The following is a 72,089-nucleotide window of genomic DNA, read 5'->3' as shown; positions in this document are numbered from 1 at the left end:
TGACCTTGATGATATTGGGTTCAGATTGTGGTTTCGGGAAATGGAATAGCTTTGTTATGTCATTTGGGACTTATGTGTAAAATTTGAGGTCATTCCGAGTTGATTTGATATGGTTCGACACGAGTTTTGGAAGTTGAAAGTTCAAAAGTTCATTAAGTTTAATTTGAGGTGTGATTCATGGATTTGATGTTCTTATATGTGATTTGAGGCCCCGAGTAGGTTCGTGTTGTGTTTTGGTACTTGTTGGTATATTCGGATAGGGTCCCGAGGGGCTCGGGTGAGTTTCGGACGGGTTTCGGACCACTTTGGACAATGTTTATATTGCTAGTTTTCTACTGTTACCTGTTGCTTCTGGTGTTCTTCGCGATCGCGAAGGTCGAGCTGCGAATGCGAAGTGTATTTTGGCAACTTATGGTTTGTTCATCACATACGCGACATATGGTACGTGTTCGCGGAGGTTTGGTCTGGTTATTGTTCGCATTCGTGTATGGGGTACCGTTGTCGCGTAGTGCTGAGTGGGAGATGAGAGCAAGATGATTCTTCAACGCGTTCGCATAAGCTTGGATACATTTGTGAAGGCTGGCCGCCTGTGTGCTTCGCAGTTACATTGTCAGTGTCGCGAACACATAGAGCTTTTATGTGGCAGTGGCACTTGTTCTCCGCGATCACGATAATTTTCCCGTGATCGCAATGAGTATCCTTGGGCAGTGAATATAAAGTACTCTATTTCAAAGGTTTCAGACATTTTATCATATTTTAAGTTATGGAGCTCAAATTTGGTCGATTTTCACCACATGGATTGGGGTAAGTGTTTTCTACTCGGTATTGATTTTATTCTGTGATTCCATCTTCGTTTTTGGCATTTGATTCATGATTTCAAAAGAGAAATTGGGGGGAGGTTTGTCTAAACTTTCCTAAAGTAAATTTTTCAGTTTTGAACATCGATTCGGAGTCGGATTTGAGTGAAATTAGTATGGTTGGACTCGTAATTGAATGGGTTGTCAAATTTTGTGAATTTTGTCGGGTTCCGAGGTGCGAGCCCGAGTTTGACATTTTGGTTGACTTTGAGCTTTTGATTAAAGATTCAACCTTTATTGATTGGGTTTGTTTCCTTTTGCATTATTTTATATTTTTGAGTTGCTTTTGGCTAGTTTTGAGCCGTTCAGAGGTCGATACGCACGGGATGGCATTTTTAGAGTATTGTTTGGCTTGCTGGGTATTGGATTTGGCTTAACGAGGCAAGTAACGCTTCTAAACTTGGATTTGAGGGTATTTAACCATATGGACTGCGTTATGTGAAAGATATTAGGGTGACGTATGCAGTTGGTGACGAGCGTGTGTGCGTGCACCGATTTGTTCATAGTTTGGGGAGGCCTTTAGGTTAATGCCGGGTTTGTTTTGCTATCATACCATATTACCCCGCGTCCCCTCTACTTGTTTGATTATTTAAACTGTGAATTATGTTAGACATCATGTCTAGGCTACGTGCTAACTTTTTGAGACTTGATAGGGCTATTCTTGCTGTTTCTAAGTTATATACCTTATTTGCAAAAAATTTCTCACTCATGATACTTGTCACGACCCAAAATCCAATCCGTCGTGGTGGCACCTAACCAGCCTGCTAGGTAAGCCAAATAACAATAAAACACAATATAGTGATAATGATAAGAGTCAAAAATGAAATAGCTAAATTTTTATACCACTTCCCAAGGACTGGTAGTACAAGTCATGAACCACTAAGATTTAGATTTACAAAACTGAAATGAAATAAATACAACATATGTTTGAAATGTATATGAACAAAATTCGAATCTAAAGCTACCAAGGACAAGTGATAGCCATAACTAGAATGCAGGTACATCTTCAATGCCAGCCCTCGCCATACACAGCGGCGCAAGGTGCAGAAGCGTAGTATGAGTACAACCGACCCCATGTACTCAATAATTTTCCTAACTAACCTCGGCGACGTATGAGAAACAAGAACTATAAATGATACTCACCAACGCCTGTAAAGTTTATAATTTCAACAATTATTGGAAAAGATATATGATCAATCATGAAAATCTCAGTTAGAACCACTTTGATGCTCACAATTCTTTATTCAAAATATTTTGCTCAATCAACAATCCATCATATAAGGAAGTTATGCAAGTAAATCAAGTAAAAAGTCAAGGAAATTGCAAGTAAAGATGAAATGCAATAACTAAATATTAGTCTCTTGCGGCGCGCAACCCGATCCAAATATAGTAACTAGCTCTCCCAGAGCTAACATCAACCAGAAAACCGTCGATTACTCACAATCCGCGTGTACACCATCAAGAGAGAAACATGAGAGGGTGGCCCTAGGGAGATGGATCCATATCCACACGCAAGCTCGACCAATTCAACGTGCTACCTGCTCGGCATGGTCACAAACTCAATATCAATCGCACGGACAACTCACGTACCATAATATCAGTATCTGGATCTGCACGGACAACTCACGTATTGCACGGACAACTCACGTGCCGATATTCACAACCGCCTAGCGTGATCACATGTATAACAACACAATCCGCCACGCGTGGTCACAGGCAGAACAACACAATCTGCCCGACAAGATCACATGCTTAAGAAGACAATCCGGCAGGCGTGGTCATATGCATAACAACACAATCTGCCCTGCGTGGTCACATGTATCCAGTCCAAATCATATCCCCAGAAGCAAGTGTACAAAACACATGTATATGATAAAAATTATTAGATTTCATGCTTCTAGACTGGTATAATAACATGCTAAAGTGTAGGCATGTGGACAATATGTTATCATAGCTCCAATTGGCAATTTCATCACAGAATAGCATTTATCAAGTTCATTTAGGGATTAAACCTCTATGTAGCCTCAAACATGGCTCAAATAGTTCACAACAATGTTACAAATATGCGGAACATTTTAGCTTAAAGCTTAACAGTCAATTCTAGGCTTATCATATCCTAAACATAACCCGGTGTCAGCATATGGGTTCAAACCCCATGCATGTGCGCACCCATAGCACATAGCTATCATAAATAATTCAGGCAACTAGTACCTCAACCAAGTCTAAATAAGATACTTACCTCCAATAAGCAAAAACAATACCGAGCAAGTCAAACAATACTCTAGAAATGCCATCACGCATGTACCGACATCCGAATGGCTCGAAAGTAACCAAAAGCAACTCAAGAACATCAAATAATGCCAAAGGAAACAAACCCAATCAATAAAGGTCGAATTTTTAATGAAAATCCTAAAGTCAACAAAAATTAAGGTGCGGGCCCGCCTTGGATTCTGAATCAAAGCTTACTCGAGCAAAGCCCGGACCAATACAAGCTCACACGAATAAAAACCAACTCAATCGGAGCCCGATAGCTCAACCAATTTGCCAAAATATCGCTCTTGGGTGTTCATAACCCAAGAGTCCAACCCACACTAGTAGGGTCCCATATATCCCAAAATACTCCTCCAAAACTCGCCAAATACGAGTATGTTGTACTTCTAATATAGGAGAACAAAACCCCAAAAGTAATCGAGAAATAAACGCCTCTAACTCATTTTCAATTTTTAAAATTTAGGACATAACCCTAGGTCTTGACTTAAAGAATTAAATGGGTTTTCAATTAAAATCATGGATTAAATCTTAAATCAAGATAATGAATCAAAGAGAAGTACTTAGGTTATGGTTTAGACCTTACCCCATGAAAGAAACTTGAAGAATATCCTTGAATTCTCCCAATCTCAAACTTTCAAGATGAGAAAAACTCCAACAACATTAATAGCAAAAAATGCCAAGCTATTTTGCCACGTTTCTTCTGCGAAATAATCCCGAAACTTGCTTTTTAAGCCTCCAATGTTTTCCTCGTGAAATTCCAGTCAAGTTAGGCTTTTGAATCACTCCATTTGACCTTATAATGAAGGAGATATTTTGGTTTCAATATTTGGAAATAGTGCAGATTTTTAAATACGAATTCAGTGGTAATTGTGTAATTAATCTGAAAGATCTGGCAACCCAATTCTTAGTAAAATGACCATAAATTTTTCATACGATGTCAAAACTTGATGATTTCAGTTGCTATGGTTCCAAAATTACGATACGGATATAATGGTTTAGTAGAAACATGAATCAATGGTTGTTTGCTCAATATGGTAACCTTTATGATCACATCGACGTCAAAACAGAAAACAATCACCATACAACCCAAACTTATCCAAAACTCATCGGAATTTAACCAAAGTTTGTGGACATATCCAAAATCGTCATACAAACTTATTGGAATAATTAAAACCTGATTCCAAGTTTGTTTACCCAAAAGTCAAACCTTGGTCAACTCTTCCTACTTAAACTTTCTAAAACGAGAATCATTCTTCCAAATCAATCCCGAGCCGCTCGAAAACCGAAACCAACCATACACGCAAGTCATAATACATAATATGAAGCTACTCAAAGTCTCAAACCACCGAATGGAATGCTAAATCTCAAAATGACCGGTCGGGTCGTTACATTCTCACCCACTTAAACATACGTTCGTCCTCGAACGTGCCAAGAGTTGTTCCAAAGCCATCAAATTGCCATATACCCTCACTTTACATATAACCATGGGTGATACCACGTCACCCCAATCCATATAAGCCTGACAACACCACCTAACAGAGGATCCTTACGTCAACTTAGTCCATAAACCTTAAAACACAAATCCCCAACATCCGCAATGCATTATATGACCCGATTCTTGCATCTATGCACCGTATAACACTGAACAAGATGTATCAATCTATAACCATATCTCAAGATATAATCACATGATATATCACATAACTCAAATACTCATAGCAATAACTTCCGACCGTAATAGCTGCTCGATAACCAAGCTGACACCGGTAACAAACCTCATATCAACTAAAATATTGTTCTGAACCTTCGTACACTACCAATGATGAAGAAACATATAGAAACTCATAACCACCCATCAGATTAACAAGTCATGGAGCTCTCTTGCCCGATAAGAAACATAGCCAAAATCTAAGCCGACTAGTGACACAATTCTTGCAAACATACCTTAATAAAATCTGATGGCACTCATTTCAAGCTCAATAACCTCACCTCATCCAGTACAAGCTACTAGACCGACCTGTCACACAAATCCTACTTACAGCCACATACCATGCAATTCGTGCACTAATGAACAATAACTCAAATATACCTAATGATGGAAGGAGAATGGAAATGAAGAAACCATCTCGCCAGCTCAACAGATACCACCACGAAGCGCAATGCTATTAATCCACCACACAGGGGGAAACATAACACACGAAATAAGCACAAAGGATCATATCCTAGCATAACGCCGCTGCGATGCATGACCCAATCCGAACACCGGTCCCTATGAAATACCTCAAGTCAAAATGCTCAAAATCAACAACCACACATCATTCGCCATCAACACACGAAGTGCATGACCATAACCATGGAGAAGCGAATAACACAATATACCACAGACCGAAAAGACCATAAACAACGCACAATCAACCATTCAACACCCTAATAACCATTTCACTCAAATTCTGCTACAAGGCCCAAACAGAACCGCATCGGGTGTGCATATAACAAACAAATTACAACCCCTCATAGCATAGAAGAGTAACACATAGAACATATCAGAACACGAACAAGATCAACTCTAACTGAATGACACACCTTTCAGCAATAACGGTGTTGAGTCAACAAATCCGATCCGATATAAAATACACATCCTCATTGCGCCTACCAATGGGGCCCTAAATCAACTCCGATCATCCCCAAATGGATAAATGGCCCTCCAAAAGTCCACAATGACCTAAACATTCCTAGTCTCCAAATCCATAGAACACATGAATCACCATAGTCGATCCCAACTCTACCACTCGAATGACTAACATATCTCTCATACATAATTATCCCCACGAGAAATACTTATATAATTCTTCCATGTCACATAGTAAAATCTGAACATCAGTAGTCGATCAACCAGGCGAGTACCGCAATACCAATGAAGCATTTGTAAGTCAAAACACAGTGCACCTTCTGAAATACGCACCCTTCTTAGGCAATACCAAGTAGTAATAACATTCATCTAGTCATCTGAAATCGCCCATATTGTCTAAGAATTCATGACCTTCCCTTAAAAACTGAATCGTGATCTTGCACATGCAAATCTCAATCCCACACAACACACTGCATCTATCATGCCATCATATGAAAGCATGAGAATCTCATAATCAACTTCGAGTCACCAGCAGAATACATACCCGATCAGTCAGAAACCTTGAATTTGATCCCATCCAGGAGAAAATCACAATACACAACATGCTCCTCATGCCGGTTGGAAATATCCATCTTAAACCGTGGTAGAAACCATCGAGAACTCTTTGAAACCCATTTGCACATAACCAAGCCATCAGAACTGAATCTCTCTAACTCAACCAAGCCACGCATATCGCCAAACCCAAGAGTATTGCCAAAAAATACCTGTAGAGACTCACCACATCATAAGTATCCAAAGAACCGATCATATCCATTACCGTGCTGATTCAACCTACTACCAAGTTGTCCTATTTCTCCGAGTTCGTTCCGAATTACCCTCAAGTTGACACTTCTCCTTGCCAGAACACCACGATCCTTACCCAAAGCTCACCATAAGAGATCCTAGCATAAAATCACACCGCCCTAAGGCCCATAAGCCATTGTACTCCTTCTTAAGCACCCCAAAAGTACCACCACCGCGACACCCACTCTGAAGAAACCTTTTGTGAATCTAAAGTTGTTTCCTTCACCTTCCTGATACTGAAATGTAGAATCCATAATGATATAGAAATACCGCGAGTCTCGACACCATCCAATGTAATTTTCATATTCTAACCATATACAAATCCGAAAAATTCTCAATTGCTATATATAAATCTTGACTCCATTAGAACTTTCTCGAGAGTCATCCACTCTGCTCTAATCACAATTGCACCGCCCAAACGGGCCGAACGACATGTGCCCCATTAGCACGACAACACCCAAAGAAGTAACCCTGCCTTAACGCAACCGAGCAAATTCCTACTCCATCATTACATCCTTCACGAATAACAACTGAATCATTCCATGATTCCCATATACCCATAAAGTGTACTACACCATGCATCCAGAAATTTTCTTGCTTAAGTCATCCTCAAAACCAGCCTCTACAAGTCATAACCAATCCACAAGTATGCCTCAGACCGAAACCAATACAACATGTAACCATACAATCAAATCGTCGATAGCAGACTCCCCCAAAATACTAGATAACTCACACTGACCTTACTCTATTACTGCCATAATACTGTAGTGAGATTTAACTAAATCCTTCATAAGCTTGTGTAACACAAACCATATAATACCTCAAATCATCTACTAACCTCGCATTCGTCCTCGTGATGGTCAGGTCAACTTTCTTAACCAATCCAAACTCAAATCGCAACACCTATACCTACTGGTAGAAAAGAAAGCCTTTACACAACATCATAAGGATCACACATCCGTAGATTACCCCGTAGGTGATAACCCACCTGCTTAGCCTCAAACTGACATCTCTCTATACCCTTTCAGAGACACAACTACTACGCAATCACTTAATCTTCCTGAGTCTGAACTCATCAACAAAATATGAAAATCTACTTCGTTCCACAAATTTAATAACATGAAAGAATCTCTCAAAAACTTTATAACTCAAGACTGTATGACACTTCCACAGAAATCGAGCATCAAATAGTCTTTTTCACATCTCAAGAAAACTCTTCACGTTACATTCAAACCATCTGAACACATCCCACAGTCACATCCTACTCATCAAATAGCCATCCAACCACTTACCGAGCCACCAGTCCCACTCACAGGGACACTACTAGACATAAAAGTCCAAAAGCACATGCTCACACAACTGAAACTACCGAGCCTAAGCTGCGTTCCAAACCAGGCCTCAAGTCCTCCAGACTATCCCATCACCAAAACACAGAAAATACATCTCGCACCTCATCCATAGAATCCACAAGTCGTCGATGTACAACTGATCCCGAGCACTCACATGCGCATACAAGTGAGTGGAAGGAATTCAAAGAGATACGCTTCAAGCTGAATCAATATCGCATGATAAGGAAAGAAAGATTGGAAGTTTATCCTAAATGCCATGTAGCCTCTCGAAGATAAGTATGGACGTCATGATCTGCAATACTCTACTAAAAACTTGCTCATGACTCATAGAACCTATGAACCTAGAGCTCTGATACCAACTTGTCACGACCAAAAATCCAACCCGTCGTGATGGCACCTAACCCAACCCGCTAGGTAAGCCAAACAATAATAAAACACAATATAGTGATAATGATAAGAGTCAAAAATGAAATAGCTGAATTTTTATACAACTTCCCAAGGACTAGTAGTACAAGTCATGAGCCACTTAGATTTAGATTTACAAAATTAAAATGAAATAAATACAACATATGTTTGAAATATATATGAACAGAATTCGAATATAAATCTACCAAGGACAAGTGTTAGACATAACTGGAGCGCAGGTACATCTTCAATGCCTGCCCTCGTCATACACAACAACATCAACACAAAGATCTACACACAAGGTGTAGAAGTATAGTATGAGTACAACCGACCCCATGTACTCAATAATTATCCTAACTAACCTCGGTGACGTACGGGAAGCAAGAACTATAAATGATACTCACCAACGCCTGTAAAGTTCATAATTTCAACAATTATTGGAAAAGATATATGATCAATCATGAAAATCTCAGTTAGAACCACTTTGATGCTCACAATGCTTTGTTTAAAATATTTTGCTCAGTAAACAATCCATCATATAAGGAAGTTATGTAAGTAAATCAGGTAAACAATCAAGGAAATTGCAAGTAAAGATGAAATGCAATAACTAAATATCTGTCCGTTGCGGCGCGCAACCCGATCCAAATATAGTAACCAGCTCTCCCAGAGCTCACATCAACCAGAAACCCGTCGGTTTCTCACAATTCGCATGTACACCATCAAGAGAGAAACATGAGAGGGTGACTAGGGGCTGGATCCATATCCACACGCAAGCACGACCAATTCAACGTGCTACCAGCCCGGCGTGGTCACAGGCTTAATATCAACTGCACGGACAACTCAGTTGCTACACGAAAAATACACGTACCATAATATCAGTATCTGGATCCGCACAGACAACTCACGTATTGCACAGACAACTCACGTGCTGCACGAACAACTCACGGAGTAGTCATAGGCATAACAACATAATCTTCCAAGCGTGGTCACAGGCATATCAACACAAATTATTTGGCATGATCGCATGCATAACAACACAGTCCGCCCGGCGTTGTCACATGCATAACAACACAATCCGCCCAACGTGGTCACAAGAATCCAGTCCAAATTATATCCCATAGAAGCAAGTGTACAAGAGCATGTGTATATTATTAAAATTATCAGATTTCATGCTTCTAGACTGGTATAATAATATGCTAAAGTGTAGGCATGTGCAAAGTGTGCTATCATAGATCAAATCGGTAATTTCATCACAGAATAGTATTTATCAAGTTCATTCAGGGATTAAGCCTCTATGTAGCCTCAAGCATGGCTCAAATAGTTCACAGTTCACAAAAATGTTACAAATATGTGGAACATTTTAGCTTAAAGCTTAACAGTCAATTCTAGGCTTATCATATCCTAAACACAACCCGAGCATGGATAAATACCCCCGGTGTCAACACATGGGTTCAAACCCCACGCATGCGCGCACCCATAGCGCATAGCTATCACAAATAATTCAGGCAACTAGTATCTCAACCAAGTTTAAATAATATACTTATCTCAATCAAGCCAAAACAAGCCAAAAAATACTCTAGAAATGCCCATCCCGCGCGTACCGACAACCGAACGACTCGAAACAAGCCAAAAGCAACTCAAGAACATCAAATAATGCCAAAGGAAACAAACCTAATTGATAAAGGTCGAATCTTTAATGAAAAGCCCAAAGTTAACCAAAAGGTCAACAAAAGTAAACACTGGGCTCGCCTTGGATTCCGAATCCAAGCTTACCTAAGCGAAGCCCAAACCAATACAAGCTCACAAGAACAAAAACTGACTCAATTGGAGTTCGATAGCTCAACCAATTCGCCAAAACATCACTCTTGGGTGTTCATAACCCAAGAGTCCAACCCACACTAGTTGGGTCCCATATCTCCCGAAATACTCCTCCAAAACTCGCCAAATTCGATTATGTTGTTCTCCTAATATAGTGAAACAAAACTCCAATAGGAATCGAGAAATAAATGCCTCTAACTCATTTTTAATTTTTAAAATTTAGGACATAACCCTAGGTCTTGATTTAAAGAATTAAATGGGTTTTCAATTAAAATCATGGATTAAAGCTTAAACCAAGGAAATGAATCAAAGAGAAATACTTAGGTTATGGTTTAGACCTTACCCCATGAAAAAAACTTGAAGAACATCCTTGAATTCTCCCAATCCCAAACTTTCAAGATGAGAAAAACTTCAACAACATTAATAGACAAAAATGCCCAGCTGTTTTACCTCTTTTTTTGTGCCAAATGATCCCCAAATTTGCTTTTGATGCCTCCAATAGATTTCTCTTATAATTTCAGTCAAGTTAGGCTTTTTAATCACTCAATTTGACTTTATAATGAAGGAGATATAATCATTTCAATATTTGGAAATAGTGCAGATTTTTAAATACGAATGCAGTGGCAATTTCGTAATTAATCTGAAAAATCTAGCAACCCAATTCTTAGTAAAATGACCATAAATTCCTCATACGATGCCGAAACTTGATGAATTCAGTTGCTATGATTCCAAAATTATGATACGGATATAATGGTTTAATCGAAACAAGAATAAAAGGCCATTTGCTCAATATGGTAACCTTTATACTCAAATCGACGTCGAAACCGAAAACAATCACCATACAACCCAAACTTATCCAAAACTCATCGGAATTTAACCAAACTTTCTCGACATATCCAAAATCATCATACAAACTTATTTGAATAATTAAAACCCAATTTCGAGTCCGTTTACCCAAAAGTCAAACCTTAGTTAACTCTTCCAACTTAAAGCTTCTAAAACGAGAATCATTCTTTCAAATCAATCCCAAACCGCTCGAAAATCGAAACCAATCATACATGCATGTCATAATTCATAATATGAAGCTACTTAGAGTCTCAAACCACCTAGTAGAACGTTAAAGCTCAAAAAGACCGGTTGGGTCGTTACAATACTATATCCGTGTATGATATCTCTGTCTCAGTACTTCTTATCTGGTTATCACATGTTACTGATATCACTTAAGGGTAAAACTGTTTAATTGAATATTTGAATTGTGCTCATCTGAGACTTGAACGATAAATGAGTGAGTTTGGGCCGTAGAGCTTGTTGGGTACAGACTTTGAGGTGACGCATACGCCCGGCCCATATTGGGCTGAGTGTTATTGTTTTGAGGCGACGCATGCACCAGGCCTCATCATTGAGCTATGTTATTATAATTAGTACTTGAGAAGGATCCGCCCCTCCGGAGTCTGACATGCCAATAGTGGGCGCATGCACAGCGTTTCATATACGTGCTTTGATGATGGAAAGTTCTGTCAGGTACCCGTACGGTGCTAAGTGTGATTATTTTGATGGATCCACGTTTAGGCAATATGCTTTTATGCCAGGCACCTGGAGTGCACTAGGATTGTGTGTACTTAATGAGTTCGTTGTGAAAATGAGCTTTTGACATGTTTATTTGACATATAGGCATAGAGATGTACCTTACTCATGCTAGATAGTGACACGATACTTTATTACTTGACATGTAAACCTGATATGTAGGTATAGAGATGCACTTTTCTCATGCTAGACGATAATGTGACATTTATAATTTGACATGCATATTTGACATGTAGGCATAGAGATGTATATTTCTCATGCTAGACGGTACATGATAATTGATGACTGAACTATGTATATTCACATGTAGGCATAAAGAGGTACTTTCCTCATGCTAATTAGTAGTGAAAATTCTTATCTGGTGTTGTAAATTGGGGAACACATTCTTTGATAAAACTCATGTTTAGTTGTTTCTTAGCGGTGAGATTTGGAATTGACTGTTTTACTTGACTTTCTCATAACTGTTATCATGCTCGACATATATCTTCAGAGTCATATACCTTTACTGGCTTCACTAGACTGTTATGAATTGTTAATGGCTATTGATATTGGTCACTGACCTCCTTCCGAGCTCGTCACTTCTTTTAGTTTAAGGTTAGGTTTGTTACTTGTTGAGTACACGGGGTCGGTTGTACTCATACTATACTTTTGTATCTTGCGTGCAGATCGTGGAGTTGATGCTACTGATTATGGCGGGAGCCGGCGTTGAAGACGTACCTGACTTCCGGACATAGCTACCACTTGTTCTTGGTAGTTTAGATTTGAGTTCTGTTTATTTATATTTCAAACATATGTTGTAAATATTATTTCATACCAGCTTTATAAATCTAAAGTCTTAGTGGCTCATGAATTGTACTATCAGTCCTTGGGAAGTTGTATAAAAATTAAGTTATTTCACTTTTTGTCTCTTATTATTATCATTAATTTAGTAAATTTATCCGCACTTCGCGCAGTGTGAAACATACCAAATAATTGAGAGATAGTATCTTTATAAATTTACTCGACGTAAAATTTTCAAGTAGATTGAAAAAAAAATACTAAGAAAAATTATTCAATCACCACTTACCTAAATAATACTCAAAGCAATTAGTCACGAACCCCTAAATTATTTCATGAGTTGTTGCCTTCGTCCATTGGTATCTTCCTCACTTTTGAATGGGAATTATGGGATAAATAGAAAGAATGAGATTGATCCTTATATTTCAAACCTTGAAGAGAGATCCAAAAACAAAGGAGAAAATACTGAAATAATGCACTGAACGATAACTTCAAATTATTATAATAACAAAGAAGAGGAAATAGCGCATGCTTGAATTTTTCACATAACGATAAGAAATAAGTCAAATTAAACACAAAATTATCACAAACATGAAAAAAGGGAATCGATGACAAATGCTTATAACTGTATACTCTTCAACTGGTCGGTTCTTAAAACATCATTATGAAAATTCATGATGAAATTAAACGCCATAGGCTTGTTCACAAAATTCCCAAACTCTGTATGAATGCTTTATGTATCGATTCACATACCTTTCAATATCGACTCCTTGACATAAATTTCAGCCTAAAAAATTACCATAAATGTAACAAATAATAAAGATAAATGCAGTGACCGAACCTTAGAAAAAAGGTTTCACAGAAACTTGTGTCTTTGATATAACGACAATTTGAATGAAGTTTCCTTCATATAACTCATAAAAGTAGCAAAAAGTAATGCAACAATTCTTTACCCTAGAGCGACAATAATTTTTATCGAGTCGGAAGACACAACTTTTGCTCATCAGAAGAGGAATTTAGTGCCTGCTCACGTATTAACTTGCTAAAATACTATAAAACATAAAACTTTATTAAGTATATAAAATAAGCTGATGAGGTGAGCAAGCTATAAAATGATTGCAAAATAATAGGAAGTCAAGTGGATTTCAATTGGGCACGATAACCATTTAAAAACCATTTACTTTTGAATTTATAAATTAGACAAAAGAATGAATATAAAGATAAGAGATGATATGATAGACTCCCTGTAAGTTCATTCGCATATTCCCTTTCTTTTTCATTTTTTAATAAGAAAACCTTTTAAAGATAGTTACCAAGGAAAATTCATAATTCCAAATTACTCCTTTCTTCCTCGGGTAGAAAAATTCACTCCCTTAAATGTATACATTATATGGCTCAACATCACTGTTTATCTACCTGTTTACAAACTTTAAGACCTTATTAAAAGAAAACACTGTAAGAACTACATCTTTACAGACTTACCGTGCCCTCCTAACTGGATTTATCTTTAGATGACCATCGTCATCCATTAAGAATGGGATTGAAACTATCAAACTTCTAACAAATATCGTAGCTTAATTTTATCTATCTATCTATCTATCTATCATATATATATATATATATATATATATATATATATATATATATTCCTATGTTTGTTAATATCTTATGCAGACAAAGATCCCCTTCATGTGATTTAAAGAGAACGGAAATTGATAAAACTAAAACCAGATTGTGTTTTATATACAATATCATCATGTCTTAGGCTACTGTTTGGACTTCCTCGGGGTCTGGTTTATTCACTTTAATTTTTTGGAGAGTAATATAGTAAATCCTTTTTGAAGATTGAAGAATATTATGTAGGAATCATGAAATTACAGAAACGAAGGTGTATTTAGCAGCAATTTAGTAATCTATGATTTTCACCTCTAGAAGAATAGATTACCGTTGGCCTAAACAATCCTAACTTTATAATAGAAATTTGAATAATACTAAAATTCACTGGAAATTGAATTACATTATTCTCTGAAAAATGCAGCTATCTAGTCAAGTTGCAGAAGTCCCTGAAAGCCAAGTATTGGAACTAAACAAAATAGTACTTCATTAGATTAAAACTTCCATTTCAAGGAGGAGAGTAGTTGCCGAGTTAATACCTTTAGCCTTCGCGTGGAGGAAGAAACATTCACAACCCTTGGAGACTTAGATAATTGGAAGAGTGGAATAAATGTTTCTTCATATCAGAATCAAGAGATATATTGCTGTTGATTGTGTTGCTTCATATCAGAATCAAGACAAAACATGAATTTTTACTGGTTTCTTCATTAAAGCAGAAACCTCAAGCCATTTTCATGGTTAACTATAGGTCCAATTGAAGCTGCACATATAACCAGTCCCCATTGCTTTGGATCGCTTTATTTTGTACATTTCTCTGCATCTATAATTCTCGATTATCCCTTTCTTCCTCTGGTAGAAAAGTCCACTGCCTTAAGTTTACAATACATTATATGACTCAACATCATTGTTCCTCCATATTTTTACAAATTGTAAGAACTAAATCTTCACAAACTTACATGTGCTCTTAATGGATTTATTTTTAAATGACTATTTTCATCAGAATTTTCCAAACCTTATTGTAAGACCACTTTTATTTTCCTTCACTTTCTTCATATACCGTTTATAGTTAATCCCAGTAGACTAAAAAGAGTTAATTCAAGTAAACCAACAAAAAGCACAAAACAAGGGAAAATACATTAAAGAAACGAAAGACAAAATAATCTATGTAGGTATTCAAAAGAGAAATAAAACCTAAAGGAAAGATTAAGAAAACACAAAAGAAAATTGACTAATATTAACTAAGTGGTAAGAGAGTAAAAAAAATGAGCAATTAATCTATGTTTGCTAACTAAGTGGTAAGAGAGTAAAAAAAAATGAGCAATTAATCTATGTTTGCTGCTATTGCTTTGAAAACCTGACCAAATTCTTAAGTTATGTTAGTGTTTAGTTTATGCTAGTGTCTCAATGATCAAAATTCCGATAGTAGGTACAATAACTAAATAGAAGTAGATCACTTAGAAGAAAAAGAGGAGAAGGAAGACATTACCAAATAATGATAACAATGTTTGCTTTTTTGCTCCAACTACTGGAAAAATGCTTCTCTTCTACTTTGTCATCGATTTTGCAAGAAAGTAAAGCGAAATGACAAAAATCTTGAAAATTTGGTGACGGAATATACTAAAAAGACATTCCAAAATCGTTTTTCCTATGTAAAATCCAAAGAGAGCAAAAAAGGTGAAGAATAGCAGATTTGATGCTGAAACTTTCCATCAGAATATCAGGTTAGGTATCATCACGACTAGATAGACTTTGGACCGTGACACCCTCACTCAACTTAAACCCAAAATATGAGATGCAAGTTTTTTCTTCACACATCTGGTTATGGAGCCATGGTACTAGCTCTCACTTCCCCAAATTCAAGAATTTAGTACATGCCAACCCATTTTATTACATGGGCAGGTTAGCTAGCTAGCCTTTAAGGGGCGTCAGGCTCGCACGAATCAGATAAACAAAGAAGAACAAGCAAAGGCTCGGGTCAATACAAATTGATTCCCCTCCTATAAATCTAATAATTTTTCTTTGGACGCAAGAGGGACAACATCATCTCTAGAACTGTCACAGAATGCAAGTTGCCATGCACCATCAACTACATCACTGGCTACACGGCCTAACTCTGTACCCTCTCAATTCTGTAATATTATTTCATAGGGACTCTAATATTTTCTCCTCTGAATTGGCAGATGCATCATCCTGGGACTTCACGGGAGATAGCTTCTGACCTCGGACTTATTGGAACATAAATCGAACAATTAGGGGAGTATTGGTTTTACAATAACATTTTCCAAGTCTATCATTCTTCATGAATTCAGTTCTCTCACCATATTTCTATATTTTGATAGGATAATCATCCTGGTTAACAACCGGGGACGATCACCGAATGGTTCCTGCGGACTGACGGAAGGTCGCAACAAGACATCCCCACAGTCAATGGGGAGACAACCATAACAACCATCTCGCAAACGGTAAGGAGGCATAAAAGTTATTATTCGAAAGAGCAAAAGGGGCACATCTTCTTGATGGATTTACTCTTCAACCTCAAAGATCTTTGCCAAAGGACCATTTCTAAGAAGATTAAAAAAAATCAAAAAACGTATATACATTGTCCTCTATTACTGACTTAGAAGTCTTTTCTTGAGACGTCAAATTCAAAATCCAAAAATATTTTCCTTAATAAGTCTTCCTTGAAAAAACTCAAAAATTCAAAAAATCTTCCTTTTTCTTCTTTATAAGCCTCACTTAAGGGAATTCAAAAATTCAAAAAAAAAAGAAAAGAATGAAATAAAATCTAGAAATATTTTTTTTTCTATTTCTAACCTTCCTGAACTACGGTTGACCTGATTCTCATTTCAACGTGTGATGACCCAATAGGTTATTTTGAGTACTAGCCTTTATTTCTGTGTTCTGAGACGTCAATTAACTTCATTTGATATTTTTTGATTTGCTTGCACAGTCCTTGTTATTTTAAAATTTTTTATGTAAAAATTCGAAGAAAATATCATTTTTTCCATTAAAATCAACTTGAGTTGACTACAGTTAACATTTTGGGTAAATAACCCCAGATCAGTATTTTGATAATTCTGGTAGATTCGTATTGATTTTGGACGTGGGCGTATGTCCGAAATTGAATTCGGAGGTCCCTAGGTTGATTTGACTTATTTTTTCGAAAGTTAGCAATTTGAATGTTTGAAAATTTCCCGGTAAGTTGACTTTATGGCTATCAGATTTGAATTTTGGTTTTGGGACTCAAAATAGGTCCGTTTTTCTATTTAAAACTTGTCTGAAAAATTTGGTGCAATTCGGAGTTGGGTTGATAGGATTTGGACGCTTGGTTGTGATTTTAGAGGTTTTTGAGTTTTATTTTGAATTTTATGCGTTTTGATGTCTGATTCGTGATTCTAGGTGTTATTTTGCTGTTTTGATCATACGAGCGTGTTCGTATGATTCTTTAAGTAAAATATCGTGGTTTGGGGGCTAGTTGTTCTTCGCAAATGCGAGGTTCGATCGCGAATGCGAAGCAATGGAGGGCTTACCCTTCACGAACGCGACAAGCATCTCGCGAACGCGATGCATTGGGTGATCTAGGGGGAAGAGGGACAGGGTTCGCGAACGTGAAGACAGGCTGGGAATTTAGCCTTCGCGAACGCAAAGAGGACCTCGTGATAGCGGTGACTTTTTGACCAGTGCTCTTCGTGAACATGTCAGGTGCTTCGCAAACGCGAAGAACACCTGACGCCCAGATATTTAAAGTGATGAAAGTCGGGATTTGACCAGTTTTCACCATTTTTGAAAGCTAGAGTTCGGCCTAGAGGAAATTTTGAAGAGATTTTCATCCCCATTTCATTAGTTAGTGATTTTAAACTAGTTTTGATGTATTTTCATAATTACTCATTGATTTTTAAATTTTAATCTATAAATTTTATTGTAGAAATTAGGGATTTGGGTAGAATTTAGAGATTTTGCAAAATTGAGATTTAGACCTTAAATTAAGGTCGAATTTCGAAATAAATCACATAAGCGGGCTCGGGAGTGAATAGGTAATCGGGTCGTAATGACCCGATTGGTCGTTTTGCTTTCTAGGTCCCCGTTCCCCTAATTAACACTCCTCATATGTGCCTTTACTGTTTTATGACTTGCAGGGATGGTTAGCTTAGGTTTGGAAGGGTTCAGGTTAAAATCGGAATACTTAGTTCCTTAATAGCGGCCTAGGATGGCCAAGTTTGACTTGAGTCAACATATTGAGTAAACAACCTCGGAATCGGGATTTGATGCTTCCAATAGGTTCGAATGATGATTTTGGACTTGGGCGTATGTTCGGATCGGGTTTCGGATAATCCAGGAGCGTTTCAGCGCTTGATGTTGAAAGTTGGAGCATTAAAGGTTTTCAAGTTCTTTAAATTTGGTTTGGAGTAAACTTTGGTGTTATCGAGGTCCATTTGGGATTTCGAGCCTAGGAATAATTCCGTATGATGATTTATGACTTGTAAACAAAAATTTGATGTCATTCTGAGTAGTATAAGTATAATTCAGCGCATTGGGAGCTAGTTGAGAAGTTTAAAGTTCATAAGTTGATCCAATATGATTTTGGGATGCGATTCTTAGCTTCGTTGTTGTTTTACGTGTTTCGAGAGTTCGATTAGGTCCGTATTATGTTTATGGACTTGTTGGTGCATTTGGACGGGGTTCTGGATGGCTCGGGTGAGTTTCGCACCACCCGGAGTTGACTTCAAAAATATGCTATCTGCTGTTCTGGTTTCCTTCTTAACGAACACGGAGAAGGCTTCGCGTTCGCGATGAAGGAAATTGGGCTGGGGAAATTTGTTCTTCGCATTTGCGTAAATGAGATCGCGGTCATGGTCGCGAAGCTCTGGGCCACTGTACTTCGCATTCGCGAAGGGTAAGGCGAGGTGGGGGGGGGGGGAGCACACTGTTGGTCTTCGCATTCACGAAGAAGCCCTCGCGTTCGCCTAGGGAAGGCAAGGCAAACCTTCGCGATTGCAAACGGGACTTAGGAAATTTTCTCTAATTTTCATTTCCTTGGCCGATTTTGAAGCTTCTTGGAGAGGGGTTTTCAACTAGCTATTGAAGGTAAGTAATTTCTACCAAATGTGAGTTTAATACATAGATTATGGGTAGATATTAACATGTAAAATGTGAAAATTTTAGGAGTTTGTTGAAAAACCTAGGTTTTGATAAAAATGAGATTAGGCCACGAAAAGGATTATGGAGTTTAGTAAAAATTATATATTTGAGTTCGTGAGGTTATGGGTAACATTTATATACAAAATATTTTCGGAATCCAAGCACGTGGGCCTGGTAGTGAAATTTAGGAATCTTTCAATTTGGGTTGGGTAGTTACTCTAGATAATAGTTAAATTATAATCTTTTGAGCATATATTGATTAATTTATACAATATTTGGCTAGTTTTGGATTGTGTGGCACCGATTTAAGGCTTTAGGGTGAATTGTGCACCGGGAAGAGAACTTGAAAATGAGGTAAGTCTTTTGCCTAAACTTGTAAGAGGGAATTTTTCCCGTAGGTGCTATAAATGATTGTTTGCTAATAATTATGAGTGTTACGTCCGCATGATGTGACAAGAATCCGCATATAGTTAAAAATCATGCGTATGTCCGGGCAGTTTTAGGACTCTACAATGTATTACTTGTATTATTTGTACTCAATTTGTTAGTTTAATTACTTAAATTATATTTGATATTGGATAAAGGATTTTTAAAGACTAAGCTTCATTACTTTGAGTTTTGGCGGGTTACTTGACCATTAGTGAAAATATGCCGCCTTGTGTATTATTCTTGTAGTAGCAGTTAAACAGAGTTTGTAGAGTATTCTCTCTTCCTGTGGATCGGGCCGAATGTCTCGGCAGTATAATAGATGCATCTATGGTTTGCGCCGGTCGACCCTCGACAGTGTACACACTATTCTGGATCGGGTCATACGACCTCGGCATAAATCGTGCGTGATATCGCTCGGAGTCTGATTATACTTGATATTTCTTCTATGACTTGAGAATTTATAATTACTTGATGGCTCTTATTTGTTGAAATTAGTATGTGATAGTTGGAGATTTAATTGGTATTTAGTTAAAGAGCCACTTATTTATTGTTCATTAATTCTTTATCACTGATGTATTCCATGCCTATTTATAATTTCTGTACTTTATTTTTTAACCCTTAGTAAGTGTCGATGTTGACCCCAATGAACCCATCCACATCTCAAGCAGGAGGTAGAGCACAGACCCCTACCGCTTTGGCTCCAGCGCATGTTGCCGCCGTATATCAGACCCCGGGTGCACTACTTGCGGGCGGGGCTCAGCCAGTTACATCGGCTATACCATAACCTAGACCAGCCGTGAACGGCGAGCCGTAGAAACTATTGGATAGATAGACCAGGCTACATCCCACTATCTTTGGCAGTGAGCGACATGAGGACCCCCAGACTTTATTTATCATTGCAGGGACAGACTGCACAATATGAGAGAATTGGAATCCCACGGTGTGGACTTTACCACATTCTAGCTGGAGGGCATAGCCCGTAGAAGCCGACAGCCCTATCTTCTCAGTAGACCAGCAGGTTTTCCTCCCTTGACTTAGGACTTGGTCATATGTCTATTTTTGGAGAGAGATATCCCACCCTTTCATAGAGAAGAGTTACGGGGTCAGACGAGCCACTCCAACAAGGTCAGATATTTGTGACTGATTATGAGGCAAGATTCTCTGAGTTGTATCGCCATGCACTTATGATACTCCCCACCGATGCATAGAGAGTGCAGAGTTTAGTGCGAGCTTGCACTATAGTATCTAGGTCACTATGGCCCGAGATATTGAGATGGGACTCCTTATGAGCAGGTTGTGGAGATAGCTCGGAGGATCGAGGGTATTCGTGACAGGGATTATAGCAGGCACCGAGGGATAAGAGGCCTTGATATTTTGGAGGCTTTAGTGCTACTCCGTCTAGGGGCAGAGGTCAGTTTGTGAGGGGCCAGTCTAGCAGGCCCACGTATTCAGCACCGCGACCTTCTCGGGGTGCTCCAGTGCGGACCTATTTCAGCACCATTCCAGAGAGCTCCTACCGACCACTGGCTATTCAAGGTTCTTCCATTGGGTGTTCAGGTCCCTAGGGTCAGACTCAGGGTCAGTCATCTTCTGCACTGAGAGGTTACTATGAGTGCGGGGAGCTTGGTCATGTGAGGATATTCTGCCACAGGCTTCGGGGCAAGGCTACAGTAGGGCCATCACCACACCAGCCATCCAGCCAGCCAAAGGTGGAGGGCAGGTGGGTAGGGATTGCCCTAGAGGTGGAGGCCGATGAAGTGGCGCTCCAGCTAGGTTCTATGCCTTTCCAGCCAGAATAGATACAACAGCCTCAGACGCCGTGGTCACAGGTATTATTTCTAGCTGCGGTAGGGATGCTTAGGTACTATTTGATCTAGGGTCTACGTATTCATATGTTTCATCTCTGTTTGCTCATTTTCTGGGTGTTTGTCGTGAGTCCTTGGGTGCTCATGTATATGTGTCCACACAAGTAGGCGATTCTATTGTTGTGGATTGGATTTACCGGTCCTGTATTGTGACTTTCTGTGATTATAAGACAAAGCGGATCTTCTGTTGCTCGACATGATTGATTTTGAGGTCATCCTGGGCATGGACTGGTTGTCTTCGTACCATGCCGTTCTTGATTTCCACGCCAAAACTGTTACCTTAGTGATGCCAGAGTTACCTAGACTAGAGTGGAGGGGTTCATCTATTAGTACATCCAGCCGGGTTATTTCTTTCTTAAAGGCTCGATATATGGTCGAAAAGGGTTGTTTGACTTATCTGGCTTGTGTTCGGGATACTGTTGCAGAGACTCCCACGATTGATTCAGCACCCGTGGTGTAGGAGTTCTTCGATGTGTTTGTCGAAAAGGGTTGTTTGGCTTATCTATCTTATGTTCAAGATATTGTTGCAGAGACTCCCACGATTGATTCATCGCACATTGTGTAGGAGCTCTTCGATGTGTTTCCTTCTGATCTACCAGGCATACCAATAGATCATGATATCAATTTCTGTATTGATTTGGCGCCAGGTACCCAGCCTATCTCTATTCCACCATACCACATGGCTATGAAAGAGTTGTAGGAGTTGAAAGAACAACTTGAGGAGTTGCTAGCGAAGGGGTTCGTCAGGCCGAATGTGTCACCTTGGGGTGCACTAGTGTTTTTTGTGAAAAAGAAGGATGGGACTATGCAGATGTGTATTGATTACCACCAGTTGAACAAAGTTACCATTAAGAACAAGTACCCGTTGCCACGTGTTGATAATTTGTTTGTGCAGTTGCAGGGTGCTAGAGTGTTCTCTAAGATGCATTTGAGATCTGGGTATCATCATCTGAAGATTCATGATTCAGATGTATCGAAGATGGCTTTCCGGACTAGATATGGCCACTATGAGTTTCTAGTGATGTCCTTCGGCTTGACCAACACCCCGGCGATATTTATGTATTTGATGAACCGGGTGTTCAGGCTATATATTGACTCATTTGTCATTGTATTCATTGATCACATATTGATCTACTCGCGTAGTATGGAGGAGGACGAGCAGCATTTGAGAGTTGTGCTTCAGACCTTGCGGGAATAGAAGGTATATGCTAAGTTCTCCAAGTACAAGTTCTGGTTAGATTTTGTGGCATTCTTGGGGCATGTTGTATCAGGCGAGGGTATTAAGGTAGATCCTAGGATGATTGAGGCAGTCCAGAGTTGGCCTCGTCCTACAACAACGATCGAGATTAGGAGCTTCTTGGGGTTAGCAGGTTATTATCGTCGATTTGTGGAGGTATTCTTATCTATTACGGCACCTTTGACTAGATTGACCTTAAAGGGTGCTCCATTCCGATGGTTTGATGATTGCGAGGCGAGCTTTCAGAAGCTCAATATCGCATTGACTACAGCACCGGTGTTAGTGTTGTCTTCCGGTTCAGGGATGTATACTATGTATTGCGATGCTTCACGCGTTGGCCTGGGTTGTGTGTTGATGCAGGAGGGGCGAGTTATTGCATATGTTTCACATCAGCTGAAGCCCCACGAGAAGAATTACCCAGTACATGATTTGGAGTTGGTCGCGATAGTTCTCGAGATCTGGAGGCATTATCTTTATTTGGTGTCCTGTGAGGTTTACACTGATCATCGCAGCTTGCAGCATTTATTCACGTAGAGGGATCTCAATTTGAAGTAGCATAAGTGGCTTGAGTTACTGAAGGACTATGATATTACCATCCTTGATCATCCGGGCAAGGCGAATGTGGTTGCAGATGCCTTGAGCAGAAAGGCCGAGAGTATGGGTAGTTTGGCATTCATTTCAGCAAAGGAGAGACCATTGGATTTGGAAATTCGGTCCTTGGCTAACAGACTTGTGAGGTTGGATATTTCATAGCCCAGTTGAGTTCTTCCATGCGTTGTGGCTCAGTCTTCATTATTTGAGCGGATCAAGGCTCGTTAGTACGAAGATCTACACTTGCTGGTTCTTAGGGAGACAGTACTACAGGGTGGTTCCAAGGAGGTTATTATCGGTGAGGATGGTGTTCTGTGAATCCAAGGTCGCTTATGTGTTCCTAATATTGATGGATTGAGGGAGAAGATTCTAGAGGAGGCACACAGTTCTCGGTATTCTATTCATCCAATGACCTGAGGCAACATTATTGGTGGCGGTAGATGAAGAAGGACATAGTTGAGTATGTAGCGAGATGCCTAAATTGCCAGCATGTTAGTATGAGCACCAGAGGCCAGGTGGCCTACTTCAACAGATGGTTATACCAGAGTAGAAATGGGAGCGCATCACTATAGATTTTATTGTTGGGTTACCGCGGACGTTGAGGAAGTTTGATGCCATTTGGGTTATTGTCGACACGCAGACCAAGTCGGCACACTTTATTCCAGTGATGACTACGGACTCTTCAGAGAGGTTGGCCCAGATTTACATTTAGGAGATTGTCTGGTTGCATGGTCTACCTATTTCCATCATTTCAGATAGAGGCCCTCGGTTCACTTTGCATTTATGGAGAACGGTATAGAGCGAGTTGGGTACCCAAGTAGAGCTCAGCATAACCTTTCATCCGCCGAATGATGGGCAGTCGGAGCGGACAGTTCAGATCCTGGAGGATATGCTTAGAGCATGTGTGATTGACTTCAGAGGTCAGTGGGATCGATTTTTGCCTTTGGCCGAGTTTTCTTAATAACAGTTATCAGTCCAACATTGAGATGTCTCCATTTGAGGCTTTATATGGTCGGCAATGTTGTTCGTCCATCGGATTGTTTGTTCCCAGCGAAGCTAGATTATATTGCATTGATTTAGTGAAGGATGCCTTGGAGAAGGTAAAGTTGATTTAGGAGCGACTTCGCACAGCATAGTCCAGAGAGAAGAGTTACACGGACCAGAAGGTGCATTATTTATCATTTATGGTAGGAGAGAAGGTTCTCTTGAAAGTCTCGCCGATGAAGGGAATCATGAGGTTGTGGAAGAAGGGCAAGTTGAGCCCAAGATTTATTTGCCCATTTAAGGTGTTGAAGCGAGTTGGAGAGGTTGTTTATGAGCTTGCTTTTCCTCCCAGTGTAGCGAGAGTTCATCCAGACTTCTATGTGTCTATGTTCTAGAGGTACATGCCGACAGGTCGCATGTGTTAGATTTTAGAACGATTCAACTAGATGAGAGTTTAGGTTATGAGGAGGAGCCAGTTGCCATTGTTGATAGATAGCTTGGCTGGTTGAGGTCCAAGAATATTTTTGTGGTAAAGGTCCAGTGGAGGTGTCAACCAGTTGACGAAGCAACTTGGGAGACCGAGGAGGGCATACGGAGCAAATATCCACACCTATTAAGCACTCTAGGTATGATTTTAGACTCGTTCGAGGACGAATGTTTGTTTAAGATGTGGAGAATGTAACGACCCGATTGGTCGTTTTGCTTTCTAGGTCTACGTTCCCCTAATTAAGACTCCTCGTATGTGTCTTTACTATTTTATGACTTATGGGGATGGTTAGTTTAGGGTTGGAAGGGTTCGGGTTGAAATCAGAACACTTAGTTCCTTAATAGTGGCCAAAGATGGCCAAGTGACTCAAATCAATATTTTGAGTAAACGACCTCGAAACCGGAGTTGATGGTTCCAATAGGTTCGTATGATGAATTTGGACTTCTGCGTGTGTTCAGATCGGGTTTCGAATAATCCAGGAGCATTCCAGCGATTAATGTTGGAAGTTGGCGCATTGAAGGTTTTCAAGTTCTTTAAATTTTGTTTGGAGTAAACTTTAGTGTTATCGAGGTCCGTTTGGGATTCCAAGCCTGGGAATAGTTCTGTATGGTAATTTATGACTTGTACACAAATATTTGGTGTCAATCCGAGTAGTATATGTATGATTCGGCGTGTTTGGAGCTAGTTGAGAAGTTTGAAGTTTATAAGTTGATCCAATTTGGTTTTGGGATGTGATTCTTTGTTTCGTTGTCGTTTTATGTGTTCCGAGAGTTCGAGCAGGTTCGTATTATATTTATAGACTTGTTGGTGCATTTAGACGGGGTCCCGGGTGGCTCGGGTGAGTTTCGGACCATCCGGAGTTGAGTTCAAAAATCTACTATCTGTTGTTCTGGTTTCCTTCTTCGCGAATGCGGAGAAGGCCTCACGTTCGCGATGAAGGAAATTTTGCTGGGGAAATTTGTTCTTTGCGTCCGCGTAAAGGAGATCGCGATCGCGAAGCTTTGGGCCACTGGCCTTCACGTTCGTGTCAAATGATCCGCATTCGTGACGGGTAAGGCGAGCTGGGGGGGGGGGGGTAGTACGTTGTTGGTCTTCGCGTTCGCGAAGAAGACCTCTTGTTCGCGTTGGGCAGGCCAGGCAAGCCTTCGCGTTCGCGAGGATTGAGTCATGTTTGCGATATGGAATTCTTCAGCCCTTGGCTGCTTTGCCTTCACGATTGCGAGGCTATTGTCGCGATCGCGAAGAAGGAAAAATCAGGGCAGTGACTTTATTAAAAAGGGACTTAGGCCATTTTCTCTCATTTTCATTTCCCTTGGCCGATTTTGGAGCTTCTTGAAGAGGGGTTTTCACCTAGTGAGTTTAATACATAGATTATTGGTAGATTTTAACATGTAAAATATGGAAATTTTAGGAGTTTGTTGAAAAACATAGTTTTTTTATAAAAATGGGATTAGACCACGAAAATGATTATGGAATTTAGTAGAAATTATATATTTGGGTTCGTGCGGTTATGGATAACATTTATTTAAAAAATAATTACGGAATCCGGGCACGTGGGCCCGAGGATGAATTTTAGGAATCTTCCAATTTGGGTTGGGTAATTACTCTAATAGTAAAATTATAAACTTTTGAGCATATATTGATTAATTTATACAATATTTGGCTAGTTTCGGATTGCGTGGCACTAATTTGAGGCTTTAGTGTGAATTGTGCACCGGGAAGAGAATTGAAAATGAAATAAGTCTCTTGCCTAACCTTGTAAGTGGGTATTTTTCCCGTAGGTGATATAAATGATTGTTTGCTAATAATTGTGTGTGGTACGTGCGCACGATGTGACGAGAGTCCGCACGTAGTTAAAATTCATGCTTAAGTCCGGGTAATTTTAGGACTCTACCATATATTACTTGTATTATTTGTACTCAATTTATTAGTTTAATTACTTAAATTATATTTGATATTGGATAAAGGCTTTGTAAAGACTGAGCTTCATTACTTTAAGTTTTGGCGGGTTACTTGACCGTTAGTAGAAATTATGCCTCCTAATGTATTACTCTTGTCGTAGCCGTTAATCGGAGTTCGTAGAATATTTTCTCTTTCTATGGATCGGGCCGAATGCCTCGGCAGTATAATAGATGCATCTATGGTTCGCACCGGTCAAACCTCATCAGTGTACATACTATTCTGGATCGGGCCATACATCCTCGGGGCATAAATCGTGCGCTCGGAGTCCGATTATACATGATATTTCTTTCATGACTTGAGAATTTATAATTACTTGATAGCTTTTTTTTGTTGAAATTAGTATGTGATAGTTGGAGATTCTAATTGGTATTTAGTTAAGTAACCAATTATATATTGTTCATTAATTCGTTATTACTGATGTATTCCATGCCTATTTATAATTTTTGTACTTTATTTATTGACCCTTAGTAAGTGTCGATGTCGACCCCTCGTCATTACTTCTTCGAGGTTAGACTAGATACTTACTAGGTACATATTGTTTATGTACTCACGCTACACTACTGTACTAATCATGCAGGATTCGAGGCAGATACATCTGGCGGCCATTCACGCGCGCACCCCCGCTATTTATGTTTTTGTCTATCTTACTCCAGACCGTAGTATAGGAGGTTTTGTATATTCTACTAGTTGTCTCATGCACTTGTGACACCGGGTTTTGGTAGATTCTAGTAGATATTCTATAGTTTTGATTATTAAATTCACTACTTCACTCTTTCGTTTATTTCATGCTTTACATTACTGCAATCACATATTAATCGTTCTCTTATTAAATAAAATAAATAATTTTAAAAATATTAAAATGAACAATTACATGGATAGTTCACCGTTGGCTTGCCTAGCGGTGACGTTGGGCACCATCACGGCCTATAGTGGGAATTGGGTCGTGACACGGGTTTTGGTCTGAATCCCGAATTTTGTCCAAGCAAGCCCGAGGTTAACTTTTGTTGACTTTTTCCAAATTCATTAAAGATTGAATCTATTTCACTCGTGGGTAGTTTCTAAAGCTTATTTTGAATTATTTGAACCATATCTGGCTAGATTTGACTGGTTTGGAGGCTAATTCTAAAGGAAAGGTCGTGGTTGAGTGTTGATTTGATTGCGGAAAGAGGTAGTGTTCTGCCTAACATTGACTTGAGGGAATTAGAACTTGTTGGTCTACTTGTTATGTGAATTATGTGAAAAAATGGCGTATATGCGAGGTGACGAGTGTACATGCACCGTCAAGGGGTTAAAGCATGCAGGATTGAGTTGTTTTAGGTAGATCTGCTGGCGTTCACAGTCCCTGAAGTCCCCTTCTATCATATCTTTACTGTTTTCCTTATTTCAAACAGTTGTATTTCGTTCAGACTTTATCTATAGAATTTTAGAATGCTTATGTATTCGTGACTCCAGATTTCTGGGATATATTTATACTACGGTACATGGTATTTATCATATCTATTTCAGACTATTAGAGTTTCTTATTATTAATGTTTTGATTTAAATTATTAAAACTGGTTAAGTAATTACCTAACGTTAGCTTGCCTAGCAAGTGAAATGTCCATCACGGCCACGAGGTTGGGATTCCGGGTCATGACATAATGAGATACGTAGGCAACCTTTGGGTTCGGTCTTATTTTTCAAAAATTCAAAAAAAACATCAAAACCCTTCCTTCGGGTTTGGTCTAATATTGGAAATAAAAAGGGTGAAGCAGGAACCTTTCATGGGTTCGATTTCCAATCTTTGAAGGTCAAAAATCAAAGAAAAAGGAATCAAGGACCTTTCGTGGGTTTGATTTCCAATCTTTCAAAAACCAAAAAGAAAAATTATGAACCCTTCTTGGGTTCGGTCCCATCTTTCCCATCTTCAAAAGTAAAAATAATAATAATTTAAGAGCCCTTCCTCGGTTCGATTCTATATATCAAAATTCCAAAAAAAAAAACAAAAAATAAGAACCCTTCCCGGGTTATATCTCATCTTTCAAAATTAAAAGAAAAATTCAAGAACCTTTCTCGGGTTCGATCCCATTTATCAAAAATCAAAAATCAAGCAAGAACCATTCTTGGGTTCAATTCCATTTGTCAAGAATCAAAAAAATTATTAAGTCAAAATTCCAAAAATAAAAAAGAAAAAGAAAAAAATGGAGGAACCCTTCCTTGGGTTTGGTCCCATTTATCAAATAAAAAAAGAGAAAAAAAGGAAAAGAAAAAAGATCCAAAGATCTTCAAGTATTGACTTGGTTGGTACCAACACAGTTAAAAATGTCCATAGGAGAGGAACAAGTGTTAAAAGTGGTATGATGGAGAGGATCAGCTTCGTGGTTAACCATAGATTCTTTTGCTACCTCTTAATTATACCTTAGTGTCACTTGAAAAAATTCCCACACTTGTAGTTAAGGTAAGAACAAAGCTAAACTTATTTATTTTATGTGCATTGTGTAGTGAGCTTTAGATTAAAAATTCATTGTCATTGCATTGTTTATCTAGAACTTGGCCCGAATGTTTGTTGAGGTGAAATCCTGAGTGACGCTTGGTTTGGGAAAGTATCATAGGCCGTCTTTGACTCGATTGTGCCTTTCAAGCCTACCAAGTGACGTCAATCCATAGCATTCCTGAGCCTTAAGCCTTTTCCTTGGACGACCACATCTTAGCCCTTACCTTTCTTTGTTCATAAATGCACTACCCCTCTCTTGGCCCAAACCCTTCAAGCGCACTGAAAACGTATAATTTCGGATGAAGACCAAAGTGAAGGCGAAAACGTGAAAAAGCAAAAGATGCAAATGTCATGCCCTAAAACCGAGGAGCGCGACCGGCGCTCAACCGAGTGAACCCGGCCGAGCAAGCCTATTAGATTTTCTTCTACCCAAACTCATTCATGAATAAAGAGAATATATATATATATATATATATATATATATATATCACTTCGTTAATCAAACAATAAAGTGATCACGTCTGCAATACCAATTCATTTCCAATAGCTTCATCATTTTTGAAGTCTCAATGGATAGGTAATACAACCACAACATAACATATTTTGTCTTTCCTAGCACCAATACACAACCCACACTATGTTTACAGAGCCTCTATAGATAAAGAAGAGTACAATGATAATGCCGGCAACAAGGCCCCGGCTATACCCCAAACAAAATACACAAAGAACAAAGGATTCATGACCCCGGAATGAAGTGGCACTCACCAAGTCAGTTGGGAAGAAGGTGTACTGCTATCACTGATCAATGTCTCCTGCTGTGGAACCACCTGCATCCATTTAAAGATGCAGCGCCCCCGGCAAAAGGGACGTTAGTACCGTCGAATAGTACTAGTATGAAAACTAAACACCAATTTAAGAATTTAGAAATACAAGATAATTATGATGAACCAGTGCAGCAATAGAATAATGTAGATAACTGTCTCAACCATAGCAAGCTTATTAAAAGCTATCAACAACATTTATAGGATTTAAGATGAGATCCTATGTAACCATCTTCACACAAAGCGGCCCCGCTGCCTCACCCGATGTATGCAGATGGAGGTGTACATACAATACCACAACTCTAATGAAGCGGCCCTGCTGCCTCACCCTAATGTATGCGAGTGGATATATAACCACAGTACTAAGAACTTACACAAGGTGACTATGCCACCTCACCCCAATGTATGAGGGTGGATATGCATCAGTGATACCAATACCAACACAAAGCGGCTATGCCGCCTCACCACAATGTATGCGGCTGGAAGTGCATCAACGATACCAATACCAGCACAAAGCGGCTGTGGCGCCTTACCCCAATGTATGCGGGTGATGGTGCCACAACAATACCAAAACTATACACAAAGCGGCTATGGCGCCTTACCCCAATATATGTGGGTGATGGTGCCACAACAATACCAAAACTATATACAAAGCGGTCATACCGCCTCACCCCAATGTAAGCGGGTGGAGGTGCAGTCCCACAATACCATAATCCCTACACAAAGCGGTCATGCCGCCTCACCCTAATATATATGCTGGTGGAGGTGTATCACAGTCACAATCTCTATACCATAATCCCCACACAAAGTAGTCATGCCGCCTCACCCCAATGTATGCAGGTGGAGGTGTATCACAATCACAATCTCTATACCATAATCCCCACACAAAGCGGTCATGCCACCTCACCCCAATGTATGCGGGTGGAGGTGTATCACAATCACAATCTCTACACCATAATCCCCACACAAAGCGGTCATGCCGCCTCACCCCAATGTATGCGGGTGGAGGTGTATCACAATCACAATCTCTACACAACTTGACATAATACCTTTCACATAAATCACGACTAGAAATTATAACATGTGGATACGTAATCCATGGTTTGGGACCCATCCTCAATTTATAATGCAATATGATAAGAGCATTTGAAATACGAATTGGACATATATGTTCATCACAAAACGTATCGGAATACTCGATTTATAATCAACATCTCGAAACTCACAAGGATAATGAGAATTCCAACTCTTAAAGAAGAGCTTAGCCAACATACCTCAAATTCTTCCCTTAATGATACTACAACGATGCACTACACTAATCAACTTCAATCTATAATAACAACATCCAATGAGATCAATATTAGTAACAAATCCCATAGGTTCAATGTATTCATAAATTTCATCGCCAAGATTACCATTCACCTTCTCCCTTATTTTCTCAAAAGTACTATTCATGCCATGAAATAGATTTTTATAATCCAATCTTTCAACCCTTAAAACTTGCAACAAATTCTTCAAATACTTCTAACTACTCATATTAAACGAGTTTGAAGCATTGGAATTACCTCTCGTAGATCAATCTTAAACAATCACAACTTTGGTGGTTTTTGTGTTATTGAGGATTTGATGATGAAATCTTGTATTTGGATGTAAGAATGATGTTAGAAATCATGTATATTGAGTAATAATCAACCCAAAACATCATTAACAGCTTACCTTGGTTGATTGGACTTGATTTGAGCTCAAAATCGTTCCTTCACCTCAAGAACCCTAACCCCCAAATACTCAAAATATCCCCCTTCCCCGACCTTGTATTTATAGGCCCAGATTTCTGGGTTTCGGATGCGGCCCTGGATGCTTCGCATCCCCATTTCACTCCTCTTTGAAGCTCGGATGCGGACCCGAATGCTATGGCAGCACTTCACTGCCAGCCTCTCTTTCGGACGCGGCTTCGGATGCTTCGCATCCGCAGGCTCCTCCGCCAGCCTTTGGTAATTTGATCATAACTTCTTGTAGGAATGTCCGAATGACAAACGGTTTGAAGCGTTAGAAACTAGACTCAAATGGCTTTAAATTTATAGGTAGATAACCTCATAAGTCGTTATACTTTGGTTTCAGCATACGTTTCAAGTAAGATCTTGTGCGAATTGAGATATCCTTTCCACTTAATATATCCTACTTGTTCCACACGAATTCTTTCCATTCACAAAACTCCTTAGTATGTTTCAACACACCTTAAACATATACGTTTCATTTCAAAATAATATGGTTCTATCCCATGGGTCTCCTTTAATACTCTAACACGTTATTCCCAAATACCGTTGGCGTACTTTAAAATATTAAATCGTTAGAAAACATTTCCGGGGCCTTACAGCAAAGTCCAAGACAACAAAGATATGACTTAAGGAAAAGAAAGAGGAAACTCTAAAAATTCACAAGGAGGAGAAAACTTCCGCAAATTGGGATAAAAATCCAAAAAAGGTAGAAAACTCCACAAATTCAAAGAGGAGGAAATCCAACAAAAGCAGGAAAAAATTCTGCGAAGCAAGAGAAACCTCAAAAGAAAAAAGAAGAAAAAAGAAGAACCTCCGAAAAAGGAAGAAGAACTTTCGACAAGTTCAAAAGAAGTCCAAGCAAAGAAACGGACATCAAGGAAAACGAGATCAAGCGCCGAAGCATGGTTTTAATGTCGAAAATACGGATACAGTGCAGTTCTCAAAGAGGGATTAACCACTTTCATCCTAAATGAATATCCTTCCCGTCCCCAAGCCTATATTACAAGCCAATGACAAATCCCTACATGATCCTATTCCAAGCATTCTCACATTAGTGGATACATAGCTGAACCTTGGGCTGAATGAAGTGACGAGCTCGGAAGAAAGGTCACTATCCAATATCAATAATCAACAACAAATCAGGGTACATTGAAAACGGTACAAGTAAATAACTCAGAGATATCATGTTCAGCTCGTTCACAAATATGAAAAATTTAGACATGCTTTCAAATTGTACAGTCAAAGCCCAACACATATAAGACATTTCATTTACTAGCTAGCATTAGAAAAGTACATCTCTATGCCTACATGCCAGATATACATGTCAATCAATTCCATCACGGTGAAACTATTAAGAGTAACCGCACTCAGCCCACTCACAATGCCTAGCATAATGCCCCTCACCATCACATATAACTACTCTCAGCACTGTACGGGTTCCTGGCATAATGCTCAGCACCATAGCACGTATATATCATTGTTCTTGCCATCACTGTAATATCAGATTCCAGAGGGGCGGATCCTAGCCCAAGCGCTAATCAATATCATATTGTTCAATAGTGATGCCTGGTGCACTCATCGCCCCTAATAAGTGCTAATTAGCCCAATATGGGCCTAGAGCACACATCACCTCAAAATCAATATCACATCGGCTATATGGCCCAACTCAGTCATCAACTGCACAAGTCTCAATTAACCACATCTTACAGTACTCATTTCAACGGTTATACATATGAGGCATCAACAACATGTGAGAAATCAAAATTAGAAAAATACTGAGATGGAGATATCATACACGGATATAGCATCATGATTAAGAGTATGTATGCAATTAGGCAAGTAGCTCAAAACAACAAGAATAGCCCTATCATGTCTAAAATAATTATGAATCAGATCTAAAATAATCATACAGGTATAGAAAACAAAAGTGTAACAGGTCATTTAGCAGAACAAGTCTCATAATAGACTAAAATCCGCCGGGATCACGAATACCCGGTGCACACATACGCGCCCATCACCTAGCACGTGCGTCACCCCCAAAACATCTCAATTATATAGTTCTCAGGGATACTTATTCTCAAATCCAAGTTTATATATGTTACTTACCTCAAAATATGCAAATCAATAGTCCAAAAATCCCTTCCCATGCGAATCTTCCTCTGAACGACTCGAATCTAGTCACAAACAACTTAATATCATCAAATAATGCCATAGGAAACAACCCCAAAAGATAAAGCTTCGATCTTTACCAAACTTAAAAAGCCAACCCAAAATGTCAACCTTGGGCTCGCATCCTGAAACACGACAAAACTCACAAATTATGAATACCCATTCAAATACGGGTCCAACCATACCAATTTCATCCAATTCTAACCTCAAATCGACCTTCAAATCATCAAATTTCATTTAGAAATATTTTTACTAAAATTTCTAATTTCTTCACTTAATTTCACCAATTAAATGCTAAAAACAAGGATGGATTCATGGAATATAAAGAAATCCGAGTAAAAAATATTTACCCCAATCTGAATCGTGAAAATCCCATCCAAAATCGCTTGAAAACGAGCTCTCTAACTCAAAATGTGATAGAATAACCAAAACCCTCGAAATAAAGTACTTAAATATTCTGCCCAGGCATATGCATCGCGATCGTGGAACCATTATCGCGATCGCGAAGAACAAACTACAAGCTTCTCCAAAAGACCCTACATGAACGCAAGGCTAAGGCCGCAAATGCGAAGCACAACACACCCTGATAGTACACAAATGCGGGAGCCTGTGATCGTGGAGGCTTATATCCAGACGCCCCCAGACGACCTCCCTTCTACCCGAACACATCAAACCTCATGCGATCAAGAAGGCCACTGCCTCCCAAAGCATCGCAAATGCGAAGAACAACTCGCCTTCCATCAAAAATACCCTACGCGCAGAAGAAAACCAGACATAAGAAATCAGCAATGCCAAAACATGGAGAAATGGTCCGAAACATATCTGAGGCCTCCGAGATCCCGTACAATCACAGAAAATAATCTCACAACATAATTCGGACCCACTCGAGGCCTCAAATCACAGAAACAATAGCAAACCCACGAATCGCACCTCAATTAAAGCCTAAGGAAACTAATGAATTTTCCAAATTCAAAACATACAAGCCAAAACAACTCGGAATGACCTCAAATTTTGCATGCAAGTCCCAAATGATACAACGGAACTTTTCCAACTCCCGAAACAAAATTCTGAACCCAATATCAACAAGGTCAACCCTTGGTCAAACGTACCAACTTTCAAAATCTTCAACATTCCAACTTTTGCCAAAAAGCACCAAATCAACCTACAAACCTTCAAATCATCATCAGGATATGCGCCTTAGTCAAAATCACCATACGAAGCTATTGGAACAATCAAAACTCCATTCCGGAGTCGTCAACATGAAAGTCAAACTCCGGTCAACTATTTCAACTTAAGCTTCCAACCTTGGGACTAAGTGTCCCGATTTATTTCAGAACTTCTACGAAATAAAACCAACCACCCAGGCAAGTCACTTAACCATAAATACACATAAGAAAAGCATCAAATAGGGAAAACATGGCTATAGTACTCAAAATGATCGGCTGGGTCTTTACACCACATAACATTCAAAGTCAGCTCCGACAACCTCGGAACGGTAACTACCAGCCCGTCTAGCATTCAAAGTCAGCTTCGATGATGTCAAAATGGTAACAACCAGACCGTCTAACATTTTGAAGTCCAAGTCAGTCAAATTTTACATGACCTCTTGGATAATGAGAATTCCTAAGTCAAAGTTCAAATTTTACAGGACATTCCTGGATAATTGGAACTTCAAAGTTAAAGTTCAAATTTTACAGGCACCCACATTCTAATGCGGGTATTTCAGATTTTACAACTCCGATTCTACAAGCGGCCACCTTCTAATGCGGGTATTTTTAGACTTTACAACTCCGATCACTTCGGACCGGTACCTAGCTCGGATTTCATTCAAAAATGCTCTGATCACTTCGGACCGGTATCCAACCCGAATTTCTTTCAAAATCAAAGTGCTCCGATCACTCCAGACCGGTATCTAGCTGAGATCTCTTTCAAAATTGGAATTTTCATCAGGGTCTCGGCACACCAACCTGGGCCCCTATTTCATTACAAAAACATATCATTCTTGCATCAAATCCACAAGAATTATTCAAGCCACTACAATCCATCTTCCACAAGTGAAAACGAAGCTAGTCCACAGCTCGTAAACTCTACAAATCGAAAGACGCAACATAAAGTGGAATTATCTTCTAACATTAAACTGGAGCAGCTTTTGAGGACGGACTTCGAGCTTTCCAAAAGCAGTCGATGACATATTCCCAAGTATCATTCATCTTACGCCCATTGACATAGGGTGTGTACGTAATCCAAACACCCACAATCAAAATAAAATCCAGTGTCATCACAGCATGACGCTGGGGCAGTTTCAAAATCAAAAATCAAAATCAGTCCATTTTTTCTAGAGCTACAATCGGCCAAATTCTCATTACACTTAAGATATGTAGGAAACTCGACATAGAGTTCGGCCATACCCACAGCAAAGTCCTTTCAAACCAATCAATCCATCACATCCAACATCCACGTCCCGGTATCACCACAATCCGACGACACCGGGGCAATCTTGGAAGCATTGTCAGGTCACACAAATCATTTTCATCCTCGAACATTTGCATCCTTTTTCTTTTACTCCATAAGGCTACAATCAACAAGTAGTACTCAATTGCATTCCAGAACTACACGCGACCTGATTTTCGTGCATCCCGAGATATATAAGTAACTCAAATACTAGAATTCTGTCACAGTCTTCAAAACCTCCTCATTATCCACGTTGTCATGTCAGGATAAAATTGAGTATGACGTCAATTTCTTTGTCTGAAGACTCTTACATCATCTAAGGTCAAAGAAGAGTAGCTATTGACACTCAATTTTCACCCTCCATATTTAAAAATTAACTTTTGCAGGCTTCCTAGTAAAAAATAATAAAATATAGTCTTTTGCATATTTTTTAGCTTTATTGCAATTTATTGATAATTATTCGTGTTTTCGCAAAATGTAGAAATTGTTATTATTCCATTTCAATTAGTTAATACTACAACTTTTGTGTATTTTTCTAAAATTCAAAATAATTTATTAATAATTGTCCTTCTTTTCAAATACTAGGATTTTCTATCAAGGTGTTATCCTTTAAAAATAAATAATAATTACTATAATATTATTTTAGTAGTTGGCATTTTAATTAACATTACAAGCCGTATTTTTAAATTAAATAATCATCTTTCAATTTGTAGCACAATTTATTAATTACATAAAAGTTGGTGGAATTTATTTAAAATACGGATCAAGACCAGTCAAATCCAATGTCCTATCAATATTCGATATGACAAGACATCTTGATGTGACAAATCACTTGATGTGACATGACTCCCTTTTATCCAATAAATTATTTTTACCAAATAGGTAAAGACCATTTTTTTGTCTTCTCCTATAAGCTAGATAAATTACAACGATATACATACATACATACATACACAGATAGTAAAAAGAGTACTCGGTATTTGGCCCATAGTTTTGCCCATGATTTTGAATTGGTGGTTTTGCTCTTGACACATAAATGCACTATACACTACTCCATCATATGTTTTAAGCTAGAAACCCTAAATATATTTTGTGGGCTCTCTCATTTTGGGCAAATCAGCTGCCCCTCCCTTCACCCCTTTTGTTCTCTCTCCCATCTCTCTCAAGCTAACCAGTCGTCGCCGCCGGAATTGATCACTGGTTGTGGAATAACCAGGTAAACACTAAGAATCACTGATTGTATTACTCAATCCAATCCGCAATTACAACAACCCAAATAATTATAAAAGAGTACTAAGCTAGACTTAACAGAGAAAGGAATGAGGAGAGAAATTACAGAGTAAAGGGGATGAGAAGAGAATTTGCAGAGTAGAAGGGGATGGGAAAGAGATACTTAATGCACCAGAAAAATTCCCCATTCCCCTTCGCTACACTTATTCTTCCTATATTTATACTAACAACTAATAGAAACTCCAACCCCTCCTTCATGTAATCAGCGCACAGCTCCCACAACGAAATCTGTTAGCCTTGTTGAAGGCTTCTTCATGCGCTTACTTCTTCTCATGGTCTCACTCTCCTGCTGAGTACTTGAGTCTACGTAAGCAACTGAGGTGTTTTCCACGTCATCTTGGTCGGTCACAACAATACCTTCTCCCTGAAAAGGAACCTTGTCCTCAAGGTTCAGAGATGGTCCAGGCCTACTATCAGCAACATCAGAGAGGTGGAAGGGAGTGATTTGTTGAGCTGGTTATCCCACACAACGCTTAAGCATAGAAATGTGAAAAACTGGATGGATTCGAGCAGCGTCTGGCAACTCCAGTTTGTAAGATACTTCCCCAATGCGCTTAAGGATCTAAAAGGGCCCAAAGTATCGTCTTCCTAGCGTGGAGTGCTGATGGAGGCGTATAGAATTCTGGCGATAAGGCTTCAGCTTCACATAAACCCACTCTCCAACTTCATAAACCAGTTCTCTTCGGTTTTTGTAAGCCCAACGCTTCATCCTATTCTGTGCTAGGACCAAATTGGCCTTTAGGATTGCCAAAATCTCATCTCTATCCACTAAATAAGCATCGACCACATCATTGGAGTTGCTGCCTAAAATATATCTCGCCACTGTGGGAGGATCTCTCCCATATAAAGCCCGGAATGGAGTCATGTCTGCTGATGCTTGATAGGACGTGTTGTACCAGAACTCCGCCCAAGGTAACATAGTCACCCATTTGTTAGGAGCATCAGCGATGAAGCAACGCAGGTACTGCTCTACACATTTTGTTCAGAGACTTAGATTGACCATCAGATTGGGGATGGTATACGGTACTCATTGCCAAGGTTGTGCCTTGGAGGCGGTTCAGCTCTTGCCAAAAGCTATGCAGGAAACGAGGATCTATGTCAGAGACAATAGACCTTGGGGGTCCATGGAGTCGAACAATCCCAATCACAAATGCCTCTGCCACTGAATTAGCAGTGAAAGAAGATGGTAGGGCAATAAAATGCCCGTACTTGGACAAGCGATCCACAACCGTCATGATAGTTGACTTACCCTTGGAATTGGGTAAACATGTAATGAAGTCCATCAAAATATCCTCAAACACCAAGGAAGGAATAGGCAGCGGCTGGAGTAGGCCTGCGGGCAACTAGTGTGAGTCTTTCATCTGCTAACAAAGTTGGCAGGCAGCCACAAAGCATTGAACATCTTTCTTCATAACTTTCCAAAAAAAAAAATTGGAAGCAATTCTATGGTAAGTACGCGCAACACTGGCATGTCCACCCACTGCGGTGTCATGGAATTCATGGAGTAATGTTTGCCGCAAAGGAGAATCAGCAGGAATTACCAACCGTCCCTGAAAAAATAACAGTCCATTTTTGTAGGTATAACCCCACTCTTCGTTGGTATGATCCTAAATAGATTGCTGGAGAGCTACTAATTTGCTTAACCACTTTTGCTACTCCAGATTCTGAATTGTTTGGTTCTTGAGTGACTGCTGATCCGTATAGATGGTGAACTTCCTGCCCAACAAGTATTGTCGCCACTTGCTGACTGCTTGTATGATTGCGAACATCTCCCTATGGTAGGTAGAGGCACCCTGCATCCTATTGCTCAGTTTCTGACTAAAGTAGTCTATTGGATGACCTTGTTGTGAAAGTACTGCCCCTATACCCTACCCCGATGCATTCGTTTCTAGTTGGAATTCTTGATTAAAGTCAGACAAGGAGAGAACCCGAGTTGTACTGAGTTTGCTTTTGAGGGTGTCAAAAGTAGCTTGTGTAGTAGAAGTCCAAGCAAAAGCTTCATTGTGCAGAAGGTCTATGAGAGGCCCGACGATTGCCACATAGTGATAGATAAACCGTCTATAATACCCGGCGAGCCCAAGAAAGCTGCGCACCTCCTTCATGTTTTTAGGCACAGGCCACTGTTGAATAGCGGCAACTTTGGCTGGATCCACGCTAAGCCCTCGGTCAGAAATCACATGGCCTAAGTAGTCGACTGACATTTTGCCAAATAGGCACTTACTCCGTTTGGCCACCAATTTATGTTGTCGCAATAGGCCTAACACTGCCTTCAGATGCGTCAAATGCTCCTCCCAAGTTAGACTGTAGACCAGTATATCATCGAAAAACACTAGGACAAAGCAACAGAGATATGGCCGAAACACCTCGTTCATGGTTGCCTGAAATGTGGATGGGGCATTGGATAACCCAAATGGCATTACCAAAAATTCATAATGCCCTTCATGTGTTCGGAATGTTGTCTTGGCCACATCTTCGGGACGCACTCGAATTTGATGGTAGCCCGCTAGCAGGTCAAGCTTAGAGAAGTACATAGCCTCGTGAAGCTCATCGAACAACTCATCGATTGTGGGGATTGGAAACCTATCTCGAATAGTGACCGCATTCAATGCTCTGTAGTCCACGTAGAACCTCCATGTTCCATCATTTTTGCGAACCAACAACACGGGTGATGAAAACGGACTGGTGCTAGCCCAAATTACACCTTCCTGAAGCATTTCAGCAACAAACTGCTCCATTACTTGCTTCTGGAAGTATGGATATTGATATGGCTTAACGTTAACTGGTCCTGATCTTGCGGTTAAATGTATAGCATGATCTTGGGGTCGAGTTGGCGGTAATCCGTGTGGCTTCTGAAACACATCCTAAAATGAATCAAGAAGAGTTAGCAGGGCTGGATCCACATGCTTCTCCTGAACTAGCTCGGAAGGAAATATCTGTAGGCAATAGAAGGACGATATGACATCTGTAGCATTACAGTGATAAAGACTGTGCAATTGGATTGGTTGTGCACTGGGAGGTGCCAATCCCTTCCAAATATTAGTAGCCCCCTAATGGCTAAATTCAAATGTTCATTCAGCATAGTCTGTGGTTATCCGCCCTAAAGTTGAAAGCCATGCCGCTCCGAGCACAACATCTGCCCCATGTAAGGATAATACATGTTACAACCCAAATTCGCATACCATAGATCACACCTTAAGTTAGTCGACGTAAATCCAAGAAGAGATTATCTTTGAGATGATAAGAAGTTAATCCTATTGGTCTTAAACGATACAAGGGTGTATAAGAGTGGTTAACAAGTATTTGAAGTTAAACTAATCAAGGATGTTGTAACCCGTATTTTTGGGTAGCACTAGAGGTGATTAACTATCCCAAGAGGTCTTGTTTTAATGTATTTGAATCATATAATATCCGTATCATAAGTCTTGAAGTCAAGCGAGTTATGAAACAAAAGTCGATAAAAGTTGTCGCAACTTAGGTTTATAATTTTACTTAAACTTTAGGTCAAATATTACTGCATTTGTCTCCCAATGTGCTTGGAATTATGGGATGATCTACCTATCAAATTGAAGATCTATGAGTCTAGTTTCCAACTCATTAAACCGTTTGTCGATACGATCTCGGAATAGAGAGATATTCATGTTTTCGCGAGAGTGCGCCAAGCTGCTCTCTATGGGGCCCACAAAGGCGGTTTAAGACATATGGACATATATAAGATACCTCAACCCCGTTTTAAGTCATTATGTTTCAGTATATTCAGACCTTATAACCCTAAAAACAGTCTCTCAAGGTTCTCTCATGATCCAAGACCCAAACAAAGAGCAACCAACACAAATCAAATGTCGGGAATCCCGTGGCGCTAGTAAGTTTCTTGTTCTTCTTGTTATTGGTGATTTTTGTGTTGTTCCAGCTCGTGTGGGAGGTTGTTTTAAGTGTTTTATGTTCTGTAAATACACCTTCAAGTTTTTAATATCAACCCTAGGTGATTTCAAGTCTTCTAAAGTAATTCTAGTGCCGAAAAATCCGAATTAATTGCTAGTTTCGCTTCCTTGTTCTTGTGGCAGAATTGAAGTGATATTTAGTGGAACATTAAGGTCAAATTGGAGTTGTTATTTCTGTTTAAAGGTAAGGAACCTCTTACTCTATATATATTTAAGATTATCCAAGTTGTGGCTAAGTCGTTGATGCTAGAACTTGTGAAATATATATCGAAAGGCTTGGTAGTAATGTTGTTAGTTGGTGGACTGTTTTAGAGGCTCAATATGATTATTAATGATGTTGTTTGGGCTGTTTGGTGATTTTATTGACTTGTGGGAAGTCATATAAATAGGGGAGGTGCTGTCCGTTTCATCGTAAAATAGGTTGCGGTCGATACATAATAGTTACGACACTTAAACGATAATGATAGTGTCATTTTTCTTATTGTAGACTAAGGAGTCGTGACATTTGCATAGCTTGAGGTTGGGCAGTATATACAAGGTATGTGAGGCTATCCCCTTCATTCTTCTGCACGACTCCGATTGTACATAATGTATCGAACAAGCTCCCAAAGATACTCTACTCTTAGAAGCTAGCAGTACTTACATTGCTGCCCTTCTTATGAAACGATTGATATTGATATTACTTCTCTTATTCTTATATTATCAATGTTATTGGTAGTTCCTGATTCTTATAAGATTCTTGATGAAGAGTTAATCCTAATAACATGTACGTAGGATACCGACCTTACGTCACTCCGAAAGGTTCAAAATGTAATTCCAATGAGTCCAGCATGCATCATATATATGTATCTATTTTACTCTACCGAGCCGCGCTATAGTCGGCCGGGTATGGCACTTATTGTGCAACCACTGATCAGTTGGGTTTTACCGAGCTCCACGTGGCCGGGTACGATTCTACCGAGCCCTTTGATGGCCGGGTACGTTTTACCGAGCCTATTACGGCCGGGTACGATATGATGATGATGATGCCCACAAAGGCGTATGTTTTAAAAGTTTATATATATATATATATATATGTGTATGTTTTAAAAGTTTATGTATATATATATGTATGTATCATGTATTTCATGTCAGTAGCCCTCAGAGGTACCCAGATGTCACAGGTTGTATATTCCCTATCACTGTTTACATTATTGTTCTTACTTATGCTTTCCTGCCTTACATACTCAGTACTTTATTCGTACTGACGTCCTTTTTATTTGTGGACGCTGCATGTCGTGCTGCAGGTCCTGATAGATGGGTAGACGCAGCTCCCCCATCACAGTAGGCTATCCGGTTCAGCGGTTATTGGCAAGATCCCTTCTCCGGACTTGCCGTGGTCTTGGTATGCATTTTTGTTATAGACATTATGGGTATGTCGGGGCCCTGTTCCGGCAATGTTGTAGCACTTATGTTCTTTTAGAGGCTCATAGACAGGTGTCGACTCATGTATGGTTTGGAATGCCTTGTCGGCTGATTTTTGTTGTATAGTCTTTCATGGCACCATGGTAGCTCGTACCTTATATATAGTTTCTTGATAGTCTTGTCGTCCCATGTTACGTATGTTCATGACATTATCTTTCATTGTTGGATGTTCATGATCCATGTCTTTCATTTATATTGGTCTTGTCGGCCCTTAAAGATAATAAGGAAGGTTAGATAAAATGTACGTTGGTGCTCGGCAAGTATGGCCCGGGTGCTAGTCATGACCCTCCAGTTGGGTCGTGACAAACTTGGTATCAGAGCAAGTCTATCCTAGGGGTTGTCTATGAGCCGTGTCTAGTAGAGTTTTGATTATGGATGTGTAGTGTGCCATATTTATAATCAGGAGGCTATATGACATCTAGGGTTGTTACCTTCTTCCTAAATCTAGATCGTGCGTAGAGTTGAGTCGTAAGTGTTCATATCTAAATATTCACCTTGTTTTCTTTCAGCGATGCCTTCGACTAGGAAGCAAGCGATTAGTAAACGGCTTGATACAGCTGTGGGAGAGGGTAACATTCAGGTGCCTCCAGCCAGAGCAGGCCAAAGTGAGGCTCAGAGTGAGATGCCGTCTCATACCTCTCCGTCTCCTCCAGAGGATATTAGGAGGCACCCAGTACATCTAGTTCCCCCGTCTGGCACTATAGGCCACGATATGCGCAGTGCGGTGCAGTTGTTGACTAGCTTGGTAGCTGCTCAGGCTCAGAGGCAGAATACCGGTGCTGCTGATAAACCGGTTAGTGCGAGAGTTCATGATTTTATTAATCTAGACCCTCCAGTCTTTACCGGATCAGACCCCAAGGAGGACCCACAAATATTTATTGACCAGGTTCATCGTACATTGCGGGTTATGCATGCTAGTGATATGGAGGCAGTAGAGTTGGCTTCTTATCGGTTACGGGATTTAGCGGTTTTCTGGTATGATAGTTGGGAGAGATCTAGGGGTCCGAATGCTCCTCCAGCCGTGTGGAAGGAATTTTCTGAGGCCTTTCTTCGTCACTACTTGCCAGTTGAGATACGACGAGCTAGAGCTGATAAGTTCTTGAAACTTTGACAGGGTAATATGAGTGTACGAGAGTATAGTATACAGTTTGATTCTTTAGCAAGGTATGCTCCCCATATTGTGTCCGAGATGAGTGATAGGGTGCATCTGTTCGTGAACGGGTTGGGACCACATCTGATAAATGAGTGCACAACAGCCTCCTTGGTAGAGGGCATGGATATTTCCCGTATTCAGGCTTATGCCCAGACCCTAGAGGATCGTAAGCGCCAGCAAAGGGCAGATAGGGAGCAGGATAGGGGCCAGCATAAGAGGGCGAGATTTGCAGGGTATTCTGATGAGTTCAGAGGCAGTATCAGGCCCCAATCTTCGAGGAGTTCGGCGCCACCTGTAGCTAGTGCTCCTCCACAGTTTTAGAGGCCTCGGTATGATCGATTTAGCTATTCTGGTTCAGGTCAGAGTTCGAGGGCATCAGGCTCACAATTTCATAGAGATACTAGTCAGACGAGACCCCCAACACCTTGTTGTGATCAGTGCAGCAAGGCCCACTTTGGACTGTGCCGTCGAGGTTCCGATGCGTGCTATTCTTGCGGACAACCTGGCCATATGATGCGGGATTGTCCTAAGAGAGGAGGTGGTGGTATGGCTCAACCGACTGGATCTGTGTCTGGTTCTTCCTCATCAGTTCAACCTCCAGCACAAGGTTTTCAACAGTCAACAGGTCGTGGTAGAGGTAGAGGTTTAGTGCCGAGTTCGAGTGGTGCTCAAAATCGAACCTATGCTCTAGTAGGTCGACAAGATCTCGAGTCGTCTCCGGATGTTGTTACAGGTATATTGTCTGTGTTTTCTTATGATGTATATGCGCTAATTGATCCAGGATCTACCTTATCATATGTTACACCCTTTGTGGCTAATAAGTTTGGCATTGAACCTGAATTGATAAGTAAACCACTTGCGGTATCCACTCCGATAGGAGATTCTGTGATTGCTAGAAGGGTATATAAAGGTTGCACTGTGATGATTTGTAGTCATCAAACCTCGGCAAATTTATTTGAGTTAGAAATGGTTGATTTCGATGCGATAATGGGAATGGACTGGTTGGCCTCATGCTATGCAAATGTTGACTGTCGTACGAAGATGGTTAGGTTTCAGTTTCCAGGTGAACCCGCCATTGAATGGAAGGGGAACATTGCTACGCCAAAAGGTAGGTTTATTTCCTATCTTAAGGCAAGGAAGATGATATCAAAAGGTTACATTTATCATCTTGTTCGCGTTAGGGATGCGGAGGCGAAGCCGCCTACTCTACAATTAATCCTCGTGGTCAATGAATTTCCAGATGTTTTCCCAGATGAACTCCCAGGCCTTCCTCCTAAAAGGGAGATTGAGTTTAGCATTGATGCGTTGCCTGACACTCAACCGATCTCTATCGCTCCATACAGGATGGCCCCGGTAGAGTTGCGAGAGTTGAAGGCGCAGTTGAAGGACTTGCTGGATAAGGGTTTCATTAGGCCTAGCACTTCACCTTGGGGTGCGCCAGTCTTGTTCGTGCGGAAGAAAGATGGGTCGTTAAGGATGTGTATCGATTATCGACAGTTGAATAAGTTTACAATAAAGAACAAGTATCCACTTCCAAGGATTGATGACCTGTTTGACCAACTCCAGGGTGCCAAGTATTTCTCCAAGATTGACTTGCATTCAGGGTATCATCAGGTGAGGGTTAAGGAGAAGGATATTCGAAAGACGGCCTTCCGGACAAGATATGGGCACTTTGAGTTCTTGGTGATGTCGTTCGGGCTAACAAATGCCCCAGCAGCTTTTATGGATCTCATGAATAGTGTATTCAGGCCCTATCTTGATGTGTTCGTGATCGTATTCATTGATGACATTCTGGTGTATTCTCGTTCGGAGGCGGAACATGCGGGCCACTTGCGGATAGTATTACAGACCCTTCAGGATCATAAGTTATATGCTAAGCTCTCTAAATGTGAATTCTGGCTGAACTCAGTAGCATTCCTTGGCCATGTGATATCTGATGAGGGTATTAGTGTCGACACTCAGAAGATCGATGCAGTGAAGAATTGGCCGAGACCTACAACACCGTCAGAAGTCCGCAGCTTCCTGGGGCTAGCAGGATATTATAGGCGGTTTGTAGAAGGGTTTTCCTCTATATCAGCACCATTGACTAAGTTAACACAGAAAGCTACCAAGTTCCAGTGGTCTGATGCTTGTGAACATAGTTTTCAGGAGCTAAAGAATCGATTGACATCCGCGCCAGTGCTCACTCTCCCAGAAGGAACAGAAGGTTATGTGGTATATTGTGATGCCTCAGGTATAGGTTTGGGGTGCGTATTGATGCAACGTGGGAAGGTGATTGCTTATGCATCAAGACAATTGAAGAAGCATGAAAAGAATTACCCGACTCATGATTTGGAATTGGCTGCAGTAATATATGCTTTGAAGATATGGCGGCACTACTTATACGGTGTCCATGTTGACATCTACACAGATCACAAGAGTTTACAATACATCTTCAAGCAGAAGGAGTTGAATTTGAGGCAGCGTAGGTGGCTTGAATTACTGAAAGACTATGACGTCGAGATATTGTACCATCCTGGTAAAGCTAATGTTGTGGCAGACACTTTCAGCCGTAAGTCAATGGGAAGCTTAATACATATTGAGGCAGGTAGACAAGGGTTGACCAAAGAGCTTCACCAGCTGGCTAATGTGAGAATCAGATTGTTGGACTCTGATGACGGAGGTGTTACTGTACAGAATACAGCAGAATCATCTTTGGTAGCCGAGGTAAAAGCACGGCAATATGAAGATCCTACCTTAGTAAGATTGAGAGAGGAAATTCAGCAGTGTAAGATTACAGCTTTCAAGATCGGAGGAGATGGGACACTGAGATACCAGGGCCGATTATGTGTGCCTAGTGTGGCAGGGTTGCGAGAGAAGATTATGATTGAGATTCATCAGTCCCGATATTCTATCCATCTTGGCTCGACAAAGATGTATCACCAATCCATCAGTATTGGTGGGATAACATGAAAAAGTCTATTGCAGAATTTGTAGCCCAGTGTCCTAATTGTCAACAAGTAAAGATCGAGCATCAGAAACCCAGTGGATTGATTCAGAATATAGAGATTCCGACCTGGAAATAGGAGGTGATTAATATGGACTTCATTATTGGATTACCTCGCTCTTATCATAAGTTTGACTCCATCTGGGTGATAGTTGATCGACTTACAAAATCTGCCCATTTTCTGCCAGTTAAGACAACTTACACGGTTGAAGATTATGTGAAGTTGTACATCAAGGAGATTGTTAAGCTTCATGGTGTGCCGGTATCTATTATATCAGACCGAGGAGCTCAATTTACGGCTAACTTTTGGAGGTCTTTTCAGAAGGGTTTAGGGACACAAGTAAATCTCAGCACTGCATTCCATCCGCAGACTGACGGACAGGCTGAACGTACCATCCAGACGCTTGAAGATATGCTACGAGCATGTGTTCTAGATTTCAAGGGAATTGGGATGACCATCTGGCACTTATAGAATTTGCCTACAATAATAGCTACCATTGCAGTATTAAAATGGCCCCGTATGAGGCACTGTACAGGAGGAGATGTAGATCACCAGTTGGATGGTTTGAAGTCGGTGAGACAGAATTATATGGACCAGATTTGATTCACCAAGCCATTGAGAAGGTGAAAGTGATACAAGAGAGACTGAGGACGGCACAAAGTAGGCAAAAGTCTTATTCCGATGTCCGACATCATGATTTGGAATTTGAGGTTGATGATTGGGTTTTCCTAAAGATCTCGCCGATGAAGGGTGTTATGCGTTTTGGGAAGAAGGGTAAGTTGAGTCCGCGGTATATTGGGCCGTACAAAATTCTTCGACGAATTGGACAGGTTGCTTACGAGTTAGAATTGCCATCTGAATTGGAATTTGTCCACCCGGTATTCCATGTATCTATGTTGAGGAAATGTATTGGAGACCCTTCTCGGGTCGTCCCTATCAAAGATGTACAAGTTACAAAGGATCTATCATATGATGAAGTGCCAGTGGCTATATTAGATCGACAAGTCCGCAAGCTGAGAACAAAGGATGTAGCTTCCGTGAAAGTATTATGGAGGAACAAGAATATAGAAGAAATGACATGGGAAGCAGAAGAGGAGATGAAGTCTAAATACCCTTACCTATTCCAGAGTGAAGATAACGAGGATGCCGGGGGAAAGAAGGACGCATTATAAGGTGAAACGGCTCTATGAGGTAAGCAATAGCTTGTGAATACTCTTTTTTTTAATACAAAATGGTAATATGCAGATAATGTACATATCCATAATGCTTTGTATAGTCTTGTAAGGCCATAGGTTAGGTTTAACTGCTTGCAAGTTTGGCTAGTGTCCATTTTATAGGGGAAACTCAGCCGGAAATCTCCGTCGGAATCCACAATGAGTTAGACACCCCATAAACCCTTACATTCGAGGACGAATGTTCCTAAGGGGGAGAGGGTGTTACAACCCAAATTCGCATACCATAGATCACGCCGTAAGTTAGTCGACGTAAATCCAAGAAGAGATTATCTTTGAGATGATAAGAAGTTAATCCTATTGGTCTTAAACGATACAAGGGTGTATAAGAGTGGTTAACAAGTATTAGAAGTTAAACGAATCAAGGATGTTGTAACCCGTATTTTCGGGTAACACTAGAGGTGATTAACTGTCCCAAGAGGTCTTGTTTTAATGTATTTGAATCATATAATATCCGTATCATAAGTCTTGAAGTCAAGCGAGTTATGAAACAAAAGTCGATAAAAGTTGTCGCAACTTAGGTTTATAATTTTACTTAAGCTTTAGGTCAAATATTACTGCATTTGTCTCCCAATGTGCTTAGAATTATGGGATGATCTACCTATCAAATTGAAGATCTATGAGTCTAGTTTCCAACGCATTAAACTGTTCGTCAATACGATCTCGGAATAGAGAGATATTCGCGTTTTCGCGAGAGTGCGCCAAGCTGCTCTCTATGGGGCCCACAAAGGCGGTTTAAGACATATGGACATATATAAGATACCTCAACCCCGTTTTAAGTCATTATTTTTCAGTATATTCAGACCTTATAACCCTAAAAACAGTCTCTCAAGGTTCTCTTATGATCCAAGACCCAAACAAAGGGCAAACAACACAAATCAAATGTCGGGAATCCCGTGGCGCTAGTAAGTTTCTTGTTCTTCTTGTTGTTGCTGATTTTTGTGTTGTTCCAGCTCGTGTGGGAGGTTGTTTTAAGTGTTTTATGTTCTGTAAATACACCTTCAAGTTTTTAATATCAACCCTAGGTGATTTCAAGTCTTCTAAAGTAATTCTAGTGCCGAAAAACCCGAATTAATTGCTAGTTTCGCTTCCTTGTTCTTGTGGCAGAATTGAAGGGATATTTCATGGAACATTAAGATCAAATTGGAGTTGTTCTTTCTGTTTAAAGGTAAGGAACCTCTTACTCTATATATATTTAATATTATCCAAGTTCTAAGTCGTTGATGCTAGAACTTGTGAAATATATATCGAAAGGCTTGGTAGTAATGTTGTTAGTTGGTGGACTGTTTTGGAGACTCAATATGATTATTAATGATGTTGTTTGGGCTGTTTGGTGATTGTATTGACTTGTGGGAAGTCATATAAATAGGGGAGGTGCTGTCCGTTTCATCGTAAAATAGGTTGCGGTCGATACATAATAGTTACGACGCTTAAACGATAATGATAGTGTCATTTCTCTTATTGTAGACTAAGGAGTCGTGACATTTGCATAGCTTGAGGTTGGGCAGTATATACAAGGTATGTGAGGCTATCCCCTTCATTCTTTTGCACGACTCCGATTGTACATAATGTATCGAACAAGCTCCCAAAGATACTCTACTCTTAGAAGCTAGCAGTACTTACATTGCTGCCCTTCTTATGAAATGATTGATATTGATGTTACTTCTCTTATTCTTATATTATCAATGTTGTTGGTAGTTCCTGATTCTTATAAGATTCTTGATGAAGAGTTAATCCTAATAACGTGTACGAAGGATACCGACCTTACGTCACTCCGAAAGGTTCAAAATGTGATTCCAATGAGTCCAGCATGCATCATATATATGTATCTATTTTACTCTACCGAGCCGCGCTATAGTCGGCCGGGTATGGCACCTATTGTGCAACCACTGATCAGTTGGGTTTTACCGAGCTCCACGTGGCCGGGTACGATTCTACCGAGCCCTATGATGGCCGGGTACGTTTTACCGAGCCTATTATGGCCGGGTACGATATGATGATGATGATACCCACAAAGGCGTATGTTTTAAAAGTTTATGTATATATATATGTATGTATTATGTATTTCATGCCAGTAGCCCTCAGAGGTACCCAGATGTCACAGGTTGTATATTCCCTATCACTGTTTATATTATTGTTCTTACTTATGCTTTCCTGCCTTACATACTCAGTACTTTATTCGTACTGACGTCCCTTTTATTTGTGGACGCTGCATGTCGTGCTGCAGGTCCTGATAGACGGGTAGACGCAGCTCCCCCATCACAGTAGGCTATCCGGTTCAGCGGTTATTGGCAAGATCCCTTCTCCGGACTTGCCGTGGTCTTGGTATGCATTTTTGTTATAGACATTATGGGTATGTCGGGGCCCTGTTCCGGCAATGTTGTAGCACTTTATGTTCTTTTAGAGGCTCATAGACAGGTGTCGACTCATGTATGGTTTGGAATGCCTTGTCGGCTGATTTTTGTTGTATAGTCTTTCATGGCAGCATGGTAGCTCGTACCTTATATATAGTTTCTTGATAGTCTTGTCGTCCCATGTTTTGTATGTTCATGACATTATCTTTCATTGTTGGATGTTCATGATCCATGTCTACTATTTATATTGATCTTGTCGGCCCTTAAAGATAACAAGGAATGTTAGATAAAATGTACGTTGGTGCTCGGCAAGTATGGCCCGGGTGCTAGTCATGACCCTCCAGTTGGGTTGTGACAATACATATAAATCGAGAGTAAGCTTACACCCTTGGATCGCAAGCGGTACTCGACGCACTACGCTGTCACATCGAAGATGTTGTCCGCTTCCCACTACGACTGAAAAGCTAGGGATGGACTCAAATGATAGTTGTAAGAAATTGGCCACTCTAGCTTGGACAAAATTATGGTCACTGCCCCCATCTACTAACACTTGAACTGGAGACCCATTTACATGCCCCTGGAATCGGAGTGTAGACGATGAGTGCCCTCCGGCCAATGCATGATAAGAGATGGCAGAGTATTCCTGCACCTCGAGACACTGTATTTCGTCGGCCAAGATATCATCGGAGATAAACGGCTCCGGTAAGGTCGGATCAACATCGGAACCGTTAATGAGGAGTAGCAACCGTGGTGGTATCTTGCATTTGTGACCGACGGTATACTTTTCCTCGCAATAATAGCAGAGGCCACGCTCCCGCCGACTCTGAAATTTGGGATGAGTGAGATGTTTTAACGGTGGTCTGTTCGTTGTGTGGGCGGCTGAAGTAGGGTATAATGACGAGGAATTAGAATTGGGTAAAAGAGGAGGACCTTTATTAGCCAATATGGGCCGGGTCAGACCCTTTTCAGCCAGGATACGCCTTTCGTGGATATGGGCCTTGTTCAGTGCCTCCTCAAAAGTTTTTGGCTCACGACTCAACACCAAATTTTTAATGTCATCTCTAAGCCCAGAGATAAAGAGCCTCAACATAAGCCTATCTGAGATGTCATCTATCTCATTAGCAATAGCCTCAAATCGTCCCTGTAGCTCTGAGACGGTGGTAACTTGTCGGAGCTTGGCTAGCCGTCGCTCTGTTGACTCAAGTCCCTTCGGCTTGAAATGGATTCTCACCTTAGCAGTGAAGTGTGGCTAGTCAACTAATTGTTTGTTTCAAAATAACCACCGATACCATTCCAACGCCTCGCAATCGAGGTAGAATGAGGCCACGGTCAATTGCTCGTCATCCTCCATTTTGGAAAAATCAAAATAACACTCTGCTTGGAATATCTAGGCCTCTGGGTTCGCACCATGAAACCTTCCAATCTCCACTGATGCACGCTTGTGCCTGAATATTTCTGGTACCGGTCCTTGGCGAACAACATCCGGTGCTTGTTCACGTCGATTAATCCTTGTAGGTGCTTTGGTTGCGACCATGTCCATCATGATGTCACGCATCTCTGAAAGTTGCTTAGTGAATGAATCCTTTACCTCCTGAATCGAACCCCGAATTGAGTCATCAATGAATGCCTTGGGTATTTATTAGTCCTCCATTAGAGACATCTGGATGAAATCACCAATGGAATAACCCGGTAAACAATAAGAATCACTGATTGTATTACTCAATCCAATCTGCAATTACAACAACCCAAATAGTTATAAAAGAGTACTAAGCTAGACTTAACAGAGAAAGGAATGAGGAGAGAAATTACAGAGAAAAGGGGATGAGAAGAGAATTTGCAGAGCAGAAGGGGATGGGAAAGAGATACTTAATGCACCAGAAAAATTCCCCTTCGCTACACTTATTCTTCCTATATTTATACTAACAACTAATAGAAACTCCAACCCCTCCTTCATGTAATTAGCGCGCAGCTCCCACAACGAAGTTTGTTAGCCTTGTTGAAGGTTTCTTCACGCGCTTACTTCTTCTCACGGTCTCACTCTCCTACTGAGTACTTGAGTCTACGTAAGCAGCTGAGGTGTTTTCCATGTTAGCTTAGTGGGTCACAATAGGCTGGCCGACGAATGTGACCCCATAGCTGCCTCACTTCCTCTTCTCTTCTTCATTGTCCTTTCGCACTGGCAAAACCCCCTAACTGCTGAACACTAGATCTGGCCTTGGAATTAAGTACCGCCGGTGAAGACTCCTTTGTTATTTCATCTATTTTTCTCCAAAATTTGGCCACAGATGCTCAGATTTGATCAGAAACAGTCGACGCAGATGACTCACTACCATTTTATTATTATCTTCTTCTTGTTCTCATTTTTGTTTTCTCTTCTTCAGGTGTATTAGATATGAAATCTCATCAAAAAATGAGCTCCGACAACTGATAAGTTTTTTCTCTTTGAGGTCTGACCAAATTTTGGTCAGAAAAGGTTAACTGGTGGCTTCCCATTTTGTTGGTCAGATTATTTATTTGCGACCTCTTGGTGCATATTATATTGATATTGCTCTGGTGTTCATCGCTGTGGTAGTAACTCCGTGTCCGGACGTTAACTGTGGTCTGTGATTTGATGTCCCTTCATTTCTCTAGATGTGACCGAGAACACAAACTCCGTCGACTGATAAGTTTTCCTGCGACATACATATTTTTCGTTGACTGCTTGCTTCGTCCCCATTATCCTACTGTATGAAGTGTAAACCCCATAACAAGTCGTTGAATTTTGTTTGTCCCTTACATCGCCCCTTTATTTTTGTATGTGGAAATGATTGGTTATTGCTTCCCTTATCCATTTGTTTCTGTTTGAGATTTTACATCATGGTTTGTTAGCTTGTGGTTTGTTCTCACTTGGATACATCTGGAGTTTGTAGCAACTTGTGAGGAACCTGTTCCGTTTACCTTTATTGGTGCATAAAGTTTGTTAAAGCCTTGGTAGCTTGATTCTTGAGGAGTTGTGGGTGATCTATGATTTTTCTTGGCCCTTGTGTGAGATGTATTCCTATAATTTGATTGCTTATTTTTTTCCTTAACTATTTATTTCTATAGGGATAACTACGTGTCAGTCGTTATTCCTTTGTCTTGGAACAGTTTCCATCTTCAGTCGATTTTGGTTAAGGACCATATTGTCAATTTTTTGCCTTAAAGCCATTTCGAAACAAATTAACATTACCATATTGGTTGGATCTTTGTGACATTAAATAAAGTATTGCAGTTTGGATAGGTCAGTGAAAATAACCCCGAGTTATTGAGGCCACGATCCTCCGAATGACCCTTCGAACCGGGCCCAAAATAATGAGGCAATGCCGATAAAATTATCGGAAAAAGGAAAAGACAATAAATGTGACGAGCCGATAGTTTGGATAGTGACACGGTTGGACACTGTGATCGCAACCAAAGTTGTTACCGTTCTCATGTCTAAACGCAATTAAAAATATATCCGAGCCTCCCCAAAAACATTTTCAAGCTATTTTCAAAAAAACCTTTTCCAAAACCAATTTTTGAAAAAAATATATTTTCAAGCAAAAATCATTTCAAAAATATGTCGTATTTAATTTATTTTTACTTTGTTTTATTTCACTAATAATTTTTCTTCTCTTACCTTGCGAGGTACTATTTACATGGGGTTGCTCTCGTACTTCCCGTTTTCGGATGTACTCAAAATGCAAGTATAGTGAAACTATAGATAGATGTCGTATTATTTTCTTAATTTGATATTTTTCTATTTGCTAAACACTTAGGGTGTATTACATCTAATCAATAATCCGGTCAACTTATAACATTATGTGTTAGATAATTTTTGTGAAATTTGTATATATATTTTATAAATTGGTTGATTAATTAGGATCGATATATACATAGTTAATTAAATTAGTTACGTACAAAAATAAATTAAAGGGCACGTCATCTTCTTTTAAAAATAGATAAATTTTGCCCTTTTACAATTATACTAGTATGCTTTTCAAATCAATCTATTTGTAAATAATTCTTTAACTATTCCACTTCAAGAAGGCATGTCACGACCCAAAAATCGCCTAGTCGTGATGGAACCTAACCCTAATTCTAGGTGAGCCAAACATAGAACAAGGAAACTAAATGATAGATTATTATTAACAAGAAATAATATGACTAAATTCTATATAACCTCCCAAGAACTGGAAGTACAATCCATGAGCTACTATGTTTTAGATTTACAAAACCGAAAAGAAGGATAAGTACAATATATGCTTGAAATTTACATAAACAGAGATTAAGTCCTAAACTACCATAAATAAGAGGTAGCTTGAATCTGGAACGCGAGATCGTCTTCGGTGCAAGGCTCTATCTTCCATAGCCACGCAACTCCGAGATCTGCACGCAAGGTGCAGATGTGTAGTATGAGTACAACCTACCACATATACTTATTAGTATTTTGACTAACCTCAGTGAAGTTTTAAGTTAAAGATACTTAGTTAATATGTACCTGTGCAGATAACAAGAAAGACAAACAAGGCAAGAGATATGTCGAATAATGGTAGGAGTATCAACTGAAAAGCTATGGAGCACGTTAACAGACAGGGAAACAACACATAATCTCATATCATTTTGTAACGACCTGGCCAGTTGTTTTGTGTATTGTTGCTCCATTCTCCCATATATCGCTTCTTCTATGTTCATTTTTGGTTATGTAACTTATCGGGTTGGTTGGATTAGTTTCGAGAAAGTTTTGGAGTGAATTGGGACACTTAACCCCAAGGCTAGAAGCTTAAGTTGAAAGAGTTGAACGGAGTTTAACTTTTATATAAACGACTCTGGAATTAAATTTTTATGGCTCTGATAGCTTTGTATGGTGATTTTGGACTTAGAAGTATGTCCGGATATTGATTTGGAGGTCCATAGGTTGTTTTGGCTTGGACTGGCGAAAGTTAAAAAGTTGAATGTTTAGAAGGTTGAGAGGTTTGACCAAGAGTTGACTTTGTTAATACCGAGCTCAAATTTTGATTCAATGAGTTGGAATAGGTTCGTTGTGCCATTTATGACTTGTGTGCAAAATTTGAGGTCAATCGGAATTGGGTTGATATGATTCGGCATTAGTTTCAGAAGTTGAAAGTTCATTAGTTTCATTAGGCTTGAATTGGGGTGTGATTCATGATTTTTATGTTTTTTTTTATGTAATTTGAGGCTTCGACTAAGTGTGTATCGTGTTTTAGGATGTTTTGGTGTGTTTGGATGGGGTCACGGGGGCCTCAGGTGTGATTCGGATTGAAACCGGATTGAGGCTTGGACTTACAAAGAAGCTGTTGGTTTCAGTTCTGGTGTACCGCACCGGCGAGATTTTGGCCGCAGATTGTGGAGCCGCAGAAGCAGCCATTTCTATGCAGGTGCGACGATTTGGGGAGGCTGCCTGGGAGTGCAGGTGCGACGATTTGAGGAGGCTGCCTGGGAGTGCAGGTGCGAAAGGACTCAGCATCTGCGAGTCCACGGAAGTTGACAATGGGGCGCACAAGCATGACCACAGGTGCGACGAGGAGTTCACAGAAGCAGGTTCTGTGTTGGTCATCTAGTTCCGGAAAAGTGGAGGATTTAGCGCAGGTGTGCCTCCACAGGTGAGAAGTCATGTTCCATAGATGCGAAAGGTCGGGACTTAAGTGAAGCTTGCTGTAAGGCCCCATAAAACTTTACCTAATACTCGGGGTTTCATAGTGCCGAAGTGGACTTAGGTTCCGACTTTTTGGGTTGAACAGTACGTTGGGGAGTTGAAGAATATTTTTTTGGAAGTGCAGGGCATTTCTGCAGCCCATTCTGCTGTCGCAGAACTAATCTGCGGACCGCAAATCTACCTCAGACTAAGGCAGAAATCTAGAAAAATGTTTGGACCATTATGCGGTCCATTATGCGGTCGCATAATTATTTTGCGGGCCAAATAACACATCGCAGACCCAGCACAAAAACATTTTGGAAGGAAGTTCTGCGGTGCATTATGCGACCGTAGAATAGGTCTGCGATTCGTAGACCGGTCGTAGAGTGAGGCAGGAGTGCCCAGTTTTGGAGGGCCATTATGCGGTCCATTTTGCGGACCGCAGAAGCATTATGCGGTCGTATATGCGACCGCAGATCTGCATCGAGGCTTCATTTTTTCTAATTTTTGACCCAAACCTATTTCGATATATTGAGGCAAAGGGTCACTTTTGAAGAAGAAATATGATATTTCTGGAGAGAGGGATTACCACAGAGTGAGGGCAAGTTCCTAAGCTTATCATTCATCAATTCTTGCTCAACGTTGAAGAATTTACAAGAAGAACTCATTAGGTCTCCATCCCAGAGGTAAGTTTCTACTCCCTAACCCTCAGTTTCGAAATTTTGTTTGGGAATAGGTATTGCGGAGGAAGGTTTTGAGGATGAAGGTTGTTGTTTATTCATGCATGTACATTCATGAGTTGTGGGAAGGTAGTTGAACTCAAATGGGTAGACTTTGGGTTGTGGGGTGCAGGAAATCATCCATAGGAGAAGCTAGAAATAATAATGCCCACCTAATGTTTGATAAAATGTTCAAATGATCCGGAAACATGAACTCCTCCCTAATTTGGGTTCAATTTTTCCATATCTCTAAGTTTATCAAAGTTACTAGGATATCCGGAATGGTGTAGTGAATTAAAAAAAGTTCAAAGCGAGGTATGTTGGCTAAACCTTTATCTTAGAATTGAACCCCCACAATATCCTTGTAAGTCTCGCGATGCTCATTATAAATTGATTATTCCAAATAAGTCTTGTTCAAAATAAATGTGCGCTCAATATGTATTCCAATGATTCTTGTTATATTGAGTCACTGTTGAGAATGTGGTTTAAGTATGGATTGTGTGTTATTACATTATGATTTAAAAGCGTGATTCTAATGAAAGTTATCATGTCAATTATGTAAGAAATCACATGTGCCTAAGACCCTAAATTGCTCAAATATGTGTTTAAAGTCTTAATTAAAAAGGCCTTATTGTTGATTATCCATGATGATATTTGAATGTGAAAGAAGAGAACGTGAAATATGATGTACGGCCAACGTGCCAAGAATGATATTGCGTTATGGCCAATGGTGCCAATAAAATGAATGACATTTAAAAGAATATGAAATGAGTGGTAAATCATTTTTATAACAAATGCCTTGGGAGTATCATTTAGCCACCGAGGAAGGGTATGTCGGAACAACCTAACCCCGAAACTACATGTGCCAGTGTAGGAGTGATTGAGGGGTAAATCCCCATGTTAACGTGATGAGATTGTTTCCCCTTATATGGGATGAGATTGGTGTGTTGAGATGTTTCCCTTAAATGAGATGAGATTATTGCTAGCGAGATGTGATATGATGTCGAACCACACGGCATTGTGGTGAGACGGCTTTGCCGTCCGGGCTGAGATCAGATGACATGCCGCGCACATAGTGGTAATACAAGTGTATGTCTCGGGGTGAGATGGCTTAGCCGGTCGGGCTGAGGTGGTGTATCAGTGCTAAAGATCTCCTAACTTAAATTACTGAAATTTACCTTTCCTTTAACTTGACACCTTGATACTATTTGAGTTTCTTATTGATTTCATGTTTTATTCTCCGTTTACTGTTACTCGTTCTATTGAGAGGGTGTTTAGTTTTACATACTAGTAGTATTCCATATGTACTAACGTCCCTTTTGTCGGGGCCGCTAAATTTTTAATGGATGCAGGTGGTTCCATGACAGGTGGTATTGATCAGTGATAGCAGCAAACCCTCTCCTCAACTGACTTGGTGAGCCTCACTTCATTTCAGGGTCCTGTATCTCTTATCTTTTGTACATAGAGTTTTGAGGTAAAGCCGGGGCCTTGTTGTTGGCACTGTCATAGTATTCTATTGTTCCTATTAGAGTCTCCATAGACATAGCGTGGGTTGTATCTATTTTTGGGAAGGTTAAAGTAAAAATGCTATAATCGTATCATTTGTTCTACTTTAACTATGATTGTACAATGTACTATTTTGGATACTTGTTAATGACGTAATAAATGAAAATGAAATGGTGTTATTCACATGACCTCTTACTATCTAATTAATGAAATGTATTCTTCTCTTTATTCATGGGTGAGTTGGGTAGAAGGTATTGTAAAGTCTTGCTTGACCGGGGTATCTCGGTTGAGCACCGGACGCGCTCCTTGAGGTTAGGGTGTGATAAACTTGGTATCAGAGCTAGGTTTTAAAGTGTCCTACGATGTCTCGGAGCCGTGTCGAGTAGAGTCTTTCTTATCGGAGTGTTTTCTACCATATCTATAATTAGGAGGCTACTTGGGAATTTAGGAATAATACCCTTCTTTGATGTTCTAGATCGTGCGATAAAGCTGATTGTAAGATTATTTCTCCCTTAACTCGTGCATTGCTCAAATTTTCAGTATATGGTGCCTAGGAAGAAAGTAAGAACTGGCCAAGGAGCCAATGCCACCCCAACAATGGCAGCTGATCCTTACTTGATGATGTGGGTGAGCACCCGAGGGGTGAGAACATTCCCCCGACTACTACACTGCCTGATTCCACTATATCTGATTAGACCGCACCAGTTCCTGCACCTACTGAGGGTGTAACGATCCCTCCAACTGATATTCTAGTTCCACCTCCAGCCCCAGCTTCCGGTCCCGGTGTATTTAACGGGGATCTTAGGGGAGCCATACAGATGCTGGCTCAGATAGTGGCTTCCCAGGCCCAGAGATCAAATGTTGCACCCACTTCTTCTAGCCAGCCAGGTGATTCTGCTAGTTCCAGGGTGAACAGATTTCTCCACTTGGACCCTCCAGTGTTCATAGGTACTGATCCTAATAAGGACCTAGGATTATATTGACGAGATGAACAAGACCCTCTGAGTCATGCGTGCTACTGAGACGGAGGGAGCAGAGTTGGCCTCCTACCACCTGAAAGGGGTGGCCTATTCTTGGTTTGAGATGTGGGAGGACTCTCGTAAGGAGGGAAGCCCTCCGACGAGGTGGAGAGAGTTTGCCGATGCTTTCATTGATTATTTCTTGCATGGTGAGACTAAGGCAGCCTATGCCACCGAGTTTGAGAGCTTGAAACAAGGTAGTATGAGTGTGTGGGAGTATCACATGAGATTCGCGCGCCTGTTCAAATATGCCATCTATATGTTGCCCATTGTGGAGGCTAGAGTGCGCCGATTTATGCAGGGCCTTAGCCCCTTGGTTATTAATGAGGCTGCTACAACTGCTTTGAATTCTGATATGAACTATGGTAAGATGGTGGCATTTTCTCAAGCCACAGAGACCCGCAAATTGAAGAATAGAATGGAGCGTGAGAGAAGCAGCAAGGCCCGGTTCGCGGGCAACTTTGGTGGTACTTCTGGTGGTGGTGGTGGTGGTAGGTCAGCATTCACGGGAGGGTCATCAGGGCCATCCGGTCTTTTGCTCAGTCTTCAGTCAGTGCACCGCCATCAGGGCCCACTCAGCAACAAGGGAGCCATTTTAGGCCCAGCTAGGGCAATAGGGGATCCTACCGGCAGGGTCGGTCTGGTGGGAGATTTCAGCAGCAACAGATGCCCCCATGCCCTAGGTGCGGGAAGATGCACTTTAAGGCCTGCATCATGGACCAGCCCTGGTCAGGACACCATAGCTGATATCATTGAATTGGGGATGGTTGATTTTGATGTAATAATGGGAATGGATTGCCTTTATTTATGTTTTTCCAAGCTTGACAGTTGACCCAGAACTGTTAGGTTTGAATTTCCAAATGTGTCAGTGATTGAATAGAAGGGGGAGGATGTGGTGCCTAAGGGTACGTTTATATCTTACCTTAAGGCCACGAAGATGATTAACAAAGGGTGTATTTACCATTTTGTCCGGGTTACGGAAACCGATGTTGAGGCACCTACACTTGAGTCTGTGCCAGTTGTGAATGAATTTCCAGAGGTCTTTCTGGGTGAGCTCCTTGGGATCCAACCAGATAGGGAGATTGAATTTGGGAATGATGTGATACTGGGCATGCATCCTATATATATTCCACCATATAGAATGGCACAAATAGAATTGAAAGATCTAAAATAACTATTGAAGGATTTGTTAGAGAAGGTTTTCATCTGGTCGAGTGTGTCGCCTTGGGGCGCACCGGTTCTATTCGTAAGAAAGAAGGATGGGTCGCTAAGAATGTGTATTTACTATCGGCAGCTCAACAAGGTTACAATCAAAATTAACTACCCACTACCAAGGATAATGGCTTGTTCGATCAATTGTAGGGTGCTAAGTAATTCTTCAAGATCGATTTAAGATCCGGGTATCACCAGTTAAAGATCAGGGAGCATGATATTCTGAAAACAAGTTTCAGGACCCGTTATCGGAACTTTGAGTTCTTGGTAATGTCTTTTGAGCTAACAAATGCCCCCGCAGCTTTCATGGATCTTATGAACCAAGTTTTCAAGCCTTTTCTTGACTCCTTCGTGATAGTGTTTATTGACGATATCCTTGTATATTCGGGAAGTCGAGAGGACCATGCTTGTCATCTCAGGTAGTTCTACAGACTCTATATCAGCACAAGTTATATGCAAAGTTTTCAAAATGTGAATTTTGGCTTGAATTTGTCACATTCTTGGGCCATGTCATCTCCAGAGAAGGAATTGAGGTTGATCCTCAAAAGATTGCATCCATGAAGAATTGGCCTAGACCTACTACCCCAATAGAGATTCGCAGTTTCTTGGGCTTAGCTGGATATTATAGGAAGTTTGTTGAGGGGTTCTCTACTCTTGCCTCTCCATTGACTAAATTGATGCATAAGGCGGTTAAATTCCAATGGTCAGATGCTTGTGAAAGGAGCTTCCAAGAGTTGAAATCAAGATTAACTACGACACCGATGTTGACCCTACCAGAGGGTACATGTGGGGTTATGGTATATTGTGATGCTTCAAGAGTCAGACTTGAGTGTGTATTAATGCAACATGGCAAGGTTATAGCTTATGCTTCTAGGCAACTCAAGAATCATGAAAAGAACTATCCAACACATGACTTAGAGCTTGCAGCGGTGGTATTTGCATTGAAGATTTGGCGTCATTATCTGTATGGTGTCCATGTGGATATATTCACGGACCATAAGAGTCTTTAATATATTTTCAAACAGAAGGAATTGAATCTGAGGCAGAGAAGGTGGCCTGAGTTACCCAAGGATTACGACATCGATATCCTATATCATCCGGGGAAGGCTAATGTTGTGGAGGATGCTCTTAGCCAGAGATCTATGGGTAGTTTTGCTCACTTATAGGCATATCAAAGGTCGTTGCGGAGATTAATAGGCTGGCCGGAGATTAATAGGTTGTCTAGTTTGGGAGTTCGTCTTGCGGATTCTAGTGAAAGAGGGGTGATTGTGCAAAATAGGGATGAATCATCGCTTGTTGTGGAAGTAAAGAAAAAGCAGTAAAACGACCCATTGTTGGTACAATTGAAGGGGGAAATTATAAACATAAAACCATGGACTTTTCTCTTGGCATGGATGATGGTACGCTAAGGTACCAAGGGTGACTATATGTTCAAAATGTAGATGGTCTCCGGAAAGAATCATGACCGAGGATCACATTTCTAGGTACTCCATGCACCCAGGCTCTACAAAGATGTATCATGATCGTAGGGCAGTCTACTGGTGGAATGATATGAAGAGGAATGTAGCGGACTTTGTGAAAAAGATGTCTAAATTGTTAACAAGTGAAGGAAGAGCATCAAAGGCCCTGTGGGTTGGCACAGAACATAGAAATTACAATGTGGAAGTGGGAGATGATCAATATGGACTTTGTGGTGGGACTACCTCGCACGCCTCGCAAGTTTGACTCGATTTGGGAAATTGTGGACCGACTCATGAAATCAGCACACTTCTTACCTATTAAGGCTACCGACAGAGTAAAACAGTATGCTCAGTTGTATATCAAGAAAATAGCCATATTACATGGAACTCCAGTTTCTATTATCTCAGATAGAGGGGTATAGTTTATGGCTAATTTTTGGAAGAAGTTTCAACAAGGTTTGGGTACTCAGGTGAATTTTAGTACATCCTTTCACCCGCATGGGCAAGCAGAGCGGACTATTCAGACACTAGAGGATATGTTGCACGCTTGTGTTCTTGACTTCAAAGGTAGCTGGGATGATCATTTTCCGCTTATAGAGTTTGCCTATAACAACATTTATCATGCTAGCATTCAGATGGCACCGTTTGAGTCTTTATATAGTAGAAGATGTAGATCTCCCATTGGATGGTTCGAGATTGGGGAAGCAGAGTTGATAGGGCCACACCTCGTACATCAGGCTGAGAACTACCAAGAGTCATCAGAAGTCCTATTCGGATATACGTCGTAGAGAATTGGAGTTCCAAGAGGATGATTGGGTATTTTTGAAGGTTTCCCCATGAAGGAGTAATGCGGTTTGGTAAGAAGGGGAAATTGAGTCCAACATATGTCGGGCCGTACAAAATTATTCTGAGGATCGGTCAGGTGGCTTACAGGCTAGAACTACCTCCGGAGATGTATGTAGTGCACCCGGTGTTCCACGTATCCATGTTGAAGAAGGTGGTTGGTGATCCGTCGCTTATTGTTCCGGTTGAGACTATCGAGGTTAATGAAGAATTGACTGTTGAAGAAATTCCAGTTTTCATTCTTGATAGGCAAGTTCGAAAGTTGAGGAATAATGAGTTTGCCTCCGTGAAAGTGTTATGGCGAAACCAACAAGTCGAAGGGGCCACTTGGGAGGCCGAGGAAGAGATTAGAAGAAGTACCCTAATCTATTTGAATATCTATGTAATTTTATCCATGATGTTAAGAGCTAATGTTCTGCAAATTATGATTTCCCCCTGTACAACTTATGTTAAAGATACTCCCTCTTGGTAATGCAATGTTTATGGCGTTGTTGCCGGTGTTGTTTCCATATTGTTGTACATCGTTGTGTTGTGGTTGTGTTGTTAGGATTGGTTTATGGGATTCTCTGGCAGGTGGATAGGCCCAGTTACATGTGAAACTCTATCAAAAAATTTTGAAATTTAGGGAGTTAGTAAAAAAAATAATAAAAAATAAATATTGGAACTGCTGGTGTGTGTTATAGCAGCTGAGTCACATTGGGTGGTAATGGTGAATTTTGGCCCTCATTCGAGGATGAATAATCTTAAGCGGGGGAGGATGTAAGGCCCCGTAAAACTTTACCTAAAACCTGGGGGTTCGTGGTGCCGAAGTGGACTTAGGTTCAAACTTTTTAGGTTGAACAATGCGTTAGGGAGTTGAAGAAAGTTTTTTTGGAAGTGTAGGGCATTTCTGCGGCCCATTGTGCGGTCACAGAACTGATCTCCGGATCGCAGATCTGCCGCAGACTGAGGCAGAAATCTGGGCAAATGTTTGCACTATTATGCAATCGCATAATCATTTTATGGGCCGCATAACCCATCGCAGACCCAGTAAAAAAGAATTCCGGAGGGCAGTTGTGCGATGCATTATGCGACCGCATAATAGGTGTGTGAACCGCAGACTGGTCGCAGAGTGAGGCAGGAGTGCCCAGTTCTGGAGGGCCATTATGTGGTCCATTTTACAAACCGCAGATCTGCATCGTGGCTTCATTTTTTCTAATTTTTGAATCAACCCTATTTCTATATATTGAGGCAAAGGGTCAATTTTGAAGCAAAAATGTGATATTTCTAGCGAGAGGGATTACCATAGAGTGAGAGGGGAAGTTCCTAAGCTTATCATTCGTCAATTCTTGCTCAAAGTTGAAGCATTTACAAGAAGAACTCATTAGGTCTTCATCCTAGATGTAAGATTCTACTCCCTAACCCTTAATTTCGAAATTTTGTTTGGGAATAGGTAATGGGGAGGAAGGTTTTGAGGATGAGGGTTGTTGTTTATGCATGCATGTGCATTCATGAGTTGTGGGAAGGTAGTTGAACTCAAATGGGTAGACTTTGGGTTGTGGGGTGCAGGAAATCCTCCATAGGATAAGCTAGAAATAATAATGCCCACCTAGTGTTTGATAAAATGCTCAAATGAGCTGGAAACAAGAACTCCTCCCTAATTTGTGTTCAATTTTGCCATATCTCTAAATTGATCAAAGTCGCTACGATTTCCGAAATGGTGTAGTGAACTAAGGAAAGCTCAAAGCGAGGTATGTTGGCTAAAACCTCATCTTAGAATTGAACCCCACAATATCCTTGTAAGTCCCGTGATGCTAATTATAAATTGATTATTCCAAATACACCTTGTGTTAAAATAAATATACTTTTAATATGTATTCCAAAGATTCTTGTTATGCTGAGTCATTGTTGAGAATGTGGTTTAAGTATGAGCTTTGTGTTATTACGTTATGATTTAAAAGCGTGATTCTAATAAAATCTATCATGTCAATTGTGTAAGAAATCACATGTGCCTAAGACCCTATATTTCTCAAATATTAATTAGAAAGGCCTTGTTATTAATTATCCATGATGATATTTGAATGTGAAAAAAGAGATCATGAAATATGATGTGTGGCCAATGTCCCAAGAATGTTATTGTGTTATGGACAATGGTTCCAATAAAATAAATGACATGTAAAAGAATATTAAATGACTGGTAAATCCTTTTTACAACAAATGCCTTGGGACTATCGTTTAGCCACTGAGGAAGGGTAGGTCAGAACAACCTAACCCCGAAACTACACGTGCCGGTGTAGGAGTGATTGAGAGGTAAATACCCATGTTAAAGTGATGAGATTGTTTCCCTTTATATCGGATGAGATTGGTGTGTTTAGATGTTTCTCCTTAAATGGGATGGGATTATTTCTAGCGAGATGTGATGTGATGTCCACCCACACGAGATTGTGGTGAGACAACTTAGTTGGTCGGGCTGAGATCAGACGCCATGCCGCGCACATGGTGGTATTATGAGTGTATGTCTCAGGGTGAGACGGCTTAGCCGATCATCCTGAGATCGGACTCCGTGCTAAAACATGGTAGTGTATAGGTGCTAAAGATCTCCCAATTTAATTACTGAAACTTACTTGAAATTTAACTTTCCCCTTACTTGACACATTGATGTTGTTTGAGTCACTTATTGATTGCATAATTTATTCTTCGTTTACTGTTACTCGTTCTATTGAGAGGGTGTTTAGTTTTACATACTAGTACTATTTAATATGTACTAACATCCCTTTTGCTAGGGGCGCTGTATCTTTAATGGATGTAGGTTCCATAGCAGGTGGTATTGATCAGTGATAGCAGCACACCCTCTCCTCAGCTGACTTGGTGAGCCCCACTTCATTTCAGGGTCATGTATCTCTTATCCTATGTACATAGCATTTTGAGGTATAGCCGGGGACTTGTTGCTGGCACTGTCATAGTACTCTTTTGTTCCTGTTAGAGGCTCCGTAGACATAGTGTGGGTTGTATCTATTTTTGGAAAGGTTAAACTAAAAATGTTGTAATCGTATCATCTGTTCCAATTTAACTATGTGTAATGACCCAACTTATCATTTTAAGAATTAACGCCCCGTTCAGTGACTTAAGGTCTTGAGCAACTTTATAATATGTATTATGACCCGCGTGTGTTGTCGATTTTAGTTTTCGAAAGATTCAGAATTTAATTAAAAGAACAATTCTCATTTTGAAGCTTAAAATAAAAAGAGTTGACCAGTGTTTGACTTTTGAGCAAACGACTCCGGAATGGAATTTTGATGATGTGAATAGCTTCGTATGGTGATTTCGGAGTTAGGCGTGTGTCCGAATCTGGATTTGGATTTGGAAGTCCATAGGACAATTTGACGCATTTTGGCGAAAGTTGAAAAATGGAAGATTTTTAGAAAGTTTGATCGTGAGTTGACTTTATTGATATCAAGATCAAAATTTGATTCCGGAAATCAGAACAGATCCATTATTTCATTTATGACTTGTGTGCAAAATTTGAAGTCATTCCGGATTGATTTGATACACTTCGGCGTAAATTATAGAATTTGAAAATTTCATAACTCATAATTCGATTCGAGGCGCGATTCTTTGTTTCGACCTTGTGGATATGATTTGACGGGGTACCGAGGGGTTTGGGTGTATTTTTGGATCATTGATTGAGAGACTAGTAAAGTTAAGAAATTTGGGAGTTTGACCATGGTCAATATCGGGTCAAAAAGACCTCTTTTTAGTGTTTTGAGTGTGCGAGCAGGTCCGTAGCATATTTTATAATTGAAATTCATATATGGTTTGTGTTCGAGAGTTTCCGGATGAGTTTCAAGATGGTTTCGGATCATTTTGGAGAAGTTTGAGTTTGCTGGTTTCTGGTGAGGTACTGTTCATTCACAATTGCGAACCATTTATCGCAATTGCGAAAACACTGTTCATTCGCAATTGCTAAAACAGTGTTCACTCGCAACTGCGAACAATTTGTCGCAATTGCGAACACTATTCATGGGAGGTAAGGTTTATTCGAAAATGCGAAGTTTTTATCCGCAAATGTGAACCTCGGCAGAAACTTAAGGATTGAAAATTTGGCATTTCTTCATTTTCGATTGGGATTCTTGGAGCTCGGTTGTTGGGGGATTTTAAGGATTTCTTCACGACTTCGACTAGGGTAAGTTTTCTATATCCGAAAGTAATTATATTTCACGAGTCTATTGGAATTCAAGTTTTAATGTAGGAAATTGGGATTTTTGTAAAACTTTTCAAAAATGAAAATTCAAGATTTGGAGGACGATTTGTTATTGGAATTCAATAAAATTGGTATGGTTGAACTCGTATCGGAATGGGTGTTCGGATTCCGTGAAAATTCTGTCGGGTTCAGAGTGGTGAGTCCCACGTTGACTTTTGTTGACTTTTTAGAATAAAATTTTAAGTCGGCGTTTTATTATCCAGAATTGTTTTCGATGAATTTTAATGAAGCTATACAATTAATTTGGTTAGATTTGAGCTGTCTGGAGGTCAATTCAAGCAAGAAGGCGATTTTGGAATATCGGCCTAACTTCAAAAAAAATAAGTATCTTCTCTAACCTTGAGTGGGAGAATTACCTCTTAGGCATTGACTCTTATGTTGAAAACTGTGTAATTGAAAACCATATATGCGAGTTGACGAGTACGTACTTGGTTTATATGTGCAAATTGTATCGGCTAAAATTCTTAGACGCCCTTATGTACTAAATTGAAAATTATTGGCACTTATTAAATCCTCTATTTGTCATGCCTAAATCCTTGTTTGTTGAATTTGTTTTTATATGATAATTTGGTGTGATTGCCACCTTGATTTTATGTGAATCCCGTGTTTTTGTTGAGTTGATATTTTCTGGAGATAATTTCATTCTAGATTATTTATTTGCAAATAATTTATTAAATAATTTTAAAATAAGACATTAATCTATTTGCCAAAAATTTGGATTAAAGAAGGCGTTGATCCTTGATGAATTACTTTCCAGTCATGTTGTTGAAATTGGTATTGAGTTATAAAGGCCGTAAATCATACTGAGGCAAAGTATTAAATTGTTAAATATTATTTTATTGAGTTGTTCACTTTCGAATATTTTATTAAGATTTTGTGCACATTATGGTCGAGCCATGGGCTCTTTATTGTGAAATGGCAAGTTGTAATATTTTGAGCACTTGATGTGCAATTTTTGATATGTTGTAATATTTGAGCACTTGATATGCAATTTGTGATATGTTGTAATATTTGAGCACTTGAGGTGCAATTTGTGATATGTTTTGATATTTGAGCACTTGATGTGCAATTTATAATATTCTGTGATATTTGAGCACTTGATGTGCAAGTTGTGTTATGCTGTGATAATCGGGCACTTAAGGTGCGAATTGTGATATATTGTGATATTGATATGCATGCGGTGGTATAAGATCTGGGTGTTGAAACGCATGCGGTGAGATAAGGGCGGGCTTGATACGCGTGGCTAGTAGGGGAACTACTAGAAGCCATGCGGTGTGATAAGGGTGGCTAAAACGCAGGATGCTATTTTGAAAAAAAAATAATTTTTAAAAACTAAATATGAAGGCTCTCGTGGCGATATAAGGAAAGATTGTGAATTTATTTATAATTTGGGACTACGAGGCGGTACCTCGGGAGTGCCCTTTGTTGAAATTTATTTATGATTTGGGACTACGAGGAGGTGCCTCGGGAGTGCCCTTTGTTGATATTTCTCTATGGTTGCACTTGCCTTTTGTTATTTTATTTTTCCATAATTTGTAAATTCTTGTGTTCTCCATGATGTATTATTTGACTTAATACTGAGTGTTTTGTATTTCTTGTTATATTGTGTTGGCTTTGGCTTTTTCGTATGAGACTCTGAGGATTTGTATTTTTGGGTTGTACTTGTTTTCGATGATTGAGTTGTTTTAAATAAAAGGAAATTACTATTATGTTTTAATTTAATAAGTTTTACATCCAAATCAGTAGCTTATCTGATGCTTTATTTTAGTTGAAATCTCATTTTTCTTCACTCAAATGATTTCTAAAATAAACTTATTTCTTTGTTGATTTCTTACTTGATTTAAAGATTTTAACCTTACTTTATTGAAAATAAATTGATCCTACGATTTTTATATATTGATATTTTGGGCACGTTAGTTGTCCGTGCAGATGTGATATAGACATGGGCACGAGGTACCATGAGAATATGAAAGGGGATTGAGACGCGTATTTATGATTATGATATAAGATATTTATGTGAAAGAGTTTTATTTTCGAAGGATATTTATTTGAAGAAATTTATTTGGAGGATATTTATTCGAAAGAATTATATGAGAGTGATTTATATTTGAAGGACTTGATTAATTTGACGTACTTGTGTTTATTATTCGTTTGAGCAATATTTATGGTGTTCCTGTTGCCTTGCTGTTTATATCACAAGTTGATTATTGTTGCCATCACTGCTATTTGTTATTCTATTATTTTCGTATGCTATATTGCACAGGTTATTTGACTAGTGAGTGTCTTGACTGTACCTCGTCACTACTCCACCGAAGTTAGTCTTGATACTTACCGGGTACCGACTGTAGTGTACTCATACTACACATCTGCATATTTTTGTGCAGAGCCAGGTATTGGAGATATCAGATTTGGACAGAGATTAGAGTGTGATCGCAAAGATTCACGGTAGGCCTGCTTGGTCATCGCAGTCCCCGGAGTCTTTCTATTTTTATTGTATTGTCCACTCTTATTCGAACAATATTGTATATTCGATCCTTGAGGATCACTGAATGTACTCAATTAGAGTTCGTGACTCAGTATTACCAGTCTTGGAAAGGTGTTATAATTATTTCCGCTGTTGGTTTCGATATAAAACAAATGGCTTGAATTGTAATTGTAAACGCCTTACCTAGTCTTAGAGACTAAGTACCATCACGATGCCTGTGGTGGGATTTTGGGTCGTGACACTATGATTGTACAATGTACTATTTTGGAGACTTGTTAATGACGTAACTAATGGAAATGAACTGGTGTTATTCACATGACCTCTTATTGTCTAATTAATGAAATGTATTCTTCTCTTTATTCATGGGTGAGTTGGGTAGAAGGTATTGTAAAGGCTTGTTTGACCGGGGTATCTCGGTTGAGCGCTGGTCACGCTCCCCGAGGTTAGGGCATGGCACTCGCATGTGTGAGATTCTGACCAAAGAAGTGGTTCTGCAGAAGAGATAATTTCGATCGCAAGTGCGATTTCACTGGCAGTGTTGTATTTTGAAGGGTTTCGTGGTTTTTCTCATTTGGAGAGTTTTGGTACTCAGCTAAAAGCGATTTTTGTGAGGGATTTTGCTACAATTGAAGAGGCAAGTGAAGATTCATCGCTTTTATTTATAAATATTGTTTACCCATTAATTTTTTCACCTAGATTATGTTTGTTTGAGGTGAAATTTGGGGATTTTTGGACTATGTATTGGAGAGTGAGATTAGGGGATTTGAGGGTCGATTTGTGGTTGGAATTGGATGATTTTGGTATAGTTGGACTCGTAATGGAATGAGTGTTCGAAATTTGTGAATTTTGTCGGGTTCCGAGGTGCGGGCCTGGGATTAACTTTTCGGTTGACTTTTTGATTTTGGTTCAAGATGTTTTGTCTAGATTCAATTCGTTTAGAGGGCGATTTGCATGGCAAAGGTTTGTTGAAACTTTGAGTTACGCGCTTTGAGGTAAGTAACTTTTCTAAACTTGAATTTGAGGGTATTTAACCCGAGAACTATGCTATATAAAAGATATTGGGGTAACGTACGTGCTAGGTGACGGACGTGGGTGCGTGCACCGATGTGTTCATGGTTTGGGGAGTCCGTTAGGCTATTACTCGGCTTGGTTTGCTATCATATCATGTTATCCCCGCATTTCCTCTACTTTTTTGATTATTTGAACTGTGAATCATGTTAGACATCGTGTCTAGGCTATGTGCTAACTATTGGAGACTTGAAAGGGCTATTCTTGTCATTTCTGAGTTACATACCATATTTGCACATATGTTCTCTGTAATGATACTGTATCCGTATATGATATATCTAGCTCAATACTTCTTATTTGATTCCTCAAATTTTGTTGATAGTGCTTAAGGGTAATACTGTTAAACCGAGTATTTGACATGTGTTTATCTGAGACTTGAATGGCAAATGACTGAGTTTGGGCCTTAGAGCCAATTTGGTACTGGTTTAGAGGTGACGCGTACGTCAGGCCCATATTGGGCTAAGTTTTATTGTTTTGGGGTGACTCGTGCACCATGCCTCACTATTAGGCTATATGATTATGATTAGTGCTTGGGCAGGATCCGCCCCTCAAGAGTCTGACATGTCAGTAGTGGGAGCAGGCACAATATTTCATATACGTGCTTGATGATGGGGAGTTATGCGAGGCACCCGTACAGTGCTAAGTGTAAATATTCTTGATGGATCCACTATGATACTATTGATTTACATGTATACTTGACATGTAGGCATAACGATGTACTTTCCTCACGCTAACTAATAATTGACCTTTTGTATATATGTTGGGCTTTAACTGTTATACTTGAAAGCATGCCTAAATTTCTGAAATGTGAACAAGCTGAACTTGATATCGTTGAGCTACTGTCTCCACGGTATATCCTTTATATTTAGAATTGTTATCAGTTATTGTATTGGCATGTGACTATTGTTCTGAGCCCGTCACTGCTTTCAACCCAAG

The 72,089-nt window shown here is 40.0% G+C and overlaps 1 protein-coding gene across 1 annotated transcript; it reads right to left on the bottom strand.

Annotated features, from left to right (window-relative positions):
* Nucleotides 1-39,113: 39,113 nt before the first annotated feature.
* LOC138909093 (uncharacterized) lies at nt 39,114-52,503 on the bottom strand. The gene is made up of 6 exons (XM_070200203.1): nt 52,411-52,503; nt 51,367-52,179; nt 39,749-40,681; nt 39,465-39,593; nt 39,277-39,370; nt 39,114-39,181 (listed from the first exon to the last, which is right to left on the bottom strand). The coding sequence occupies exons 1-6, from the start codon at nt 52,501-52,503 to the stop codon at nt 39,114-39,116; spliced, it is 2,130 nt and encodes a 709-aa protein (XP_070056304.1).
* Nucleotides 52,504-72,089: the final 19,586 nt, after the last annotated feature.

Source organism: Nicotiana tomentosiformis, chromosome 1 (genome assembly GCF_000390325.3).
Source record: "Nicotiana tomentosiformis chromosome 1, ASM39032v3, whole genome shotgun sequence".
In the NCBI taxonomy this organism is placed as follows: Eukaryota; Viridiplantae; Streptophyta; class Magnoliopsida; order Solanales; family Solanaceae; genus Nicotiana; species Nicotiana tomentosiformis.
The sequence above is the reverse complement of the archived record's forward strand: the minus strand, read 5'-3'. Positions and strand labels throughout refer to the sequence as shown.

Coding starts and splice junctions, on each gene's coding strand:
- LOC138909093 (XM_070200203.1), bottom strand. CDS start 52,503: ATGCGTGACATCATGATGGACATGGTCGCAACCAAAGCACCTACAAGG. Junction 40,682..51,366: donor AACATCTTCGATGTGACAGC/GTAGTGCGTCGA, acceptor GATTCATTTTAG/GATGTGTTTCAGAAGCCACA. Junction 39,371..39,464: donor AATCTGGAGTAGCAAAAGTG/GTTAAGCAAATT, acceptor TTATTTTTTCAG/GGACGGTTGGTAATTCCTGC.